The 72,089-nt window shown below is 38.9% G+C and overlaps 1 pseudogene; it reads left to right on the forward strand.

The window, feature by feature from the left end:
• The first annotated feature begins 13,773 nt into the window (after positions 1 to 13,773).
• On the forward strand, positions 13,774 to 56,903 carry LOC107796021 (P-loop NTPase domain-containing protein LPA1 homolog 2-like; annotated as a pseudogene).
• The last annotated feature ends 15,186 nt before the right edge of the window (positions 56,904 to 72,089 follow it).

Below are 72,089 nucleotides of genomic sequence, written 5' to 3' on the forward strand. Positions count from 1 at the left end.
ATCCGAATCCTGGCCTCGAGTCATCCATGACATCACAAGTTGTCGTTGCAAAACTAATACCGAGTGCTTAATATTACATACTAGTGAATGGATGAAAATCAAAGATATACGATTCAAGTTGAATCAAAGCTGCACAATAAAAAAGGAAATATGGAAAGTTTCCTAGATGCCATGTAGCCTCTCAAAGATAGGTATGACCATCATAATACCGATTCACAAGACTCTACTAGACACTTGCTCATGACTCATAGAACCTATAAACCTAGAGCTCTGATACTAACTTAGAGCTCTGATAATGTAAATGAATTGCGTCTGGCATTTGATTTGCTATCTTCTGTAAATAGATGATCTTATGGACCTCTTGATTACATATAAGGGTACGTGTATCAAAATGGGATAATGATGAAACTTTCCACCCAATTTCCCTTTTGACTTATTTTTTCTCTCTCTCCTTAATTGTGGAAAATTTGTTTCATCAAATCGACAATTTGCAAAACGAGCAGTAAATAAATTTCTCATAAATGGTTCAAGATAGAGAATAATAAAGGGTGGTTCAAACACAACATATATTCCTAAAACTTCTCTAGGGAACCATCTTACTGCACTATGGTGGTGCTACTAATATATATACATCACACCCAAAATATCGTAGAAGAGCAATATTTGATTCATGAACAAAAACTAATTGTGACGGATAATATTTAGTATAATGTGTCGGTCTAAGACGAACAAGTGATGCTTCATGCAAGATAGCATGGCCCCAAAAAGTAGTGGACAACTTTATTTTGTAAGTAGTGGTCTTGTTATCAATTGTAGACATTTAATAAATGACTCTGCATGGCCATTTTGAGTATGAAGATGAGCTATGTGATGTTAATCTTTTATCCCAATTGATAGACAATAATCATCAAAAGCTTGAGATGATAATTCTCTAGTATTATCAAGGCGAATAGCCTTTATAGGATAAATATGGGAATTGTGCCCTTAATCTAATTATTTGTGTGAATAGCTTTGCAAATGCTAGGTTGCGAGATGAAATTAGGCACACATGAGACCACCTTGAAGATGTATCTATTAGAACCATACAATATCTAAACATCCCACTGAGTGGGTGAATAAGTACACATATATCCCCATGTACACGCTCTAAAAAGGCAGGGGATTCAATGTCAACCTTCATTTGTGATGGTCTAGTGATCATTTTGCCTTGATAACAAGCATCACAAGACTCATCATTTGTAATAATCTTCAGGTTCTTTAATTGATGCCCCCTCAAATTTTCAATAATTAGTCTAATCATTATTGATATAGGATGGTCCAGACGACCATGCCAAAGCAAAAAAGTATTTGAAGCAATAAACTTCTGGTTTAAGATAGAGTGTGCTTCAACTATACTAATCTTTGTATAGTATAAGCCAAAAGATAATGTTGGTAACTTTTCTTCAGTGTACTTCTGGCCAGAAATATTCTTTGTAATACAAAGATATTCCATATTTTTTTTATCTATCGTCCCAGCATGATACCCATTCTGGCGGATATCTATAAAACTCAACAAGTTTCTTCGGGACTTAGAAGAGAACAAAGCATTGTCTATAATAAGTTTTGTTCCTTTAGATAGAAATATAGTGGCTCTTCCGGAGCCTTCGATCAAACTTATATTACCTGAAATTATAGAAATGTTTGCCTTTACCTATTCAATAAGAAAAGCAATTTTGATCTTTGAATATAGCAGGAGTTGTTCCACTATTAACCACACAAATGTCTTCATGATTGAAATTTGATCAAAATATAATTTGAGGAATATCCATATTCTTCAAAATAAAATGATATAAAATAAACATTATAGTAAACATCATTATCAAAGTATAATTTTTATTTATATACAAGAATTACATTAACATGACCATACTATCGAATACAAACAACAACAGTTAAAATATTTTAATTTTTAAAGATTCATCATCGATCACACGACTTGTTTCTCCTTCTGGGAGTGCAAAGAAATCAGCTACATCTATATGTATAAAGTCAGAATTATCTTCAGAAATAAAATTTACTTTAGCATTTTCGTCTGTCTTTTTTAGGGGGGATTGATAATGCTCAACCGAGTGCTTTAGCGTACGATAGGTACGTGACCAGTGCTCTTTTCCTCCACATCTATAGCATGCATTTTTTGTATTTGTTGCTTGTACCGCTTCATGCTTTTGTTCCTTTTTTTTTCTACTGCTGGTGGCAAGCTACATTATAATTACCATGATTTGAGTTTCTTCCCGAACCACGGCCATGACCACGACTTGGGCCATGAACTCTTCCACGCTTAGCTTGGTGGAAGTTCGTCTCATTCACCTTGGGGAATGGACAAGAACCAATAGGTCGGCTTTCATGGCTTTTTTAATTAATAACCCATCATGTTTCTTGACCACAAGAAGATGTGAAATAAGTTCAGAATATTTTTTGAATCCCATCTATCGATATTGCTGCTGTAGGAGCATATTCGAAGCATGAAAAGTGGCGAAAATTTCTCCTGTATATCATGATCAGTAATATTATCACCACATAATTTCAATTGGGAATTAATTCTAAACATAGCAGAAATATACTTATTGATAGATGTAAAATCCTATAGCCTTAAATGAGTCCAATCATAATGAGCATGTGGAAGAACGACCATCTCCGAGTGGTCATATCTATATTTTAAATTGTTCCACATTATAACTGGATCATTAATAGTGAGATATTCCATTTTAAAGCTTTATCAATATGATGGCATATGAATATCATTGCTTTGGCACGATTTCGGTTTGATGCCTGTCGCGACCCTTTTTCTCGCGAAAGTGGGTTTCGACGTGTGATAACTCTTTTAAATGGATACTAAAAGAGAAAAGTCTCTACCTAACAATTTTTAAGGTGCGTTATGTCACCTATTTGCAAATAACTCAGTTTGACTAATCTATAACCAAAGATCGGGTACGGGCTCAAATTACCTCAAAGAGAAGGTTTTAGGCACTCTTCGAGGTCCACAACTGTGGGTCTCGACCGAAGTTTACGCTATGTGTATTATATAATTAAGCTAGGTGATCATATAAGTGAAGAAAGATATGGAAGTTGAAGGTTCTATTATAAAATAAACTAGTGTAAAGAAAAATAACATAAGAATTAAACTATATAAATAATCGGTACAAGTCTCAAACATTACAAGGGTACAACATGGTCTATATTTAATGTCTAAGTGTGAACAACAAGCATATAAAAGGAAGGGGGGTCCTAAGCTTTTTAGCCTAATGGATCACTCATGCAACATAAATAATACTTCGCAACTCCTTTAAGGTAGGGGTTGCTCATATTATTCATCGGGAATAGACTATCATCTCCTGTTATTCGATTACTATGTTTAAGTTGTTACTTAAAAGCGCTCTAATTCAATTCTAGGGTATGTCCTATGCGTGCACTATCCGTCCCATGCCTATGGTCCAGGAGGCTTTGGACTTATTATTAAGTGGTTTTAGACTTTACTTAGGATGCTCAAAATGATAAAAACTAGACGCACCTTCAAAACATATAAGACTACATATAAATGCAAGAAAAGGTTGAAGTTAACCTCCATACCTAAACAACAAATGCATGCGACAAATTAGGTAGTAGACAGTTTTTAGAATTAAAATGCATTAGAGTCGTTAAGTCCTATAAACATGATTTCTAGGTAATTCTGATTTCCAGTAATGTACAGGCAGTGTTACAACTTTAAGCTAACGGATTGTAGATTATAAACATTACAGACCCTATAGGCATGATATCTAAATGTTGCGGTAAGGCAGTGAAATAGCTTGAAAGCCCAGCATTAATAGCGTTAATTTTATAAACAGTTCTTCTAGGCGAGTGAGAGTATCCTATAAGCAGGATTTCTGATAATTAGACTATTAGACTTAGTCTTATAACATTTTATCCCTATAGGCATGTCATCTAAGTGAGACATTGTAAAAGTAACAAAAAGCAGTTGATTAATTATTTAAAACCCTAACGTCATGGTATCTAAAAGTGAAGCATGCTAAGAGCAGTAGAAGTAATTGATTGATTGATTAATCGAAACCCTATAAACATGGTATCTAGAGGAGCATTAGCAAAATATGCATTATTGTATTCTATAGGCATGTTATCTAAGTGTGCACAATAGTAAACATGGAAATAAGTATAGCAAACACTTAAATATGCTTTAGACAATTGAGTGGAGTATGTGCGATTTCCAATAAAGATACATTCTATAGGTGTGTAGAATAGGAGCACGTTAAACACATAGCAAACAAGGTAGTTGAATCCTATAAGCAGGTTTGCTACCCATTTTTCCCCCATTTTAACACTAATTTCCCCATCATTTAGTTTTACAAGTTATTATAGACCACATTGAATAATTATAGGCCCAAATACAAATAAAGAAAAACCTAGTAAAGCATCTAGGCCTTCAAATATGCTTAGAACTTCAGGCGGACAGCAGGCCCAAACTCTAGGTGGAGACAATTTGCTTTAGACCCCAAATACCAAAAGCAAGCCCAAACTACCAGGATGAAACAACCATAGTAATTAAGCTAATGGATACCATAGCAACCATACATGCAATAGAACTACGCATGTGGCAATTTAAAGACTTAGTTTCACAACTGAAAGAACTGCAGTCTCATCCAATATATAGGACCATGCTAAGTTTACAGGCATCAAAGACACATACAGGCAAATAATTCCAGAAAAATAAGATTGACAAGGACAAGGTAAGGTATCATAAACCACTAAACCACTGCAAACATTGTCTCAAAAAAAAGAACCAACTCAAAGAACTTCATACGACATCCAAGCAGAATCATGCACAAGAAGAGGGTGGAGTACAATCTTCCTATGGAAATTCTATCAGGAAAACCTTGCATAATAATCATGTTGGTAGCATAATTTGGAAAACCTAATTAGTTTATCATGAGATCTAACAAGATGGACACTAACTACAACACAAGATTCTAAGAACTCATAGTAGATAAAGAATATGTCAACAAGCGGACATTAGAATTCATGGTGGATGAAAGTATCATTCTTAGGTTGACAGGATAGGCATGCACTAGGGTTAACCATATATAGGATAAGAGGCCAGATATTGAATTTCATCTCAGAATTCTTAGGCAGTAATAAAGAACACAAGATTAAAGAAGGCATGGAACATACATTAGAGTTTATAAGTAGCACTGGAAAGCATGTTTGGGCTAATAACATGCTTAAGAATTAACCCTAGGAAAGTATCAAGTTGCACATGAATGACTCAACAGGAATTAGAACACATTCTGGGCATGAATTGATTTATCACAAGAATCCAAAGATAAACTAAGGGTAAGCAACAAATTTAAGCATACAAACACACTAGGATAAACATGCTTTAGAAAATCAGAATCAGGGTTAGAATTTAGGCAAGCTCGGATGCTAGAAAAATATAGAGCCACAAGAATAATTTCAGAGAAAATAGGGGTGCAAATAGAGGCGACATAATAACATATTAATTCATAAAGGTTTCAGTAACATAGATATACGTAACATGAATACAAACGTATAGAGAATGCAACTGCAAGGGGAAAAGGCACTTATCAGTTACGAATTAACGAACAAGAAAGTAAGAAGAATAGTTTCCAGCGATTTTAATCACCAATAGTAAAAACGCAGCAGAACGCAAAAATGTAGTGCGTCAGAGTTCCCAAGGATTTTAAATGAACCCCGGGCAGTGCTCGCACTAAGAAAGGAACACAATCGAATTCCAATGGCCCTGGCTTTTAGCCGGCCAAGGTCTCAAGTTTTGAACAATAGAATAAGTGAGAATTAGAGAGTATATAAATGATTAAGGTCCATTTTAGGGGGAGTGGGAAAGGGTTTATATATTAGCAAAATTAAATGACAAACAAGGAAAAACAATCAATAAAACATAATAAAGAAAAGTATAGCATGCAAAATTTATTTAGAATCGGACTAGGAGAAATATCAGGCAACCCTAGTTTGAACGGAATCACAGATTGACCGAAGATCTTGGTGAATCAGACCCACATAATCTTGCTATGAATGTATACAGACGAAATACCATCTAGATCTTGAAGATTGAGGATGATTTCTCTTGATTCGAGACCCGGTACTTGCCAAAAATAGGCAAGTACTAGGTGAGAACATAATCATATAAGTAACAAAGAGACAGAGCATATATGGAAAGGAAATCATGGAGAGATTCCATATTAAGGTCACAATTAGAGAGGATAAGGGAGGCGACTGCTTGGGTTTTTTACAGAAGGGCAGAAGAAGAGGATATGGAGAGTTTGAGGGGGTGGGACATCTTAGGAGAAATGGGTAGGGTTTCGTAGGGTATGGTTAATTAAAGGGATAGAGTGATTGTTGGCCATTGATCTTGAGAGATCAACGGCCAAGATAAAAAGAAAGACGGGGCGTGTCGTTTTAAATGGGTTCTGACCGGGTTGGTCACATGGGTCATTTGGTTTGGGCTGGGGCTATTGGGATAATGGTTTGGGCTAGATTTGGTCCGAAATTAGCCCTATGTTGGGGCTTTTGGGCTATATTTTAAATACACAAAATTGTTTAAATAAAATAATTAATAAATAATAAAATATTACTTATACAATAAAATTATTGAAAATAATAACTTAACATTATAAAAAATATAAAAATACTATTTAAGCATGAATAGTATAAATAATATAATTAAGTATTAAATATAGGCTATTATTGCAAAATTATGTAAATAGCTCAAAAAATACAAATGCAATTATATGAAATATAAATTAAAAATATGATAAAATATATATGTTGATGTAAATAATAAACTTGGATGATTAAGTCATCATAAAGTAATTTAAAAGGGTAACTAATAAATATTTGAACAATTTAAATGCAAGAGAATCAATTTCAAAGGCTTAAAAAAATTATGAAAAATTACATAAAATACTTATATGACTCTTTTAAATTGGTGATGATGATGCAGAAATGATGATATTTGAAAGTATATATAATATTTATAAAAATGTGAGGGCAAAACTAACAACAACTACCCATCTTTACCCGGGAATGATGAAAGAGTTGTCGGATAAAGAAAATGATGACCAATTTTATCCAAAACGAGTGAAGATGATGTATTTTTTGAAAAATGGGGGTCGGACCTTGGTTCTTAAGTTGCTTACATATCCCTGGTGTTACGGGAATCAGGTCGTGCGTGATTCTGGATCCAACGGCAAACGAAATCGATGGAGTTGTTATACAAGTGGTCGTATGTTTCAAAAGAGGGTCTTTTGGGTATGATAGTAGCATGAGTAATGGATAATTTCAAGTGGAGCTATGAATGTGAATTCGACCGTACGGATGTATAAGGCAAATATTTGAGTGGTTACAGGATAAGGGATAATTAGTTATTGATCATCGATTATGTTTGAGATGATCGAAGGATGTGAACATCGTGAATAGAAACTGGATCAAGAATTGCTCCTATTTGTAGAATGGTAACCTCCCGAGTTACCTGCAAAACTTAAAACATGATGCATGCGAATATATCGGGTTATTGAGAAAATTTAAACATGACGCAAGTTTCCTTCGGACCTTGAGAGTTGTCTTTGGATGATGAGGATGATGGACTTAGACCATGACGTCTTAGGCCATGAAGCGTATGATAAGGGATTCGCATATTAGAGATCGTGTACTTGGGCTATGAGGATGGTTCGTCTGGACTCTGACGCCTTTGAATAATGATGTGCCGTTTCGAGAGATCCTCAGGCCATGTCATGATGTCTTCGGGCTACAAGGATGATGCCTCCAGACTATGACGTCTTTGGACAATGTGGCGATGTTTCAGCCCATGAAATGCAAAAATGTAGAGATATTGATCGTTTGATAGAAGGAACACCTAATGCTTGGTTGTACGCAAGAAGGAGACAAGGTAGCGCTTAGTCTTGTATGTGATGAGGGCAATATTTAGCTTTATGCGAAAAAGGCAGCATTTAGCCTTATGCAATGATGGAGGCAATGCTTAGCCTCATGCAATGTAATGGAGATGGTGCTTAGTCTCATGAAAATAAAGGTAGTGCTTATCCCTATGCAATGATGGAGGCAGTGTTTAGCCTCATGCAAAGAATGAAGACAGTTCTTAGTCTCATGCAAAGAAAGATAGTGCTTAGCCTTATGCAGTGATGGAGGCAGCGCTTAGTCTCATGCATAAAATGGCAGTGTTTAGCTTTATGAAATGATGGAGTAAGTGATTAGCCTCGTGCAGAGAATGGAGATAGTGCTTAGTCTCATGCAATAAAAGGAAGTGTTTAGCCTTATACAATGATGGAGGCAGTGCTTAGCCTCGTGCAAAGAATGGAGACAATTCTTGGTCTCATACAAGAAAAGGCAGTGTTTAGACTTAGGCAATGATGAAGGCAATTCTTAGCCTCATGAAAAGAATGGAGACAGTGCTTAGTCTTATGCAAAGAAAAGACGAAGATTAAATATGAGGAGGAAAGTGATTCCTAGTTTGACGCATTTGTGTTTGGCGACATCTGTCGGTGTGAAGATAGTGATCTTGTTGTATGTATATATTTGTGGACGTGTTTGTTAATCCCTCGTTCCTGTATCCAAAGAAAATTCATGAGTTCCGGGGGAAGATTGGTTCGTGCCTTGATTCTTCGTTTCGTCTTTGCTCCTTGTCTTGAGGCCTTATCTGAGTCACCCTGGGTAACATCTGGCCACTACAGAAAATGAAATTTTTGAAAAATATGCATTTGTGATAAATCGTTTATATAAAAAATACAATTTTGTTCAAAATATGTGATGATGCATAAAACAAATAATGTTTGAATCTGAGATTGTGACATGCTTTGAGACATTGCAACCTCCTCAACTAAGAATTTTGAGGACCCTCCTCAAAATTCTGCCCCAGTTAATATGCATACTTCTGGCGATATATTTCTTGGCGATACTTGACATAATAAGATGGGCAAACTCAAAATCTTTCCCCAGATTCTGATCATAGAGGGGGATGAAATTTTTTTAATGATGTGAGTGAACCCATAGGGCTACCTACGTATCCCCGCTTAAACGAGAATTAGGTCAACCGTAGTTCAGGTTACATCAAATAGAAATTGCAAATATAATATTAAACATAATATCTCTTGACTGTGTCTAAATTGATAGGCCTTGGCCATATTTCTCAATCTATCTCCGCAAGTATAAGCGCTCCTCCTATCAGTACTCGGTGAACCATGAAAGGGCCTTGCCAATTGGGTGAGAATTTCCCCTTTGCTTCATCCTGATGTGGGAAGATACGCTTCAACACCAATTGCACCGGTGTGAATTGCCTCGATCTAATTTTTTTGTTGAAAGCCCTTTCCATTATGTTCTAATAGAGCTGACCATGACACACTGTGTTCATCCTCTTACCATCAATGAGAGCCATATATTCATATCGGTTTCGTATCTATTTTGCGTTGCTGAGCTCGACCTCTTGTATGATCCTTAAGGAAGGAATCTCCACTTTGGCAGGGATAATGTCTTCGGTACCATAGACCAGCAGATAGGGGGTTTCCCCAATTGACGTACGAACTGTGGTGCGGTATCTGAGCAAAGAAAATGGTAGCTTCTCGTGCCATTGCTTTTAATTATCCACCATTTTAATTAATATCTTCTTGATGTTCTTGTTGGCGGCTTTTACGGCTCGATTCATCTGTGGCATGTATGTTGTAGAGTTTCGATGCTTGATCTTGAATGTTTCACACATAGATTTCACAAGATCACTGTTGAGATTGGCGGCATTGTCAGTAAAGATTGACTCAGGTAATCCAAATTGACAAACGATATGATCCCGGACAAAATTTGCTACGACCTTCTTAGTTACAGCCTAATAGGAAGAAACTTTGTCCCAAACCGATGGGCCGCAACGGGTGCCCGAGTCCTACCTGTCAAACACCCCTAAGCATGCGTCGAAGATGTAAACTTGAATAACATCTACTGAATTACAAGAATAATATACATGAAGGAAACTCGACCAAAAGGCATATGTACATATATGTGCAACATACCTAGGGTGAGCCGACAAGGCTGTTATAGACAACTATAGAGCTCAAAACTAGAAGCCGACAAGGCCACATACTATCAAACTAGACATACTATCTACAGACCTCTAATAGAAATATAACTGTACAAAGACGGGACTGAGCCACGTCATAACCAGATATATATATACAAGCATATCATACTAAAATCAAAAGCAACTCCAGATCAAGTGGAGCACGCCAACTCTCTCTGATCAAGGATCCTAAGAAGGGGGACCGTCAGCTTGCCTACCTGCACTTTCGGGCATGAAACGCAAGCCCTGTAAAATAGGGCGTCAGTATGAAAAATGTACTGAGTATGTAAGCATGCAAATCAGTACGTAAAAGACATAGATGAAACATAGAATAAAGAAATTCATGTGTAAATCTGAATAACTTTATAAATTCTGAAATATTTATAATGTCATGCACGTGCATATAAATATTGTGTCATGTATAGGTATAGGTGTATATAATATCATCAAGCCTCTGAGGGCATCCTGTCATATCATCTCGGCCATTGTGGGCAACATCATCAACATATACCAACTGATCAAGTGGTGGTGTGTATATAACGCCGTAACTTTTTTCCCATATCCCATATACATATATATAAATACATATAAATACGGGTATATAACGTCATCTGGTCATGGGTCAATACACATGTATAAATGAATGAAATGCATGAAAAATATGTAATAATCTCAATATTCCTTTCAGATAAACTTTTTCAACTGCGTATTATTCTGAGACCCATGAACAGAAGATATAATAATATGTCACAAGGGGAATCGAGAATATAGAGACCCCTAGTATTTCTATGAATAGAATCGTTTATGAAAACTGTGCGTTTGCTCGTTTCTTTTGTATAATTTGGATCATTCCATAAAGAAAGAATGGATGGCCTTAACATATCTGGAGTAGGGAAAACTCCGTATAATACTCTTAGAGAATATTGCACGTATTCCTTTAGAACAGCAAAATTTTACGTTGCTATGATTCTAACAAATTCTCGTTGGAATTGTGTTGTTGCAATTTCAAATCGCAAAATTTGGAATGAATTTTTGCTTCTGTTCTTGAAATATTCGAACCAGGAAAGGATATGTTCCTTGCTTTAGGATTTTGGATATTTCTTTTTGTTCCTTTCTCTAAATGAAATGGAATCAGATTGTGATAATTCCTTACCTATTAAATTCTTAGTGTTCTTAGTTAGCCACCTCATCCTTAGAATGCCTAAGAGTCATTTTATGTGGTTAGCTAATGCTACCACATTACCTTTCTTGGGGAGGGGGGGTTAGGCTTATCTCATAATTCAATAATTAACTAGGTAATATTTTGTTATCCGGTAATTAACTAATTATCCGTATAATTAAGAATTATCTCAAATTACTTAAAAATACTATTCATTTTTAATATAATTTATACATTATACTACCGTGGTCATATGGTACCTTGCATGATATTAGTTCATAATTATCGGGTATTATTGATCGACCCGTACTTTATCCCAAATTGGCCACTTTCACCGAAACTCATTTTCTTTAATTCGTGTACCCTTTATCCTGCATGATACTTACTTATCGCTTGTTATAAATAGCATAAATACGTTAAGCAAAAGATAATCTCATCCCCGAGTCTACATCGATCAACTGAAAACGAAACTTTTAACATACGAAAGTGCGTGATGTAACATGATCGGCCAATGCTTGCCCCTTGACTACCTTCTGAGTCACATTGATGATGTCGAACTCGCTTAGTAATATCTGTCACTTTTCTAAGTTACTTGTAGGCACAAGTTTCTAAAAGATATATTTTAGTGGATCCATCCTTGATATGAGATATGTAGAGTACGCACAGAAATAATGTCTCAACTTTTGGGCTATCCATGTCAAAGCACAACAAGTGCACTTCAACAAAGAGTAACGAGCCTCGAAAGGTGTGAACATTTTACTCAAATAATATACTGCCTTTCTCTTTCCTCCCAATTTCATCATGTTTCCCTAGAACGCAGCCAAATGCTCCATCCAACATGGACAGATACAACAGTAGAGGTCTTCCTATTTCTGGCGGGACCAAAACTGACGGTTTAGATAAATGTTCCTTGATTTTGTCGAAGGATTTCTGGCATTCTTCAGTCCAGTTTGTTGCAACATCTTTCCTTAGCATCTTGAAGATCGGCTCACATATCACTATTGATTGTGCTATAGAACGGTTGATATATTGAGGCATCCTAGAAAACTCATCACATCCTTATTGTTCTTTGGCGGTGGCAAGTCCTGAATAACTTTGATTTTTGATGGGTCTAGCAAATACCACGGCGGCTGACGATGAAACCCAATAACTTCCCAGCAGGGACTCTGAAGGCACATTTTGTAGGGTTCAACTTCAAATTGTATTTTCAAAGTCGGTCGAAGAACTTCTTCAAGTCTGTTATTTGATCTGAAGACCTTTTAGATTTGATGATAACATTATCCACGGATACCTCTATTTCCTTGTGTAGCATATAGTGGAAGATAGTCGTCATGGACCTCATGTATATGGCCCTAGCATACTTCAAGCCAAACGACATCATTTTGTAACAATGTATCTCTCACGGTGTGATAAAGGCTATATTTTTGGCGTCCTCCTCATATATCCAAATCTGGCGGTATCTTGCAAAGTAATCCACAAAGGATTGAAGTTCATGCTTGGCACATTTGTCGATCAGTATGTGTATGTTGGCCAACGAGAATCATCCTTATGACTTTCTCTATTCAGATCTCGGTAGTCAATACACACTCTGACTTTCCCATCTTTCTTCATAACCAGCACAATATTGGCTAACCAGATCGGGTATTCGACCACTCGAAGTACCTTGGCTTTGATTTGCTCTATGACCTCCTCCTTTATCTTCAGAGTCATATCTGGCTTGAATTTTATGAGCCTTTGCTTTACAGGCGGACTCATGAGGTTGGTAGGTAGCTTGTGAGCTACTATGGATGTGCTTAACCCCGTCATATTGTCGTAAGACCATGCAAAAATATCCTCATATTACTTCAGAAACTTGATATACTCTTCCTTCTCTGATTGTGATAGATGAATGCTTATGTGAGTTTCTTTGACTGGTTTAGAATCCCCTAAGTTAATTGCCTCAGTTTCCTCCAAGTTGTTCTTTGGTTTGTTCTCAAAATTCTCTATTTCTTTAACAATTTCCTGAGGTATTATATCATCTTGCAAATCTTCCGAATCATTTTTCCGATGTTACATTGTCTCATTACATGTCACAGTCGTAGATTCATCAGGCTATGTAATCATTATGTTAAAAATAATGTAGAAATATAATAATAAATACGAAAAGCAATAATGTAATAATAAAGCTTAAAAGTTTCGTCAAGTACAACTTGATGGCTTGAGTAATTATTTTAGAACAAATTACTGAAAATGTCTTAAAAGCTCAAAACAGTTTAAAAATAAGTCATGCTGATTCTGCTAGGCTACCCAAGTACTCGGCAGGCCCAAGATGGTGCAACGGTCCAATTTTTTAGAACAACTCCTCCTCCCACTATCTGAATAGTAAGGTCTTCCTCCTCCCCCTCTTCTAAAATTGCACTACAGTCCATATCTTCCTCCTCCTGAAACAGCTTCCTCATACCGGCCAAAATCTTATCTTCCTCAGATCCCCACATCATATCAGTCTAGCGGAATGCCTGGTGCATCAGTGGTATGGGTTGTTCTAGCGGATAGTAATGGGCGTGCCACGACGATGTCCAATTCTGGTGTTCTCGCACAGTATATTCATATCTGAGCCCAAAGGTCGTGCCATAATACTGTGGATGTATGGATTCTGTGGTCCCCTGAAGTTTTCAGCCAAGACCCTTGCTCGGTTCATATCCCATACACAACAATATTCTTTCTATCTTATTACTCTGCCATCGATCCTTCTCAATTGCTTTGACTTGCTCAATGTGGTGTGTCACACCTCTTTCTTTACACAACATTCCCGAGGAGGGCATAGTGTAAAGGAAGTTTTTCTAATTAAAGGACAATTGAAACGGGATTCCTTATTAATTTCAGAGTCGCCACCTGGGACTTTTATGGCGTCCCAAGTCATCGGTTTTAATCCCAAATTGAGGAAAATATGACTCTGTTTATCATTCTGCGAACCAGAAATCCGAGTAAGGAATTCTGTTAATCCGGGAGAAGGTATTAGGCATTCCCGAATTCCGTGGTTCTAGCACGGTCGCTTAACCATTTTTATATTTTGGCTTAATTATCTTGATTTTTTTTAAAAAAAAAAATTATTTGTTGCCTAATTTTATTACCGCTTTTGTTTAGATTGTTTACAATTGTGTAAAGGAATCATTCACCCGTACGTATATTCGCATTATACTTTTTTTTATAAGCATAAAGAATCGTGTCACGCATACGTGTACACAATGAGATCGATAGTATTATTTATATTTTTATTATAAAAGAATTTATGGCCGAAATTGCGCGTGCTTAAAATAAAATTACTAACATTCGTCACTCTTGTATGATTAAATAGTGAACTGCACATCTCGGGTTATATAAAATAAATTAATTTAATATCCTCCGAAAAACCCCTTTTATTAAGAAAGTTTGCTCGAAGTTGCGCGAACGCATACTCCGAATTGTCTTTAGAAATGTAATCATGTCACGCGAATGTGTCCCTAATTACACAAAATATTCTTGATGGAAATATAAATTTTCTACAAATGTTTATTATGTCCATTTGTTTTTAAATATGAAAGCCATGGGAAATCACCGGATGGAATGTCTCGAGATTTCTTTAAAAAAATTCAAAATTTATTAGGTATTGACCACAGATTATATTTTAAACGTGTGAATTATATACCTCAAAACTATTTAAATTAAAAGGATTAATGAGATGAAAAATAAATAAATAACGTGCAACTGAAACTACCATTTTTATCGTGAATATAGTATATGTATTTTTAGTACTTGATAATTATATGCACAAGTTATTTATTATTTTCATAAGCTTAAGACTAAGTGTATATGTTTGAAGACTTACCAAAGCGAATTATGTGTAAAAACTAGGAAAAATTTAATTGATAAGCAAACTAATAGTCTTCGAAGAATTTCCATTATTCCATTAGGAGCGAACTCTACTTTGTATATCTTTGACTTAGAATGTTGCAATTCATATTTATAAATCCGACCTTCTTCTACACAACTTGTTTTTAGTCCAAAGTTCTAATTATTTGGTTGATTTGCTTACGATGATTGAGTTTGGGATAGATAAAATCAAACCAATTTTTATCTCGGCTTATGCAAGCTATTTACAAATACTAAATCTATACCTTGTAAAAATCATTAGCATTATTTTTATATACTATTTTTTAAGAAATGAGTTAATCGCATTCCTAAAATAAATGGGCCATTTGTTGTTAAGAAAGAGAACTAATCTACAAATTGATTTAATAAAATGACATTACATGTAACGTAAATACACATCTGAACCATCCGGAATATTCCAACATCTTAATCGTAACGAATTATATCGATTCGTCTCTCACTTAGAGTTATCTACATTATTAGGCCCTATTTTTGTATAAACGAGAATACTTATGTCAACTAGAATTAAGCAATATCAGGCTTGATGAAGTTTACTAGCGTGGTTCCCCGATATTTTCATGTTACCAAACGCTTAGTTAACATGGCCTAAATACAAAGTTTTAAAGAATAGTCAACTTTCTACCAAATCCCCTGTCTCGACAATTCGAATATAACTATACTTAATGAGATCATAAAATAAATAGAATTATTGCAAAGCTTATACAAACTTCAAAAGAGGGTGATTAACTAATAGTTCTCATGTCAAGTGCAAGCCAATAGTTAACTAAAAAAAATTGAAACTCAACTAATGCCTTCAAATGAAAAAACAGACATATTTGAAATTCCAGATTTCATTTCTCCATAATATTGAAACTTCGCAGTATCATGAGTCTAAATATATACCTGGAAATGAAGGTAAAAGAGGTAGTATTCAGCAGTAGCAGCAAAAGAAACCCAACAGCAGAAATAAAATGCCCACCAATTCAGCAGATTTGAGCAAAACTGACAGAAACCGTGAAAACCAGACGAACAGTAGCAGAAATTTTAAGAAAATTTCAGATTCAATCAAACAGTATCACCAAACAAGCCCGGACAGATATGAGGAAACAATATTTCTGATTTTTCTCTCTTTCTTCCTTATTTTTCTGTTCTGTTTATCTTTTCTGTGTTCTGTATATCTCTTTCTGGTTTTTTTCTTTCTATCTGTATCCCTATATCTCTGTGTGTCTTCTCCCTCTTCTGAAATCAGTCCTAACACCCCTTTTATATAACTTGTTTCCTCCTCTTTCAGCCTACTGCCCGGACCCTCCTTATTCTTTTTCAAATCAGTTTTTCCACCCCAAATAGCACTAAGTTTGAATTTTCATTTAATCAAACCACTAAGGACACCTTTTCCCTTAATTTCAGCCCCCATCTTCTTTTGTTCCCCAGTATTCTTTAAACAAATACCTTATTGACCCTACCATTAGTTGTCTATTATCTTTACACAAACCCACTTAGGAATGTCTCAAATCAGTCCACTAATAGGTTTAAAATATTCAGCAACCTTTAAACAAGTATTCCTGTAGTTTATTTTCCCCAAAATAACCTTTAATCAACTCTTGAAAACTCTCAATAATACTGACCCTAATACAAAAATCAGAATCCAACACAAAACAGATTTTACAATCTGTTCAAACTTAATTATCAACACTAGTTTCTGTTTGAACAGCTATAACCAAACCCTAAGGTTTTAATGCAGAAAAACATTAGATTTCCAATTCAGAACAATATTTACAGAATTTTAACTAATCGGGCAATTAACAATCAGAATTAAAACCAACATAATGTTGAATGATTCAGTCTATACAAACAGACTAATCAATGAAGCTTAATCAAACGATTGCGTATTATAGCTGACATTGATCAGCAAACAATGAAAACAAGCAATTCAAATAGTTTCAGGATTATTGCCAGAATCAAGGATTTAACGGAAACTAATTAATCGACACCACTTATTAATCGACTGCACATTACAATTGACACTTAAACAAATTAGTAACAAAGCAACTATCAAACAATGTTATTGACGAATTTATAGACTAACAGGGAATTAAGTAAGCGACGCAATTTAGGACTCGATTTCACAATTTATAACACATACAGTTAAGGCGACTATAAATAACAGACAAAATTGGACCAAATAAAAGGTCCTTTGAAAATAAATAGAGTCAGTGTGACTTAACAACAACCAAAATCAACATAGTAAATAAATAGATACGTAAATAATGAAAACAAACACGAAGGAAAGAAAGAAAATACCTCATAATAACAGAATCAATACGGACCCAGTCTTCGAAACTCTGATTCGATTCTTTGAAATCAAACAGACCTTAGTCGAAGTATTCTCAACTGAAAATACTTCGATTAAGGTCAATTAGATCCCAACCTTCTATTCAATTTGGGCAGATTCCAAAATTTGGGATTTTAGGGTTCTTGAAGGTCCGATTTAGGGCTCAACCATTCTGGTCAGATTCGAAGGGAACCAAAGATGACTTAGGGGTGAGGGAGGCCTAGGGGTCATTTGGTGTGAATTTGGGACGGATCTGGGTGAGTTCATGCTTGACTCGAACCTTCAAATGAAGATTCTAGAAGTTCCAGGAAGGTTCGAGCTGAACTACTACCAGATTCATGATGAGGGTGGTCAGGATAAGCTGTGGTGTTAATTTGGTAATCATCTGAGTAGATGAAGTTTCAGAAAAACTTTTCGATTGCAGATTCGAGAAGATCAGTGATTATTCGAAGGAAACTATCATCAGATCTGGAAAGAGGATGTTGTGGGGAAGCTATGGTGTTAAGGTGGTGGCCGGCAGCGTGGTTGCCACCGGGTTTCAGGCGAAGGGGAGCTAAGGCGGCTAGGGTTTGGGGTATCGTCTTAGGGACGATGATGAACATGAGAGGGAGGAGGGTGTTTGGTAAGGGGCGTGGGGTGATGGGTTAGGCTTATATAGTAGAGGGGGAATTGATCTTGGCCGTTGGATCCATCACGATCTATGGCCAGGATCAATTCACTTAAAGGGGACGACGCCATTTTGTTCAAGCTGGGGATGGGTTGGCCCGGGCAATGGGTCGGGTAGGGGGTTACGGGTAGGGATATTGAATCTCAACCGTTAGATTGATTTAATCCAACGGCCTTGATGAAAAGTGACCAAACGACGTCGTTTGGTTTACCCCTGAGTTGGACTGGATTGGGGCGGGTATGGGCTGTGATTTTGGGCCTGATTTTCTTTTAAAACTGGCCCAATCCGCATTTCTTCACATTTTTGAACTCTTTTCCTTTTCCTTTTTAAATTTTCTAATTTAAATACAATTCCTAATTAATTGTAAAATCTAACTACAAATATTAATTAACACTTACAATAATTAACATGCAAATCAAAGGGGAAAAAATGAAATCATAAAAGGGCACATTTAAATGACAAAATTACAACAATTACATATTTTGTGATTTTTCTTTTTGTAAAACCTGTTAATTCCTAAATTGAAAAACTAAATCCTAAATGCACATGCAACACATATTACATTATATTATTTATTAATTTTTTGTATTTTTAAAATGCATTAATAAAATTACACATGCAAACAAACAGGAAAACCGTACAATATTTCCTAAAAATAACACATAATTAAAGAAAAATTTCGGGAGTTATTTTGGAGTAATTCGTATGAGGCAAAAATCACGTGCTCACAGCTGCCCCTCTTTGTCCAGGAACACGAAGAGTTTCCGTGCAAAGATAAAGTGAGCGAATACGAGCGATTTTTGCCTGTTTGAATACTCCGTTGGAAGCATTTTTGAAAGATTTGACCGAACCTCTGCTTCAAAGGTTTCCTACATATCCCTGGCTAAAAGGGAATCAGGTCAATGTAGTTCGGGAAGTTTTGGTAGCTGGGACTACCCTGGGATTGCTGTTACTGTTGTTTCTTGCTGTTGCTACTGCCTCCCGATCTCCTTATTACACCGTGCCAAAAGAAAATAAGAAGCTACACTAAGCTAGGAATTACAAAATCTTATCTGTCTTCCCTTTGCTCTGGTTGCCTCACTCTTGTCGTATTGTGTTTTCCCTGGTGCCTTTCTTTCGAAAACTGCTGGGGATGACACTGGCCTTTTGCCTTTCGAGCGTAAACTTTATTTCGTTTTGTCTGTTGGGAACAATTGCTTCCTATGTTAAAGCTTGTTATGCTGAGGATTTTTGTTGTAACCCTCCTCATTACTGCTTTCCGCTTGATCTTGACATGTATTCCTTTGTTCTGCAGGCGGGCTCCTGACTTCAACCAACAATGTCAAAAATAAATTGCCATTTTGTTCTTCAGGGGGGCTCCTGACCTCTTTTGAATTATATTCCCTTGTTCTCCAGGTGTACGTCTGATTGCTGATACTTCAACTGTTCTTCCTTGTTCTCCAGGTGGACGCCTGCTTGCTAATAATTCAATTGTTCTTCCTTGTTCTCCAGGTGGACGCCTGCTTGCTGATACTTCAATTGTTCTTCCTTGTTCTCCAGGTGGACGCCTGCTTGCTGATATTTAAATTGTTCTTCCTTGTTCTCCAGATGGACGCCTGCTTACTGGTATTTCAATTGTTCTTCCTTGTTCTTCAGGAGGACGCCTGCTTGCTGGTACTTCAATTGTTCTTCCTTGTTCTCCAGGTGGACGCCTGCTTACTGGTATTTCAATTGTTCTTCCTTGTTCTCCAGGTGGACGCCTGCTTGCTGGTACTTCAATTGTTCTTCCTTGTTCTCCAGGTGGACGCCTGCTTGCTATTTCAACTGTTCTTCCTTGTTCTCCAGGAGAACGCCTGCTTTCTATTTCAAATGTTCTTCCTTGTTCTCCAGGTGGACGCCTGCTTGCTGGTACTTCAATTGTTCTTGTTCTCCAGGTGGACGCCTGCTTGCTATTTCAACTGTTCTTCCTTGTTCTCCAGGTGGACGCCTGCTTGCTATTTCAAATGTTCTTCCTTGTTCTCTAGGTGGACGCCTGCTTGCTGATACTTCAATTGTTCTTCCTTGTTCTCCAAGTGGATGCCTGCTTGCTATTTCAACTGTTCTTCCTTGTTCTCCAGGTGGACGCCTTCTTGCTATTTCAAATGTTCTTCCTTGTTCTCCAGGTGGACGCCTGCTTGCTGATACTTCCTCTGTTCTTCCTTGTTCTCCAGGTGGATGCCTGCTTGCTATTTCAACTGTTCTTCCTTGTTCTCCAGGTGGACGCCTGCTTGCTATTTCAAATGTTCTTCCTTGTTCTCCAGGTGGACGCCTGCTTGCTGATACTTCCTCTGTTCTTCCTTGGTCTCAAGGTGGATGCCTACTTGCTATTTCAACTGTTCTTCCTTGTTCTCTAGGTGGACGCCTGCTTGCTGATACTTCCATCACCGGGTGTTTCCTGAAACAAATATTGTTTTTGCCCCTGTTTCAAATCAAAGAAAATCTTGTTAGTTTAAGGCGTGGTGGTTAGTTGTGGCATTCTCGCTGGGGGTGGGGTTTCTCTTTGTCCTGTTTTACTACCTTGAAGCGGTTGAAAAGACTGTTTTGTCCTCATGATTGATCCTTAACCGTAGGATCCCCAACTGTTGTTTTCACTTCAAACCCTTTCAATCGTAATCATATGTCTCTTATGACATTACTGAACCACTTTTCTGATTCAACTTTTCTCATACCCATATATTATTTTCATCCTATTACCTCCCGCCTATCATGGCCGTATTTTGCATTGTGAAATTTTGAATCTTGGTAGTATACCTTGACATTCCTTTTTATTTGCTTGGAACGAGACTCTCCTCAAAAAACTTTAGAAGAGTCAGATTATTAGTGACAAAACATGACGATTTTGACAATTAAGAATGAAAAGAAGAATCCAAATTTGGATGACTGTTGGAGATAGGAATAAGGAACTTATCTGATTGGAGTCACTGGCACCAATGATCAGGATATGCATTTTGGATTAATCAGCTCAGTCTATTTAACCAATCTCCTCTTCAATTGTTTCACTTTGTTTTCCAAAATTTCCACAACCCAATTTTACTTTTTGCCAACTTACGGACCTTGTTCGACTTGCAGTGCCTCAAAGAGTTTTCACCGACAAACCTCCCTCATTTGTTTATTTCTTAATTCCTTTTCACCTTATGGTGCCTGCGAAGGTTTTAACCAATAAGACTCTCTCATTTTACTTTTTCTCAGCTTCCGTCGTCTCATGGTGCCCGTGAGGGTTTTCACCTATAAGATTCTCTCATTCTCATTTTTTCTTGTTTGGACCAGAGTGTTATGAATCACCTCCATTTGCTCGACTCGGCATTTTTCTAAGATTGAACGAAAGGTCTTTTGGTATGTGGTTGGAATGAAAGGGTATCAAAAATTAAACAATTTTGATATGGGTTTAAAATTACAACTTTTGGAATCATTTTTCTTATCGCCAATACAATTCCTGCCCCAGCTTCTTGCTTGGGGGTCTTTGGATGTTTTATTTTATGCACATTATGCATATTACGCACCCTATGACCGAGCCGTGAGGCGCCTACGTATCCTCTTTTAGGAATCAGGTCAAACGTAGTTCACTCCAATAATAATAATAATAATTTTTTTTGATTCCAAAAGAGGGTAGGAAAGAAACAAATATGAGGGTAGGAAAGAAACAAATATGGCTCAAAAGGGGGAATAAAGGGTACAGTGTTTGGATAGCAGAATAAATTGCCTTCGTCATTCCAATCTTCGAAATAATGTCGAATACAAACATTCAATAACTATACCAAAGAAAAATCATGCATAATATCTCTTTACTGCATCAGAGTTGATAGCCATGTCTATGCATTTTCCTTCAATATCTGTTAAACATAATGCACCATTGAACAATACTCTGGTCACAATGAACGGTCCTTGCCAATTTAAGGCAAACTTGCCCTTTGCTTCAACCTGATGTGGAAGAATACGTTTCAGCACCTGTTGACCCACTTCAAACTTTCGGGGATGCACCTTTTTGTTGTATGCTCTTGCTATTCTTCTTTGATACAATTGACCATGACATACTGTTGCCAATCGTTTTTTATCAATCAAGTTTAACTGTTCCAAACCAGTTTTGACCCATTCATCATCATCAATCTTAGCTTCGGCGATGATCCGAAGGGAAGGAATCTCAACTTCTGCAGGAATTACCGCCTCAGTGCCATATACCAACAAATAAGGAGTTTCTCCTACCGAAGTGCGAACAGTAGTGCGATATCCCAACAACGCAAATGGTAATTTTTCGTGCCATTGTCTTGAACCTTCTACCATTTTCCGAAGTATCTTCTTTATGTTTTTGTTGGCTGCTTTGACTGCTCCATTCGCCTTGGGCCGATATGGGGTATAATTGCGATGTATAATCTTAAACTGTTGACATCTCTCTCTCATTAAGTTACTGTTAAGATTAGCACCGTTATCTGTGATGATCACCTTTGGGATTCCGAATCGACATATGATATTTGAGTGAACAAAATCGACCACAACTTTCTTGGTCACTGATTTGAATGTTTTGGCCTCAACCCATTTGGTGAAATAATCAATGGCTACCAGAATGAACCTGTGCCCATTGGATGCTGCCGGCTCAATTGGTCCAATAATATCCATGCCCCAAGCGACGAAGGGCCATGGTGCCGACATTGTGTGCAACTCGGATGGTGGAGAATGAATCAAATCTCCGTGTATCTGGCATTGATGACATTTGCGCACAAAACTGATACAATCTCGCTCCATGGTAAGCCAATAGTAACCAGCTCGGAGAATTTTCTTTGCCAACACATATCCGCTCATGTGGGGTCCGCAAACTCCCGAATGTACTTCAGACATGACAGCCGTAGCTTGTCTAGCATCTATGCATCTTAATAATCCAAGGTCTGGTGTTCTTTTATACAAAACTCCTCCACTTAAGAAGAATCCATTTGCCAACCGCCTAATGGTTCTCTTTTGATCCCCTGTGGCTTGTGCTGGATATATCCCCATTCTGATATACTTCTTGATGTCGTGGAACCATGGTTCACCATCAAATTCTTCTTCAACCATGTTGCAGTAAGCGTGCTGATCGTGGACTTGAATATGCAGTGGATCCACATAAGCTTTGTCCGGATGGTGCAACATTGATGCCAGGGTAGCCAAGGCATCGGCAACCTCGTTATGGATTCTTGGAATATGCCTGAACTCCACTGATCGAAACTGTTGACAAAGATCATGTAAACATTGCCGGTATGGTATGAGCTTCAAGTCTCGTGTTTCCCATTCTCCTTGAATTTGATGTACCAGAAGATCCGAATCTCCCAAGACCAAGATTTCCTGGATATCCATGTCTGCAGCTAGCCTTAACCCCAAAATACAAGCTTCATACTCAGCCATATTATTGGTGCAATAAAACCGAAGTTGAGCCGTAACAGGATAGTGATGCCCGGTTTCAGAAATAATTACAACTCCTATCCCGACTCCTTTCATGTTAGTAGCCCCATCAAAGAAAAGTTTCCAGCCAGGTTTTTCAATTTGCTCTATCTCATCGATATGCATTACTTCTTCATCGGGAACATAAGTTCTCAATGGCTCGTACTCTTCGTCGACCGGGTTTTCGGCTAAATGATCGGCCAATGCTTGGGCTTTTATTGCAGTCCGAGTCACATAGATGATGTCAAATTCTGTGAGAAATATCTACCACTTTGCAAGTCTCCCTATTGGCATAGGCTTTTGAAAAATATATTTCAACGGATCCAGGCGCGAAATGAGGTAAGTAGTGTAGGATGACAAATAGTGTTTCAATTTCTGAGCTACCCAAGTTAGGGAGCAACATGTCCTTTCCAGATGAGTGTATTTAACCTCGTAAGCTGTGAACTTTTTGCTAAGGTAGTAGATGGCATGTTCTTTTCTGCCGGGGATGTCATGTTGCCCCAGTACACAACCAAATGAATTTTCCAAGACTGTCAAGTAAAGAATCAAAGGTCTTCCTGGTTCTGGTGGAACCAGCATGGGTGGGTTTGACAAGTATCCTTTTATCTTATCAAACGCTTCTTGACACTCATGAGTCCACTTGACCGCAGCATCCTTCTTCAACAATTTGAAAATAGGCTCACAGGTTGTCGTGAGCTGAGCAATAAACCTGCTGATATAATTTAACCTCCCTAACAAACTCATTACTTCAGTCTTGTTCCTTGGAGGTGGCAATTCTTGGATGGCTTTGATCTTTGATGGGTCTAGCTCTATGCCTCGCCGACTGACTATGAATCCCAGCAGCTTTCCAAATAGAACGCCAAATGCGCACTTGGCAGGGTTAAGCTTGAGGTTGTACCTGTGAAGTCTCAGGAAGAATTCCCTCAAATCCCCAACGTGGTTGGCCTGATGCTTTGATTTTATGATCACATCGTCCACGTATACCTCAATCTCCTTTTGTATCATATCATGAAACATAGTGGTTATTGCTCTCATGTAAGTTGCCCCGGCGTTCTTCAAACCAAATGGCATTACCCGGTAGCAATAAGTTCCTCATGGGGTGATGAATGCCGTCTTTTCTGCATCTTCTTCATCCATCAGAATTTGATGATACCCAACATAATAATCCACAAAAGATCCTATCTCATGCTTGGCATAATTATCGATCAAAATATGGATATTGGGTAATGGGAAGTTATCCTTTGGACTTGCTTTGTTGAGATTGCGGTAATCGACGCATACTCTAATCTTGTCGTCTTTCTTTGGCACAGGAACGACATTAGCCAACCAAACAGGATATCGAGTGACCCGAATGAACTTTGCATCCAACTGTTTGGTGATTTCTTCTTTAATTTTCACACTCATATCAGTCTTGAACTTCCTCAGCTTTTTCTTGACAGGAGGCACCATTGGATCAGTGGGCAATTTGTGAACCACTAAATCAGTGCTCAAGCCTGGCATGTCGTCATATGACCATGCAAAAACATCTTTAAATTCGATGAGTGTTTTAATTAACTCTTCCCGGATCTTTGGTTCGAGGTGGACACTTATTTTAGTTTCTCGGATATTATTTGTATCTCCTAGATTGATGTCTTCGGTATCACTCAGGTTAGGTTTGGTTTTTTCTTCAAAATGAATTAACTCTTTACTAATCTCTTCGAAAGCCTCATCCTCATCATATTCTGATTCATAATCACAATATACTTCTTGAATTATTATTTCGGAATCAAATTGATTTTTAAGACTGGGCTGAGGATTCCTTATGCATGCCATATCACTAGAGCCAGCGTAAAAAGAACTGTACAGAAAAAGAAGAAAAAGAAAAGAAAACTATCAGGAATGATAATGAAAAGGAAACTGTATTTCATTGGATGATGAAAGATAACAAGGTTTGCACACTTCAAACAAACTGTAAGATAAAAATTTGGATTACAACCCTGAAGTAACCCAAACAAACTGAAGGAAAATCAAAATAAACTACCAAGACTCCTTTCGAATGGGGAGAGGAGTGGCTTTCCAGTTATTAAGCTTTGTATCTGGCCCAACGAATTGAACTTCCGCGTTGCTAGAACCTTCACCGTTGTCCACCATGTTCACATCGTCAAACAGCTTTTCAAATCTTTCAATTAATTCCTCCTCGGGATTAATCATGGATTTAGGAATTGTTGTTATCGGGTGATTTCTTGTACCGGACTTGACAAAAGACTTTGATAGATGTGGGACTGGCTTTGGAAGGACCCATGCCTTCTGTTTTGGCTTTCTGGCCTTTCTCACGTCTGTGACAGTGGGTATGAATCCCAATCCAAATGTTCCCCAGTTCTCGGGAAGAGATACTGGTTGTATAATGCCTTGCAAAGATGAGCCCAAACCTTTGCCGGGTACGAAACCATTCTTCAACATTTCATAGGCTACCATGACTGATGCGGCGATTATCTTTGGATTCGGAATGTATTTCCCCTCCGGAATTTTCTCTACCAACATTGTGTCGGAAACCTGGTAAACCCATGGTCCCTGGCCATTTTCTATTCCCTCGATCGGTACAATGGCATTGCTGTGAGCATTTAAACTGTCTTCCCCATGCACAACTATTTCTTGTTTATCCCATTCAAACTTGACCATCTGGTGTAGTGTTGATGGGACTGCTTTAGCAACATGGATCCATGGTCGACCCAACAGTAAATTATAAGAAACAGCTATATCCAACACCTGAAACTCCATTGTGAATTCAACTGGTCCTATTGTCAGCTCCAGCACTATGTCGCCAAATGAATCTCTGCTTCCACCATCAAATCCCCATGTGCAAATACTATTCTTGTGGATTCTCTCTTCTTTTATTTTCAACTTGCTCAGAGTGGAGAGAGGGCAGATGTTTGCGCTTGACCCGTTGTCAACCAACACCCGGGTCACTACGGAGTTTTCATATTTCAAGGTGAGGTAAAGAGCTCTGTTGTGCTCAGTACCTTCCACAGGCAATTCATCATCAGAAAATGTGATTCTGTTTGCCTCAAAGATTTTGTTGGCTATTTTTTCCAAGTGATTCACGGAGATCTTATCAGGAACGTGTGCCTCATTCAAGATTTTCATTAAAGCTTGACGGTGCTCGTCCGAATGGATCATCAATGACAATAATGAAATTTGGGCGGGCGTCTTTTTCAATTGTTCCAAGATAGAATAGTCATGCAGCTTCATCTTTCTCAAGAATTCTTCCGCTTCTTCTTCAGTCACGGCTTTCTTTATTGGTGTTGGATTATTTTTAGTTTTCCTTAACTCTTCGGGAGTAAAACATCTTCCCGAGCTAGTCAAACCTTGCACCTCACAGACTTCTTCCTTGACTTCTTTTCCTTTGTACATTACTGTCACCCGTTCGTAGTTCCATGGAATAGCCTTGTTGTTGATCACTGGCAACTGGGTTACTGGCTTGATAATAACCCGATCTACACGGGCTCCTTCCACGACTATGATGGGTTTGCTGGCCACCCCTGGTACAATCACCTTTGACCCTTCCTGCTTCGTGGCAACTTTGCTCGAAGATCCCTTCTCAACTACCACAGATGCCTCATCACCATTTTTGTTCTGCTTAGGTACCGACTTCTCCTCTGCTAACTGTTCATCTGGCTTGGCTTCATGAGACCGAATCATCATGACGGTTTGTGATGGCTTCTTTGTTTCCCCATCAGCCCGTACTATTTCTATCATATTGGCCTCCTGATGGGCTGGCATTGGATTTCTGTTGATATTGGGAGTTTTGGGGGTTTGAACTTCAATTTTGTTAGTATCAATCAACTCTTGTATTTCATTCTTTAAATACCAGCACTTTTCTGTATCATGGCCTGATGTACCAGAACAATACTCACAGCTAACGGTGTAGTCCATATTCTTTGGAGGAGGATTGGGCAGCTTGGATTATATCGGCCTTAGCATATCTAGCTGTCTTAGCCTGTGGAACAGACTAGTGTAGGATTCTCCCAGTGGAGTGAAGGTTTTCTTTTTCTGTACCCTTTCACCCCTGAGTGCTTGATTAGGCCTGAAACCTGGTCCAAGATAGGTTCGCGGATAAGGGTAGGTACTTGGTATGACAGGAGCACGCCAATGAGCGTGGGCACGTGGCTGATTGTATGCTTGCGCATGGTTGACGGAAAAATGAGGTTTCGACGGGTGATAGTAGTGTTGGGGTGAATTGTGGTGATAAGTTGGTTGGTGGGATCGATGTTGATTGTAGTAATGAGGTGAACCTCTGGATCCCGACCAAGTTCCTGAATCAACCATTGTCGCTTCCTCTCTTTTCTTCTTTCCAATCCCTCCTACTCCGCCTTGAATAGCTTGAGTAGTTGCCTTAATAGCCGAATAACTCATGATTTTATTCGTCTTGAGGCCTTCTTCCACCATACCTCCCATCTTCACTACTTCGTTGAATGATTTTCCTATCGCTGAAACCAAATGGGCATAGTAAGTTGGCTCCAAGGCTTGTAGGAAGTAATCTACTATCTCACTTTCCTTCATTGGAGGATCCACTCTTGCTACCTGTTCCCTCCACCGGAAACCATACTCTCTAAAGCTTTCATTGTGCTTTTTCTCAAATTTTGTCAAGGATAGTCGATCTGGGATGATTTCCAGATTGTATTGGAAGTGACAAGCAAATTCCTGTGCCAGGTCATCCCAAGTGTACCATCTCCCATGGTCCTGGCGGGTATACCACTCCAAAGCTGATCCGCTCAAACTTTGACTGAAGTAAGCCATTAATAATTCGTCTCTTCCCCCAGCTCCTTGCATCTTGTTGCAGAAACCCCTCAAGTGGGCTACTGGATCGCTGTGCCCGTTGTATAGGTCAAATTTGGGCATCTTGAAACCAACTGGTAATTGCACATTTGGGAACAAACATAAATCCTTGTAGGCCACACTAACCTGCCCTCCTAACCCTCGCATGTCTCGGAATGATTGTTCTAAGCTTTTGACCTTCCTGAACATCTCTTCTTGTTCGGTATTTTTGACTGGCTTGTCAATTTCTGTTGGGAGGTCAAAACGGGGAGTAAATGAATAGATTTCGGAAGCTTTGAAAGTGGGCTCCGGGGGGTAGTATTGGTTGTCCTGGGCCTGGAATATAGGCTCACTAGGAGATTTGTGGAATGTAGCTGGGGGAGGTGCCACGAAGATAGGAGTTACTGGTGGAGGAGGGTATGGAACTGGTTTAGGAGGTGGAGTCTGCGGTGTATGAGAGGTGGTGCCTCGGTAGTGCTGGTAGATGGGGAAACTCGGGGATAGTTCAGTGGCAGGATTATCCTGAGTTTGGGCTAGTGATGGGGTGGAGACAGGGTTAGCTAGGTAAGATGGGGGTGATTGCCCTGTAGACCAGGCCCGATACATCTCGGCCATTTGTTGCTTAAGTTTAAGCATCTCTTCTTTCATTTTACCGACGTCCATCTCCTCTATCTCAATACCTGTGTCGACATCCGGGATAGACATGTTTTCGGGTATCGGTCCTTTTGATCTGGTGTGATAGTGATAATATGCCAGTATACTCTTAGAAAAACTAACTGCTTGAATTCTGGAAATGAACAAACTTGTTAGTTTTGAGAGTTTAACACATATATAATTACACGTTGAGATGCAATGTTCCTAGACAAATAACCCTTTTCTATCATGCATTTGTTCGGCTGCTTGTGTCATCCCAACTTTTCTTGATATTTCTTTTTATTGTCACTCACTCTTTATTTTATTCCTTTTTGTGATTGTGGCCGAATCTTATAGAGATTGCCTACATATCATGTCCCCGCATGAATCAGATCGTGCGTAGTTCCGGCGTAAAGCAATTGTCAACACTTTTATTTATTCTTGAAATAATATAAAGATGGACATTACATTTGGAAAACATTATAAGAAAATGGTTTAAAAACTCGACAAAAACCCAAATCAAACAAAAGACATAACTCTTAACAGCTGTGAACATGCTCCACTCCCTACTTTTGTTTTCAATCATTGGATCATCTGCTCACGGTGGGGCTTGACCCGGCTGACCTCCTAGCGTACGATACATTCTTTCTAACTCCATTGCCAGATGACGGGCAAAAATAGGTGCATGCTCTATAAACCTTTCATAATCCATCCCTTGGCAATTCACATAACTTTGAGAGGTGTAAACCGCCAAATCATGGATTTGTGCCCTGAAATCTTGGAGACGTTGGTCTCGGTTATGCAGTTGCTGTTGGCGGGTGGTGGCTATATCTCTTATACGGTCTTCGCGATCTAAAGCTGACTCTAATTGAGCTCGGAGTCTGGCCTGATCGAGTCTTGCCTATCCTCTTTCTCTGTCGATGTCTGCGTACTGATGTTCTCTATTGTACCTTCTCGCTTCTTCCAATTGTGCATGGAGTTGAGCTTCTAAATGTATCCAACGGTCTTTCTCTTTCTTGAATTGTGCCCTGTCTTCTTCGGATTGCATTACTTGGCGTTCCTTATTAGATCTGGCCTCCTCGTTTAAATGTATGATTCTTTCTTTAGCTTTCCCCAACGCCTTTTCGGTTTTTGCCAAAATGGAATCATAATCTTGCATTTTTTCCTAAAGATTGGCGATGATTTTTTGATCTTTCCAACTTCTTATTGGTGTTTCAGAAGCTTTCTTCATTTTTTGAAATTGAACGTGAAGATTTTTATTTTCACAAGCCAGACTCTTCTTTTCACCTTCTGCTTCTTGTGCTTGTAAGTCTTTCTCCAAATTGAGGTTCCTCAGACTTTCCTTTAAGGCATGAATAGTTGCTTTGTATCCCTTTTCCTTTTCTCCCCAAACCAATCATTCTTGGATTTTATCGTTAAAGGTTTGAACATGGGGTCTTTTTATAGGCCTTCTCAGATCGGGTTCTGGTGCGTCATCCACGTGGGATCGTTTCTCAAACCACCTTGCATATCCTGGATTTATCTCGCCCTTTGTAATGTCTGGAACTTGAGTATCATCTTTCAAGTACCGACATCCATTCCACATCTGCTGAATTAAAGCCTCGGGAAGAGTGGCTTCAGGGTGTAACTCGATCACTTGCATACTCAAATCCTCATCATCAGGCACCACTTGGTATCTCCCTAGTTGTCTTAGAGCTCTCTGTGGCGCATATGGCTGGACGCTTCTCAATCCCAATAGCAGCAAATGACTATTCAAGGTTGACATGTGTATCACTTCTCTTACCGGGAGCCATCCCAAAGTCCACTCAATTTGACTTGTCGTTAAGGATCTTAGATGAGATACCCAGGCCTCCACCCCTTCCGGAGATTTATAATCTTTTATTCTTTTTTCATAACTCTCGATGAAATTATCATTGCTTGGACCATACAGCATGAACTTAGGGTGATGTTGGAGATGCTCAATCATCCACATTTGCAACAAAATTTTGTACCCTTCGAAGACTTTTGCCCCTGATTTACATAAAGTCAACGCCCGATAAATGTCTGAGAGAATGATCGGGGCAAGGGTGTGATTTTCCTTGGTAGTGAGGACCTGCACGACTTTCGCTGTGCGAATATCAATTGTTCGTTCTTTGTTTGGGAAGACCATGATTCCCAGAAAAGCTACCATGAAAGCGAAGCGTCGGTGAATCTGCTAGGTGTCTTTGTTCTGTTTGTTAGTAAGGCCCTTTTCATGAATTTCAAATCCGTCCGGCTTTCCGAACCTTGAATATAGGAAGTTGAAAGAACAACACCCGTTGACAACATTGCTTTTTCTGATTTGATTACTGATGTTCAGAAGACCAAAGAATCGATGCACTGAGGGAGCCTTTGGGAATATCAGATTTTGATTTCTTAAATCTCCATCAAAACCGGCATATCCAGCTATCTCTTCTAATGTAGGAGTAAGCTCGAAATCAGAGAAGCGAAAGACATTGTGAACAGGGTCCCAAAAAGTTACTAACGCCGCAATCAAATCATCACGTGGTTTAACTTTCATAATATCTGTGAGAGTTCCCAAATGCTTAACGACCCATTTCTGACCATCTTCTCCTAACTCATGCCACCATATCTGAAGCCGAAATAGAAACTCATCTACATTTGCGAATGGTGGGTTTTGGGAGGTGCTCATTTTGTATCTGCGATTAATTTTAACAAAATCAAGACTCCTTTTGAAAACAGACACTCATAAAAAGAAAATCATTTTTTTTATTTATTTAACAATTCTTCTTCTTCTTCTTCTTTTCAAAATGTAAAACTATTTTGGGAATTTTCTAAAACAACCCATTTTATTTCTCGGCTCTCACAATGATTTTTTTTTAAAAGCTGGTCAACATGCAAATCCGAGGCAAATGAATGCACAAGTAGCAAGTAGGATGCATCAGGATGGTCTTTTCATTTCGGGTTCATCTGTCCTAGACAGATCCAACCCCTGTGTCGAGTCTCCAAGGTCAAATGTACATGATGCAAATAGACGTTCCTACTAGGGATCCGGTACGAGGCTGAGTTATTATAAGTGAAAAACCTGAGGCAGATTGTTCTAGACCTGGCTTACCCAAACAGACAGCTTGAGCCGAAATGGGGGCAACGTACCGGGAGCACAAAAGTCTACCCGGCCTAGTTACTTGTCCCAACTTCGTCTTATTTGGTATGACTTCTAACAGAAAGGTGGGCCACGCGCACGTGTGCACCATAAATTCAGAAGACTCAGAAAGAAGAAGGGTTTCGTAGCAGTTTTATATATACAATTCAGATAATATTAAAGCGGTAAAAAGCAACATTTAGTACATTAAGCATAAATATGTGGAAAAATCAGATAACGAACAAAGCCAACTATAACAGTTATTTTAAGCTCGAATTCTTGAACCCTGAACCAGTGGTTTTGGGTTAGGACACTTTTGTCCCCAGCAGAGTCGTCAGAGCTGTCACACCTCTTTCTTTACACAACATTCCCGAGGAGGGCGTAGTGTAAAGGGAGTTTTTCCAATTAAAGGACAATCGAAACGGGATTCCTTATTAATTTCAGAGTCGCCACCTGGGAATTTTATGGCGTCCCAAGTCACCGGTTTTAATCCCGAATCGTGGAAAATATGACTCTGTTTATCATTCTGCGAACCAGAAATCCGAGTAAGGAATTCTGTTAATCCGGGAGAAGGTGTTAGGCATTCCCGAATTCCGTGGTTCTAGCACGGTCACTTAACCATTTTTATATTTGGCCTAATTATCTTGATTTACTAAATACATTACTTCTTGTTGCATGATTTTGTTACCGCTTTTGGTTAGATTGTTCACAATTATAGACCTTCCTTGAAACGAATCACGCGTACGTATATTCGCATTATACTTTTTTTATAAGCATAAAGAATCGTGTCACGCATACGTGTACAAAATGAGATCGATAGTATTATTTATATTTTTATTATAAAAGAATTTATGGCCGAAATTGCGCGTGCTTAAAATAAAATTACAAACATTCGTCACTCTTGTATGATTAAATAGGGAACTGCACATCTCGGGTTATATAAAATAAATTAATTTAATATCCTCCGAAAAACCCCTTTTATTAAGAAAGTTTGCTCGAAGTTACGCGAACGCATACTCCGAATTGTCTTTAAAAATGTAATCATGTCACGCGAACGTGTCCCTAATTACACAAAATATTCTTGATGGAAATATAAATTTTCTACAAATGTTTATTATGTCCATTTGTTTTTAAATATGAAAGCCATGGGAAATCACCGGATGGAATGTCTCGAGATTTCTTAAAAAAATTCAAAATTTATTAGGTGTTGACCACAGATTATATTTTAAACGTGTGAATTATATACCTCAAAACTATTTAAATTAAAAGGATTAATGAGATGAAAAATAAATAAATAACGTGCAACTGAAACTACCATTTTTATCGTGAATATAGTATATGTATTTTTAGTACTTGATAATTATATGCACAAGTTATTTATTATTTTCATAAGCTTAAGACTAAGTGTATATGTTTGAAGACTTACCAAAGCGAATTATGTGTAAAAACTAGGAAAAATTTAATTGATAAGCAAACTAATAGTCTTCGAAGAATTTCCATTATTCCATTCGGAGCGAACTCTACTTTGTATATCTTTGACTTAGAATGTTGCAATTCATATTTATAAATCCGACCTTCTTCTACACAACTTGTTTTTAGTCCAAAGTTCTAATTATTTGGTTGATTTGCTTACGATGATTGAGTTTGGGATAGATAAAATCAAACCAATTTTTATCTCGCCTTATGCAAGCTATTTACAAATACTAAATCTATACCTTGCAAAATTCATTGGCATTATTTTTATATACTATTTTTTAAGAAATGAGTTAATCGCATTCCTAAAATAAATGGGCCATTTGTTGTTAAGAAAGAGAACTAATCTACAAATTGATTTAATAAAATGACATTACATGTAACGTAAATACACATCTGAACCATCCGGAATATTCCAATATCTTAATCGTAACGAATTATATCGATTCGTCTCTCACTTAGAGTTATCCACATTATTAGGCCCTATTTTTGTATAAACGAGAATACTTATGTCAACTAGAATTAAACAATATCGGACTTGATGAAGTTTACTAGCGTGGTTCCCCGATATTTTCATGTTACCAAACGCTTAGTTAACATGGCCTAAATACAAAGTTTTAAAGAATAGTCAACTTTCTACCAATATCCCCTGTCTCGACAATTCGAATATAACTATACTTAATGAGATCATAAAATAAATAGAATTATTACAAAGCTTATACAAACTTCAAAAGAGGGTAATTAACTAATAGTTCTCATGTCAAGTGCAAGTCAATAGTTAACTAAAAAAATTGAAACTCAACTAATGCCTTCAAATGGAAAAACAGACATATTTGAAATTCCAGATTTCATTTCTCCATAATATTGAAACTTCGCAGTATCATGAGTCTAAATATATACCTGGAAATGAAGGTAAAAGAGGTAGTATTCAGCAGTAGCAGCAAAAGAAACCCAACATCAGAAATAAAATGCCCAACAATTCAGCAGATTTGAGCAAAACTGACAGAAACCGTGAAAACCAGACGAACAGTAGCAGAAATTTTAAGAAAATTTTAGATTCAATCAAACAGTATCACCAAACAAGCCCGGACAGATATGAGGAAACAATATTTCTGATTTTTCTCTCTTTCTTCCTTATTTTTCTGTTCTGTTTATCTTTTCTGTGTTCTGTATATCTCTTTCTGTTTTTTTCTTTCTGTCTGTATCCCTATATCTCTGTGTGTCTTCTCCCTCTTCTGAAATCAATCCTAACACCCCTTTTATATAACTTGTTTCCTCCTCTTTCAGCCTGCTGCCCAGACCCTCCTTATTCTTTTTCAAATCAATTTTTTCCACCCCAAATAGCACTAAGTTTGAATTTTCATTTAATCAAACCACTAAGGACACCTTTTCCCTTAATTTCAGCCCCTCCCATCTTCTTTTGTTCCCCAGTATTCTTTAAACAAATACCTTATTGACCCTACCATTAGTTGTCTATTATCTTTACACAAACCCACTTAGGAATGTCTCAAATCAGTCCACTAATAGGTTTAAAATATTCAGCAACCTTTAAACAAGTATTCCTGTAGTTTATTTTCCCCAAAATAACCTTTAATCAACTCCTGAAAACTCTCAATAATACTGACCCTAATACAAAAATCAGAATCCAACACAAAACAGATTTTACAATCTGTTCAAACTTAATTATCAACACTAGTTTCTGTGTTGAACAGCTATAACCAAACCCTAAGGTTTTAATGCAGAAAAACATTAGATTTCCAATTCAGAACAATATTTACAGAATTTTAACTAATCGGGCAATTAACAATCAGAATTAAAACCAACATAATGTTGAATGATTCAGTCTATACAAACAGACTAATCAATGAAGCTTAATCAAACGATTGCGTATTATAGCTGACATTGATCAGCAAACAATGAAAACAAGCAATTCAAATAGTTTCAGGATTATTGCCAGAATCAAGGATTTAACGGAAACTAATTAATCGACACCACTTATTAATCGACTGCACATTATAATTGACACTTAAACAAATTAGTAACAAAGCAACTATTAAACAGTGTTATTGACGAATTTATAGACTAACAGGGAATTAAGTAAGCGACGCAATTTAGGACTCGATTTCACAATTTATAACACATACAGTTAAGGCGACTATAAATAACAGACAAAATTGGACCAAATAAAAGGTCCTTTGAAAATAAATAGAGTCAGTGTGACTTAACAACAACCAAAATCAACATAGTAAATAAACAGATACGTAAATAATGAAAACAAACACGAAGGAAAGAAAGAAAATACCTCATAATAACAGAATCAATACGGACCCAGTCTTCGAAACTCTGATTCGATTCTTTGAAATCAAACAGACTTTAGTCGAAGTATTCTCAACTGAAAATACTTCGATTAAAATCGATTAGACCCCAACCTTCTATTCAATTTGGGCAGATTCCAAAATTTGGGATTTTAGGGTTCTTGAAGGTCCGATTTAGGGCTCAACCATTTCTGGTCAGATTCGAAGGGAACCAAAGACGACTTAGGGGTGAGGGAGGCCTAGGGGTCATTTGGTGTGAATTTGGGACGGATCTGGGTGAGTTCATGCTTGACTCGAACCTTCAAATGAAGATTCAAGAAGTTCCAGGAAGGTTCGAGCTGAACTACTACCAGATTCATGATGAGGGTGGTCAGGATAAGCTGTGGTGTTAATTTGGTAATCATCTGAGTAGATGAAGTTTCAGACGAACTTTTCGATTGCAGATTCGAGAAGATCGGTGATTATTCGAAGGAAACTATCATCAGATCTGGAAAGAGGATGTTGTGGGGAGCTATGGTGTTAAGGTGGTGGCCGGCGGCGTGGTTGCCGCCGGGTTTCAGGCGAAGGGGAGCTAAGGCGGATAGGGTTTGGGGTATCGTCTTAGGGACGATGATGAACAGGAGAGGGAGGGGGTGTTTGGTTAGGGGGCTGGGGGTAGGAATTAGGCTTTTATAGTAGAGGGGGGGAATTGATCTTGGCCGTTGGATCCATCACGATCAATGGCCAGGATCAATTCACTTAAAGGGGACGACGCCGTTTTGTTCAAGCTGGGGAAGGGTTGGCCTGGGCAATGGGTCGGGTAGGGGGTTACGGGTAGGGATATTGAATCTCAACCGTTACATTGATTTAATCCAACGGCCTTGATGAAAAGTGACCAAACGACGTCATTTGGTTTACCCCTGAGTTGGACTGGATTGGGGCGTGTATGGGCTGTGATTTTGGGCCTGATTTTCTTTTAAAACTGGCCCAATCCGCATTTCTTCATATTTTTGAACTCTTTTCCTTTTCCTTTTTAAATTTTCTAATTTAAATACAATTCCTAATTAATTGTAAAATCTAACTACAAATATTAATTAACACTTACAATAATTAACATGCAAATCAAAGAAAAAAAAAGAAAAAAAATTAAATCATATAAGGGCACATTTAAATGACAAAATTACAACAATTACATATTTTGTGATTTTTCTTTTTGTAAAACCTGTTAATTCCTAAATTGAAAAAATAAATCCTAAATGCACATGCAACACATATTACATTATATTATTTATTTATTTTTTTGTATTTTTAAAATGCATTAATAAAATTACACATGCAAACAAATAGGAAAACCGTACAATATTTCCTAAAAATAACACATAATTAAAGAAAAATTTCGGGAGTTATTTTGGAGTAATTCGTATGAGGCAAAAATCACGTGCTCACAGCTGCCCGTCCCCCCCCCCCCCCAATTTCCTCCTATTTTTTATGATCGGCATAGTCTGGTTGGTGTAGATAGGGTTGCTTCCATCTCTATGAATGATCACCTCCTAATGATTCTACTTGAACTTTACAACCTGGTGCACAGTACAAGAAAATGCCCCAGCTTCATGTATCCATGGTCGTCCCAACTAGGGTAACACATTTCACTGTTGCCTTGTTCAAAATGTTGCCATAAAACCCACTTCGGGAAAAAATTGGTCCAAAGAAAAAAGAGTGCAACACGTGCTTTCAGGCCTAATCCTCAGATTTGACGTCGACCGAATACATGCATGGTTAGTTCAAAGCTTAATAAACTACGAAAGAAATTGTGTTCATACCATAGCAGTAGTACCGCTTTAAGTGTGCCACATTCCAGTTGTTGGGTAGTTGTACACCATTCCCTGACTCGAGCTTATATGAGTTTTTCCCAGTTATACCGGTGACTCTGAACGGACCTTCCCAGTTTGGGCCTAGTTTCCCTCCATTTGGGTTCTTGGTATGCGGTGTAACTTTTCTTAATACCAAATACCCAACTTGGAAGTGTTGAAGATTAGCCCTTCAGTTGTAGCCCTATTCATTGCTTTTGGGCTGCCAACCGGACTAGGGTGGCTTTGCGGCTTTCGTCCGATAAGTCTAAGCTCATGGCCATGGCCTCATCATTCGACGTCTTGGTAGAGTATTGAAACCATATGCTCGGTTCTCCAACTTTGACTGGGATTAGAGCTTCCCCACCATAAACTATAGTGAACGGTGTTGCACCGGTGCTTGACTTTGAAGTCGTTCGGTATGCCTACAAGACCTCGGGCAAAATTTTTTTCCACTTTCCTTTTGAGTCCATCAATCTCTTCTTCAGGTTTTGGAATATATTTTTGTTTGTTGATTCCATTTGACCATTCCTACTAGGGTGATAGGGTGTCGACAAGATCTTTTTAGTTTTGTGGTCTTCAAAAAACTTACTAACCTTGCCACCGATGAACTTTCTCCCGTTGTCCCAGATGAAGTCAATGACCTCTTTTTACCGAATCTTTGACCCACTTGGAGAAATAATCGGTCATGAGCAATATGTTTTGGGCTTTGTCGGGTGCCCATGGTAAGGGACCAACGTTGTTCATCCCACATTTCATAAACGACTAAGGGGATTGGACCGGGTGAAGCATTTCCCCTGGTTGATAAATCATCGGGGCGTGACTCTAGCATTTATTACACTTTCGAATGAAGTCTTTTGCATTCTTTTCCATTTCGTTCTAGTAATAACCGGCTATGATCAATTTTCGAACCAAGGATTCCGCTCCCGAATGGTTTCCACAAGTACCCTCATGTACTTCCCTCATTACGTAGTCAGTCTCCCCCAGACCCAAGAGCCTATCTAGTAGCCCAAAAATAATCTTCACTACAATTTTCCATTGACCAAGCCAAATCTGACAACTTTAGTACGTAGGGCCCTCGATTCCTTGGGATCCAACGACAATTTCCCTTTCTGAAGGTAGTGTATGTATTTGTTTCTCAAGTCCCAAGTTAAGCTTGTTGAGTTCACCTCGGTGTTACCTTCTTCTATCACTGAGTTCATCAATTGCACTACTACTCCGGAGTTAAATTCGTCGGAGTCGACCGATGACCCTAGATTATCCAACGCATCGGCCTCGTTATTTTAATCTCGAGGTACGTGCTGTAGAGCCCATTCCTTGAATTGGCATAAGGTCACTTGCAACTTATCCAAGTATCTTCGCATATGTCTCTCTTTTACTTCAAACGTCCCATTGACTTGGTTAACGACGAGTAGGGAGTCACATTTGGCCTCAATCATCTCGGCTCCCAGGCTCTTAGCTAGTTCTAGACCTACAATCATAGCCTCATATTAGGCTTCATTGTTAGTCAATTATACAGTTCTAATAAACTGCATTATTATGTTACCCATAGGCGGTTTTAATACGATTCCCAACCCGAACCCCCTTTGCGTTGGAAGCACTATCCATGAATAGGATCCAGACCCTCGAGCTAGTCCCCTAGGCGAGTAGTAATTATTAGTCAATTATACAGTTCTAATAGATTACATTATTATGTTACCCATAGGCAGTTTTAATACGATTCCCAACCCGAACCCCCTTTGCATTGGAAGCACCATCTATGAATAGGATCTAGACCCTCGAGCTAGTCCCCTAGGCGAGCAGTAATTCCTTCTCAATTATACAATTCTAATAGACTGCATTATTATGTTACCCATAGGCGGTTTTAATACGATTCCCATCCCGAACCCCCTTTGCGTTGGAAGCACCATCCATGAATAGGATCCAGATGCTCGAGTTAGTCCCCTAGGCGAGCAGTAATTCCTTCTCAACCTTGGGGATCAAGGCCAATGTAAAGTTGGCCATGAAGTCTACTAAAATTTGAGATTTTATGGCAGTCTGGGGTTTGTACTCGATATCGTACCCGCTAATCTCTACGATTCATTTGGCCAGCCGGTCCGAGAGTTTGGGTTTGTGCATAACATTTCTTAATATGCATGAGGTCACGAGACATATGGGGTGACACTGAATGTACATTTTTAATTTCTTGGAAACTGCGTACCTTTTTCTTCTCGGACCAGGACACCACTTACTGCTACCTCAGAAATTGCCAAGTAGAGGTATAGCTACTAATTCGCCTTCGGAGTGCGCAACAAGGGAGTGATCGATAGATACCTTTGAGCTCTTTTAAAGCTTGTTGGCATTCTGGGTTCCAAGAAAAGTCATTTTTCTTCTTTAGTAATGAGAAGAATCGGTGGCTCTTGTCTGACGACCTTGAAATAAACCGACCCAATGCAGCTATCCGTTCGGTCAGTCTTTATACTGCCTTGATGTCGTCAATTATGGTGATATCTTCTATGGATTTTATCTTGTTCGAGTTGATCTCTATTCCTCGGTCGGATACTATGAACCCGAGGAACTTGCCCGAGCTGACCCCGAAAGCACACTTCACCGAATTCAGCTTCATGTTATATTTCTTTAATATGTCAAAAGTTTCCTACAAATGCTTTAAATGGCCCTCTGCTCATAGGGACTTAACTGACATATTGTCAATATAAACTTCAATTGATTTCCCTATTTGTTCTTTGAACATCTTATTAACTAGGCGTTGATACATGGAACCGACATTTTTACCCCAAACGACATTACGTTATAACAATAGGTGTCGAATTTAGTTATAAAAGATGTGTTTTCTTTATCTCCTATGTCCATCTAAATTTGGTTGTACCCAGAATAGGCATTGAAAAAACTCAATATCTCGTGTCCGGCTATCGCATCGATCATTCGGTCAATGTTAGGCAAAGAAAATGAATCCTTTGGACATGCCTTGTTTAGGTCCTTATAATCCACACACATTTTAAGTTTGTTTCATTTTTTAGGTACGACTACTACTTTTTCTAGCTAATCTGGGTATTTAAATTTTTGGATGGAACATATTTTTCAAAAGTTTAGATACCTCATCTTTAATGAATGCGTGTTTGATTTCGGCCTGTGGCCTGCACTTTTATTTGATCGGGTTGAATTTTGGATCCAAGATCAATTTGTGAGTTGTCACCTCTGGTGGGATCCCTATCAAATCTAAGTGGTACCAGAAAAAATAATCGGCATTAGTTTTAAGAAAATCAATAAGTCTTTTCCTGAGCTCGGGAGATAACTTCGTTCATAGGTATAACTTTCATTCGGTAGGTACTTGATCATTATGACCTGCTCCAATTCCTTAATTGTCAATTTTGTGTCATCGATTTCATCGGGTGCTATAAAAGATCTCGATACACTATAATCATCCTCCTCATTTGTTGTGTGCTCCTCCTATTTTTTCGGCCCGGTCAGGGTTGGGATCGTTGATTACTATTCGGTTTTCTTCTCTTCGACTAGTCCCCTATTTTTGATGTTGAGACCGCGGGAACCGGGATTACTTCCTCAAAAGCGAACATCTATTTTGCTTCCGGTTGCTCCCCGTAGACCGTCTTGATTCCTCCCGGAGTGGGAAATTTCAATGTTTTATGTAGGGTTGAAGGCACTGCTCTCATGCTGCGAACACTTGGCTTCCCGAACAAGACGTTATATCTCGTATCCCCCTCGATCACGTAAAAATTCGTTTCCTGGGTACTCCCAACAATGTTTACTGGTAGGGTTATTTCACCCTTCGTCATCCTACATGCCATGTTGAACCCGTTCAATACTCGTAATGCTGATATGATTTGGTCCAATAATTCCAATTGCTCTACGACTCTCTATAGGATGATGTTGGCCGAGCTACTTAGATCAATTAACACACGTTTAACTCGAGATTTATTGATGAGTACGGTTATTAGCAGTGCATCGTTGTGAGGCTGGATGATTTCTTTGGCGTCTTCGTCGCTGAACGAGATGGACCCCTTTGTTACGTAATCCCTCGTGCATTTTTTCCTTGTAATAGAAATGGATAATACATAATTATCCCATTGGGGTTGTAGAAAATTACCAGATGCACCCTTTAAATTTGCAAGTGTCCTATATAAATTACACCTTTTAAGTTTACGTGGCACTTGTTTTGTTATGCACTTGATGGGTGCGCGTGAAGAGCTCCAAAATAACTTTTTTCTTTTTCTTTTTCTTTTTCTTTTTCTTTTTCTTTTTCTTTTCTCTTTCTTTTTTTCTTTTTTTCCTATAATTCTATACCCATTTTTTCATCTGCAACTTTGATCGGAATCCCCGTTGTGTAGCAGATACTTTCAAGCTTTATATTTGAGGATTATCACTTTTAGCTTCTTCTTTATAATTCATTTGAAATCATGTAATATTTTTGTTGCACTTTCAATTGAAATTACTAAAATTTTGGGTGAAAAACATTTGCTCTGGTGAATCTTCTCACCATCACCTGCCTATCTTCTTTTTCTTTTTCTTTCTCCTACATTTTTCTTCTATAGATTTTATCCCTTAAATTTTTCGATGACCGAAAATTTTCGATCCAACATTCATTGCTTCCACCTCCAATAATTGTCGTCGGCGATACTTCAAAAATAATGGAGGGATGTCTAATATTAAAAAGAAGGGTGAGAGAAAGAAATAAAAAGAAGATGAATAAATAAAATGAGAGAAATTTGAAAGTGAAAAAAAAAGAAGAAAGAAAGAAGTGAAAAAAGAGAAAATAAGAAGAAACAAAAAGAATTAGTTGGGGAAAGGGATTAACCAGAGAAGGAGGGATGGGGAGAAAAATAAAATGCAAAAAAAAAATAGATAAATAAAATTAATAACAATAAAAAGGAAATTATTTAGTTTTAAAAAAAAGAAAAATACGTGTCATTATATAGTTGGTGCGTGCCACACACTATTTTAGTTAATATTGTGCTTAGTAACAAAAGATATAATTTATTACATGTTTAACAAATATAAGGGGGTCGAAGGATGCCACAAAGTTAACAGGTGCATTTGAAAATTTGTTACAACCCCAATGGGGTAATTATGTATTATCACTAATAGAAACTTTGGTGCGTTTTACCATCAACTATTGTGGGATATCTACTCACCTAATGATCATGTTGATCACGTGTTGAGGCTCCTATTGCTCAATTTATTTATTGGTGTCCATGTTTTTGAAATGATTTTAGCTTGCTCACTTAGGGATTCCTGAAGGTGCCCTTTATTGAATAGTCGAGCCACTCCTCCTTCAGCTGTCGACAATCTTCAGTCCTATGACCATGAGTACTATGGTATTTACATACCAAGTCGTGATCCCTCTGTGCGGGATCGGATTGAAGTGGCCTAGGACATTTGGTCTCCTTGATGCAGCCAATGGCTGACATTATACTTGCATCGTCCACGTTGAAGTTATATTCCGATAATCTCGGGGATTCCCTGCCCCCAAGTGATCTATCAAAATCGTTTTTAATCATCAGACCCCGGTTGCTAGGTCCTTGGTCATTTCTCCTGTCATTCCTGGTTGGGTGGCGACCGAGCCTATTTCTCCTTTCTGTCCGAACTGTATGGCTGATACCGATATCTGACCGGCCTTAGCTCCTAGTCCATAATTCTTTTAAACCTTTCGTTTGCTCTGTTGGGGTAAACAGACCCTGAAGTACTTCTCTTTTTTCTTTGCCTCCCAAATATCTTGTGCACTTCCATGCCTTTTTAGCTTAGTTGCTGTTTTTTCAAGCTTTCCCTCAGCTAGCTCGTTCACACTCTCGTGTGCACGCAAGAATGAACGAGCAAAGTTCTTCTTTTGTCTTTTGGTCCTAAATCAACTTCTTTTGCTCACTTTTCGTCCAACTTGCTCCTACACATAAGATTGCACGTAATGAGCATAATTCACTGCAAAAATGCATGTAACCTACCATAACCACACAAGTTATGAGATGAAAGTACACCGAAAAATATGCATTTTTTGCCGTTTATCAACACCCCACACTTAAACTCTTATTCGTCCTCGAGCAACTTTAAAAATTAAGCACAATGGCAAGAAACACATTTCAGCAAAAATTGCTCAAGCATCACACCAATGATAGTGGTTTATACCAACACCTAGAACTAAACATAAGAACTATTGACAGCTTTCTTCAAAATTTGACCATGCCCAGACTATTTAAAATATTTGTACAACTTCTTCTAACATCCTTATCTCAAAAGATGACTCCAATACATTCCTTACTATGACTCACTTCTTGTATCAACTCAAAATGCTTGGACTTTACCAATCCTTTGTAAATTATGTGCTCTCACTAGAATCAATAAGAGAAATTACTCCACACACTCAAATATACATTTAAGTATAATTTAAGGACTTATAAATCTAATTAATTCACGTACTCTCACAAAGAAATTCGTGTGCATCCTGAGGTCGTACCATAGGCTTGTCCGTAGTGTATGTCTCTACAAATCTAAGCTTGTGAAGTCTAGGATCAATTAAGTCTTTTCAGGTTTTAATGCAGGCTAAGTGATGGGTAGGATATATTTGGGTGTAGTGACTAACCCTCATAATCATTTTAATACACTACACTTAACTTTCAAACACTCTCTTCATGACAATTCAAGTAATGTTACAAAATTATATATAATTTAGCCCTTCTTCTTTAAGCACAACTATGCATTCACTAGCCTGGATTAAGAGGAATATGAGGTGTATTTTCTATTTTTTTCATGTTTCTTTTCTTTTTATATTTTCTTTTATTTTTTTCTTTTCTCTTTTTTTCCAACACTCTTCAAACTTGGGTTGCCCGACTAATGATCTTTCAAAACATACATGCACTTTTAGGCCTTTCTATGGTTCCACTCAAAAGCTGTCACAACTCCTGCCTTACTCTTCTAGCAGCTTAAGTGCTTCCGAAGGTAAAGGTTCAAAAGAATCTAATTAAGAACAAAAAGGGAATAGTCTTGTTATGTGGGTGCCAAAAAAAGGTTTATAGACTCAAATGAGCTATCTACGAATAATTTTATTTATGATAGCATACTAGATCAATGGACAATCAAAGAAATGTCTACATCATCTCCTAGACTCACAAAGCTAATTTATATTGCTTCGACTAACACATGTGGAAAGTTCTTGGCTAACACAGGATAGCACATAATGTAATCAAGACCTCACATCACACAATGCACATAATTCACTCCGGATGGTTCAGACTCGACACTCAAGTTAAACAACTAAGCACATGTATCCTATTAATTCAACAGCTGGAAAGTAATCACGAGAGTAAACAACTGAACTTAAGCGTAAAAAGATAGTCACATATATTCTCAAGGCATGCGGGCTCATTGAACACGAAGAAGATAATCAGCTCAAATGTTACAGCTCTAAGTCCCAGCATAAAACATGTGAAAAGCATAGATACTATCGCATATAAATAGTCTTTAAACTCACTTTTGAAGGGGAGAGATTTGACCTAAGAAAAAAAGTTACGACCTAACACACGGGGCAAGTTCTAGACTAACATAGGATAGCACAGAATGTAATCAAGCCTCACATCACAGAATGCACAATTAAACAACTAAGCACAATCATCTTATTAATTCAATACATGAAAAGTAATTACAAGAGTCAACAAATGAACTTAAGCTAAAAGAAAGTCATATATATTCTCAAGGCATGTGGCCACATTGAACACAAAAACGATAATCAACTCAAATGTTACAGATCTAAATCCCGGCATAAAACATGTCAAAAAGCATAGATACTCAAGTTTTCCCATTCCATTATCAGTTCTACAGAAGAAAGAAAAAGAAAAATCTTTTTGCATTTTTTGTTTAGACTTTACTCCCTCAAGAAACGATCTAAGAAATCCATCGTCGGGAAAAGTTCAAAATTTTTAAAAATTCTACCAAAAAAAACTATTGCCTAGTTTAAAGGGTCATCTCTTGGAAAAGAACAGTGGCCATAAGAAAAACAAAGAGGGATTATTTCTACATATTGTTTTATTAAACATAACATAAGAATTACCCACACAGTCTTCTCTCACTCTACACTTCAAATTGTGCATTGTCCCTAATGCACACCATACATAACAAGAGGATAAAATAAACTTCTTGATAAGCCAAAGGCTAAAGTATTAGTAACTCATGTGATACTTAGACTTCTCCCAGACATTGGTCTTTTATGCGGGCACCCCACACTTAGTTCCAACCATCTTGCTCTCTTTTGCTTCTTTTCAATGGCTTTGCTTTTTATGCTCCTAGAAAATCAAAAGCTATACTAAAAAATAATACAATAAAATGATTTAAAAAAAACAAAAAATCAATGAAAGCAGTAATGGCGGGTTACCTCCCAACAAGCACCTGATTTAACATTGCGGCACACGTGAATCTTTTTTTCCTCCACCTCGAACTTATGAATTAGACCCCAAGTTTTGATTATTATGCTCTTAGGGCAGTGGAATAAATCTATCTGGCCCAAGTAAATAATATAATATTCTACGCTTCTTGGTTTTTAGATGGGATGTGTAATCCTATCTTTCTAGCACGAAAAATGTCAGAATGTAGGTACTTTGTTTCTCATTCCTTAACTCCTCAATTGGCTTGAATGTCTCTATTTACGTATCATCATCCAAACACAATGTGGAAAAATATTTGGAGTGACGACCAATGCGCTCAAACACATGAACTTCAAGACTTGTAACATCTTCAACATTAATGATACTAGAGTCAACAAATTTATATCCTCAATGTCCTTGGCTGACTCTAGTCTGATGTTTTCAACATAGACATCCTCAAATTGTAGTTGGCTAGGTTGTTGATGTTCTACTCTGACCTCCTTCATTAGCACATCAATCTCTTCATCTAATTCACGATTTTCTTGGCTACTATCCACAATATTAATATGTTGAGCTTAAAAACTTCAACTAGTTGACTCACTTGAGCCTCCAAGAGTTGCATCTTGCCTTTTTATATGCATTTGTTTCGCATCATTTTGTTCTACAAGGCACTTTAACATACCTTTTATGTCCTTCAAGTTAACTTTCCCTGGTTCTTTGTTCCTATTAACTTCACAAGAAAAAACAGAACTATCATAGTAAGAGGTTGGGGGAGGATAAGAAATATAAGCACCACCATGAAAGTGACTATCTTGACCACCACACACCACACATATTCCACGAATACTATTGAGTTGGTGCACATAACTCGCTCTCAGGAACGTTTTGATAATTTTGCCTTCGCAATATATATAAGGATCAAAAGTAGAATGACCAACACATAAACTCCTATAATTCCAAGATGTCATGTTTCTCAAATAAAAAAGTAGAATAAAAATTAAAGAACAAAACAAAATAAAATTTCAAACTTGAAACCTAGCAATATATACAGCTATAACGACACTGTTAGTTCCCCGTCACCGACGCCAAAATTTTATCATGCCCAACTCTAGTCCTAAAAAAGGATAAGCAGTCACTGCAAATATAATCTGATCTAAGAGTCCGAAGTCAAATCCCACGGAGAACTAAGGTTTTGCTGTAACTGTTAAGTATCACTAAGAAGACAAGCTCGAACAATTTCTAAGCTATAAATATCAAGATTCTTATGTCTAACTAATTAACTAACAAATTAAAAAGTAAATTAACAACTAGAGATACTAAGGGTTGGAAACAAGAATAAGGAGGTCTAGAGTTATGATTTTCCAATTATCGGTATATTTCCCGCTACATCTTCTATAATTTTGCCTAATTATTCTCTACTGATCGTGAGCACCCGATTTATCGTAATTCTCTCTCGAGCAACTACAATACTATACTAGTCATACTCTTTCGAACTAAACTAGCTTGCACTTTATCACCGCTCACTATGATCATGTCAAAGCTTCATTATCTTTAATCGCGCTTTTAAATCTGCAGTATTGATCTCTCATATACGTTAGGAGTGACATTATTCAACAACCACATAAATATGTACTCTTTTTCAAGAAATACATAATAAATAGGAACTGTTAATTAAGAGCTCTTCAATTAACTAAAATAAACATGTAGTTGAACAAATAGAAAAATTTATAGACTCAATTATATCAAAATGCATCAAGAATTCATCCTACAAAAGGTTCCATCAAAACCTTGGATAATAGAATTAGCTATTCATAATAGTATGAAAAACTACAATACTAAAATTCATAACCAATAATGAAAATATAAAGAAGAAAGTAAAAAAATCGTAGAAAAATTCTCCGCCTTGCTCCTTGCGTGTTCTGGCCTCCCTAGGTCGACTCCCCTCCTAAGATCGAATTTCTCTTCCTTAGGTCGAATCTCCTCCTTAGGTAGAATATCTCCCCTTGAAAAGTGAGTTAAAAGACTATTTATATGGGATAGGATTAGCGTGGGGCGAATTAATACAAGCCAACTTTGGAAAAAACTTTTCAGGGTAGCTCGTCCACTCTTTCGTGCGCACGCGAGAGTGAACGATCAAAGTACTTCTCTTTTTTCGTTGTCTCCCAAATCTCTTGTGCACTTCCATACCTTTTTAGCTTAGTTTGCTATCTTTTTCCAGCTTTTCCTCAGATATCTTGTTCACTCTCTCGTGTGCACGCGAGAATGAACGAGCAAAGTTCTTCATTTGTCTTTTGGTCTCGAATCAACTTCTTTTGCTCACTTTTCATCCAACTTAATCCTACACATAAGAATGCACGTAATGAGCATAATTCACTACAAAAACTCATGTAACCTATCATAACCACACAAGTTATGAGATGAAAGTACACCGAAAAATATATATTTATAGCCATTTATCATAGACACCGCCCCAAGTAACTGCCAGGTACTTTACCAAGTTTTGCTTCAACTGTTGAGAAGCAACAGAACTTCGGGGGTTGAGCCCTTGAGTGAATGCCTAAACGGCCCAATCATCTGAGACCGAGGGCAAATCTATTTGCTCCATCTAAAACCTTGACACGAACTCTCTAAGCGTCTCATTATCCGTCTACTTGACTTTGAAGAGGTTCGATTTCCTCGTCTCGGCCTTGATGGCACCAACATGGTCCTTAATGAATTCATCTGCAAGTATAGCAAATGAATTAGTGGAATTTGGAGGAAAGTTATGTTACCATATCACCGTTCTTTTGCATAAGATTTTACCAAATTTTTTCAATAACACCGACTCGAACTTGTCGTTTTCTAGGTCATTGCCTAAAAACAAATCTCTCATGCGTAAACAAAGAAATAGGGTCATAAAACTAAAAACAAGTTTGTAACGAGCCAAAAAACCATTTGACCCCACTAATGAAGTCCTAACATATAAGCTAATGATGCAATCGAAACTAAAATTGTTTAAATTATTTCTAAAAGTTATATATTGTTAATATACAAATTTTGGACATGGAATCTGTTTCGACTTATATATCGCATCTGATTATTGTCCTACAGGTACTTAGTCCGTTGGTATCATAATGGCAGGAGTAAGTTGTCGGATTGCAATTTATAACTCGCAATTGGTCATTGCAACTGAATGTGATTATAAGTCGTAAGTTGAATTTGACAATTGCGATTATAACACTATTGCGATTTATAGTTGCATTATAATTTATTTTATTTTTTTTGGTAATTAAAGAATTTTATTACCAAATATTGGATATAATCGTAATTTAGTTATTCTCCTAATATTTAAGATTTTAAAATAATCTAAAATTATAGTTATAAAATATTACCTTATTCGAACTACATATGTATAGAAACACCTAATTATTAGGAATTCAAAACCAAATAGAAAATTAATTATAAACCTTTTGCTTATTTGAATTGTATAAAGTAATTATGACTTTTTTCATATATGTCATAGATAAAGTGCATATAAACGTACGTTGGAAATCTGCTAATAAAACTGTAGATCTTATTTTAAGTCTTCAAAAATTGAAGATTATAATTTGGAAGCTTTTGCAAAGACTTAAGATATAACAACATATGAGCTCAATCTAATGAAATAGTTAAAAGAGAAAAAGAAAACATAATTAAAGAAGGTATAAATCGATATTCTTTATTGAGTCAGTTATATAAGATCAATATTTTTTAAAATATAAATTACGCTTTTACTTTATAATTCAAATATCGTTTATGTGGTTTTGTAAAAGCTTTATACTCATTTAGTAGGTTACACGCGCAACGTGCGTACCATAAAACTAGTTATATTAAAAACACGAAGGTCCTTAGCGAAATATCACTCGCCTTTTTTACCCTTTAAAATAGATTTTACATTGAATAAAATTGTCATTTTATTTATCTTCCTAATATTTAGGACCTTTACATCAACTAAAATCCTATTTATTATATATTTCCTTATTTAAACACTTTTAAAAATCAATAAAGAGTTTACCTTATATACACGATTCACTTTAATTATGACACAATTACAGTATACTTATTCCAATATTCAGGTGGAAAAGCCAATAGAAGAGGCCGAAAATTACCTTATATTAACGTTTTCAATTTTTTTTTCTTCTAGGAAATCACTTAACTTGAACATTCTATGCTTTTCTATTTTGTTTAAATTTTTATTTTGTGAGAATAAATCTTAACAACGTTGCATATAGTCAACAACTAAGTTTTTGAGTTTCGAAGAGTTGTTCTTACCGATTAAAAGTATCTTGTCGACTTTTATATTCATTAAGTTAAATTTTACACTAAAAAAAATGGTTATTCAACTAATTTAATGTCGGTCTAGACTCAAAGATTTTATTTGTTCCAAACTACCTCTATTCCCTTATAGATGTCCATGTACCTTTTCAAACTAATATTATATACCTTGAAATTTTTTCAATCTAGACTTAAACACGCGTGTATAGACTTAATACTCACGTGCATATTCTAGAGCATATTTTAGCTCAGGAATCGCATTCTAATTCCTAAAATTGAATAATCTATAAAATGTACATAAATTTATTTATTTATTAATTTGTATGTATATTGTATTGTGTGTGTATGTATGTGTATATATATAGAGAGAGAGAAAGCAATTAGTACTCCCTCCGGTCCACTTTAATTGATTTTTTGACTGTTTTCACACATATTAAAGAATTCATCTTTTAGCATTAATTAACAATAAAATTGACCATATTAACCTTAATTTGTTCATTGAAAATATAATAAATACTTCAAGACTCTTTACTCCAAGAAAAAACTTTAGAAAAAAGAAAATAATGCCTTCTTTATATACGAAAAATCAAATATTATGAACCACATGCCAAAAAATCAATGAAAGTGAACCGGAGGGAATATTATAAAGAACAAAACACCAATACATATACAATTTTTCTTATTACCTCTATCTTTATTTGAAGTATATATAAAGCACTAATACTTAAACTTTAAAATCAATTAAAATTTTATCTTATATAAATTATATATTATTTGAACTATTAATCATAACTCTTTATTATATTTATATGATTTTTTAAATCTTTATATCATTAAAATAGAATACATGCAAAATCGCACGTGAATGCACGAATGCCCTAAGTGAAATATTGTTCATTTTTTTTTCTCTTTAAAAATAAATTTAATATTGGACAAAAGTGCCACTTAATAAATTTTTTTTACATTCACATTAATAACTAAAATTTCGACTATTAAATATTTTCTTATATTTGAACTAGGTAAAAGCTCATAATATTTTTGAATTTAATATTTATTTATATAAATATAAATTCTTTCCTTATTTTGGATAGTTGTCTCTTACAAAATCCTAAAATATAAGTTCACCCTTTTCCTTTCACAAAAATTACTATCGTTTTTAATTTAGAAAAGTACCTCCCTTCCATGCACATTGAAGGACTCATCAACGTTATTTTTCGTACTTTTTCTACTATTTGTTTTTGGTGATTTAGAACACTTTTAACCTATAATCTGTTGCTTTAGTCTATATATATATATATATATATGTTGTACCTAAACACAACAATCCCACCTAAATTGCAGATATGTCCGTATTAATTATTGCAAAGATTTGTACAAGTTTTTTTGATATAAATAATGAATTATAACATTATTCTGTAGTATTTCATCAATTTAATACTCCAGTTCTTTTCTATTAAGAGATTGATATTATTTATAATTACATGAATATTCGATAAACCCAAAAATTTGCGCATCTAGTATATATATAAGGGGAATGACAAGGGGCACTCGTGGAGGCACAAAAGCTGAGATGCGTGGAAGCAGCTGCTGTCATGGCGAAATCACGTTGGAAGCTACTTTTTTTTCTTCCCCTTCTAAGTATATATTATACGGTTGCTCCTTCTTCTACCAAACTGTTGTGTTCTCCGGCTGAAAAAACACCTAAAGACTACAGGTTTGATATTCCACATTGCCTTCTCTTCTTAAACTGGCCCCATTGATCAATGTATATTATTCCTCTATTTTAGAATTACATTTCTAATGTTACGCTATTGATCAATGTAAATTTTATTATTAGATTCTATTTTTTTAAAAAAAAATTTGAGTATCAATTTCCCATTAGTGATAATATTTAGACACCTCGATTTTTATTACAGTATTCATTCTCATATGTAATGGATGAGCCAGTGTTTGCAAGTCTAACTGTTTATGAATAAGGGATTGATATTTTTGTTAATGTTGTTGTAGGAAATGGCAGGTGAGGTGAGAAGCTGTTGTACATTGTGGTAATAGACGATGAGGAGAAAAGAGAGGAAGGAACAGAGTCGTTCAGGTATACGCGTCCTGTTCTTCAGAGCACACTGCAGCTTATGGGATGCAAATCCCGACACCTGTTTAAGGTACTTTTGCTGTCTCTTTATTGCTCTGTTTTTTTAAGGATTTAATTTATATGCTGTGTAATGATTTTTTAACAATTGACATAGTTTATTATCTATTATAACATGTCAGTAGCCATTGTTATCGAGTTGCCAATTAATGTTAATAAAAGGGCAGTTTGATGCTCTAAGCTCCCGCTATGCGCGGGTTCGAAGAAGAAAGGACCGGAAGACAAGGATCTATTGTACACAGCCATACCCTGCATTTCTGCAAGAGGCTATTTCCACGGCTCATGGTAGTAACTTTACCAATTACGCTAATGCTCCTTCGAGTTACCAATTAATATTAATCATAGAAATTTACCAGGAATACTTTTTACATAGTAGTTGCATAGAATTTAAACTCGTTCTCTATTTGTTAAATGTGACATCTTTCAGGTGGAGTTTCCTTCTTAATTTGATCCACTACCGTCTCATGGCTCCGCCTGAATCCTTTTATGTCTACTTAACTTTAATTCAAAGTTAGTAGGGGACGGAAATAGTAGTCGTCTTTATCCATTCATAATATTCATTTTTTGCTATTTTAACCATCAATGCTGCTCCATAGTGCGTGTTTGTTTTTGTTTTTGGATAGAGTATACCATCTAAATTTAAGACGGAAAAGGTTTTTTCTTTATTTTCCTGAATATGAAACTGTTTGTTAAATTGGTTTCTCCTAGGCTCCACTCGTGCTCTCATTGATCGTATGCTTGAGAAGTATCTTTTCGATTGTTGTATTTTTTAGGACATTAAAATATCCATTCTGGCGTTCATGTAAGTATTCTGCTTTTGAGGATTAGCAACAGCTGGTTTTTGCGCTAGTGAATCCGCCAATTGATTGGAATCCACGGTTCAATTATTGACTGACTGACTGTTTTTTCTGCAGTAGATTATTAGCAAAGTACCTTCCAATTTCACTTTCTGTGACTGTTATAAATTTAATGCTTTTTCATGTTACTGATTTTATTGATTTTGTATGATCAGATTAGCGGAACAGTTTTTACAATGTTAAGAAGTGAATCAATGGGCGATAATTTGGTTCCGGTGGATAGAGAACTGTCAAGACAGGATGATTCAAAAGGACTTCATCCGAACTAGGCTAATAACTATATTGATGCATGCTTAGATGAAGTGGATGATAGAAGTAAGAGTAAGCCATATGAGTTGTGTACAAAAAGCGAACTACCGTGGTTGTCAGAAGAGAAACTTTTCTTGATGTCGTTTGCGATGCTCTAACTGAATACAAATATATGGGACCCAACCAGAGAGCTGACTTAGCTTTAGCTTGCAAGTAAGTCAACATTTCATGCTCGAATAATGAAATTTCATGCATTTTCTGCAGACAGTTGAGGTATTACTATATTTTTCTTCACATGTTTCAGGATCCGGGAAAGAAAAGATTCTGTTACCGTGCTATTATGCGGGACTAGTGGCTGTGGAAAGTCAACCTTATCTGCGCTGCTGGTATGACTACTTTGATAGACTTTGGTTTTCTTTTGTACGCATCCTGTATTATTTTACTAGCTTCTCTTTTTTTTTTTTTTTAAAAAAAACCCAGCTTGGTGTTCCTCCTAAGTCTGTCATAACCATCCGACACTATGAAACTTAAATGTCTCTATTGAGATACAACCATTTGCTGGAGTCATCTGGAGTTTCCGTTTTTTGACTTCCGTAATTGGAAGTCGTGTAGTTACTTAGTATCCCTCTTATTCTTACTTGTAAGTTGAAAATTATGAAATATAGTTAGAGTTGGTGGAGTAGGGACATTTACTTAGACCCAGATCTAGGTATTGGTATAAAACAAAGCTTTGTTGCGGCATCTAACCAGCCTGTATGTGAATGCTTGTCGTTTGACATTTGTGTTTGAATCTTTTTCTCATGCTGATGCATTTCGTCAATTACCTTTTAAGTTTGGCATGCCAGATTGAGGAATACATTTTTTATCTGACTTGTGTTCATGTTTCCTATATGACTTGTGTTCATGTTCCCTTCGACGATTATATTTACAGGGAAGCAGATTGGGAATAACAAGTGTAGTGTCTACTGACTCCATCCAATATATGATGAGGAGTTTTGCAGATGAAAAGCAAAACCCTCTACTTTGGGCTTCAACCTACCATGCTGGGGAATATTTGGATCCAATAGCTGTTTCTGAAGCAAAGGCAAAACAACATAAAGCAAATAAGCTAGCTGGAATTTCGACCCCTCCGCTGCAAAGAAAAGATGGTGTAAATGGTGTGGCTGTTGGAAAATCATATCTTGAGGGTATATCAAGCGCGGTTGATGTGATTAGTTCCAAACAAATGGCAATTGAAGGATATAAGGCACAGAGTGAGATGGTAATTGATAGCCTTGATCGATTAATCACTGCATGGGAAAAGCGGAAAGAATCAGTGGTTGTGGAGGGCGTTCATCTGAGCCTTAACTTTGTCGTAAGAGTTAATTTCAAAATTGTGTATTTGGCTATTTATCTTTAACGGGTTTCACTTTAGATAGTAACTAAGTTGATTGCACTTTGCTTTTTACCTGCAGATGGGACTAATGAAGAAGCACCCCTCGATTATACCTGTTATGGTCTACATTGCGAATGAAGAGAAACATTTAGAACGGTTTGCAGTACGTGCAAAGTACATGACTCTGGATCCTGCAAAAACAAGTATGTTAAATATACACGCAACATTCGGACAATACAAGAATACCTCTGTAACCGAGCTGATAAACATTTGGTGCCAAAGATTAATAACACCAATGTTGATAAAAGTGCGGCCGCTATTCATGCGACGGTTTTCAGCTGCTTACGGAGGCGTGAGGCAGGGGAACAACTTTATGATCCAATTACCAACACAGCTGCCATCATTGATGAGGAATACAGGAATCAGTGTGCCACCAATTGCATTAGCTCTAAGGGGATGTATCAACTGATTCAGAGACAAGGTTCTTCTAGGCAGTTGATGGCTCTTGTGAATGATGATGGATCGGTAGCAACGGCGTGGCCAGTTTACACATTAGGTATTAATGGAAAGATTATTCTCGATCCTTCCTTTGCGGATGGAACAGCGACACCTGTGTATGGACCACTCCATATTGGTAAAGCTGAACCTATTAATCTGCAATTTGGTCAATTTGGGATCAGCGCTTGGCTCAACGATACTGGTGGTGGTACGAGTCACACTGGTAGTTTTGATGAATCAAGGGGAGAGCTAACAGACAATGGCAGTAGGTATTTTTCTTCTTGCTGCGCCTCTCCAAGGCTTTCTGAAGGACATGCAAAGGAGGTATGTCAAAAATTCACGGTGGCTTTCTAATGAGCTTAGTTACAACTAAAACTTTGCTTAGAGTACTCTTAGCATTTTTACCAGTTAGTTCAGCATGAATCTAGGGAACATGGCAGGTCGAGATTCGTTTATGCACATTATCTAGTTTTAAGAAGTGTATCTTACATTCATGTTTTCCTGCTTTAATTACAGCTCAAAGAGGAACAATCTGTACATGGTAGTGATGATGATGAAGAGGTAGATGAGCCACCTATGATAGACAGTGATGAGGATCTTGCTGATGATTGCTCCGTACAAATAGACGGGGAGGTATGATGTGCGAATGTTCATTAAAAATTCTATATTTCATCGATACCATTTTATTACTAAACAGGCAGGCTGGCTTAGTGAATAACTAATTTTAAATTATCATTGTTTTGGTTATCCACTTCTGCTATTCAATAGTTTTAGCTGGTTCTTATGAAGAGAGTTTGACTCTTATTTTTTGATAAACTTTTTGGAACTTTCCTCACAGTTGGATTGCTCAGTGGATGAGGACTATACCCAGTCAGATGAAGAGTATGATGATCTTACTATGCTTGATATTCAAGAATATGGTTATTCGACTGATGATGATGAGAAAGACATATATAATAAATTCTAGTCGAATAAAAAGACAATTCCGCTTTCAGGAGACCAGCTACATGATGAAAGTTACGAAATAGAAGAACATAAGTATAAACAGAATACTGATCACATCAGAAGTAAAAGCGAAATGTTTTTCGAATCACCTCCAGATTTCTACTCTTGTTTCCTTGGAGAGAAGAATGGGAAGAAAGTTTCAGTTTTTGGCAATGTTAGGACAAGAAAACGTTCTAACAGCATTGCAAACCATGGACAGTATGGTGCCTTTACAAATGTTTACAGTTTTTCAGAAGCAATACCAAGGTAGTAGTTTTGCCAATCTCTCTTTATTTTTCTGATTTTATCCAATATCTTTATCCAACACATAAATAGTGCATCCGGATATTTGATGTCCGAGATTGTCTCCTGAACTTTTGAGCTTTCTACAGATTTTTCTTATTACTGTAACCTAATGCTGAAGGATGAACATATCAATTATGAAAACGGCTCAGGTTAGTACCTGGAATATTCAGGAACTAGCAACTACAATCCATTTTATGCATGTATCTTTAAGATGTCTGGGAGATGAAGCAACTAAATCGTGAAAGAGCAGGAGAAATAACTATAGGAAATGGGATAATGATATCATAAAAAACTCATTAAACTTAGTACGGTTTGCAATTTGCACACCTCAATTATGTTATATGGAAATAGACACCGAAAAAAAGGCTCAAGGGGTATAGCTAACGGATATGATTCACATTGCACAATAAGAAAAAAATTATTGATATGAAACCATTAGCCCTTCAGCCAGAGACGAAACGAATATTTGACGCTTATGTGCTGGGGATTCTGGTCCTTTAAAGGGTTCTAAATTGATAATTTATGGATCTTCAATGAATTTTTTATAGCAAATACAGGGTTTGGACGGTGAACGCGTTACCTGTACTCTAGCTCCACTTCTGCCTTCAACACAGGATTATCTTGGATTCTTTTTTCACTTTGAATGCATGTCACCTTCTCTAAACAAAGCGGCATTTGCCTTTATAATCTCGTTTTTTTACTGCTGAAATGTTATCATTTCGGCAAAATGATCATCCTGCTGCTGCTTCTCTTGCCATAAACTAATGTATCAGTGTAAAAGGTGTTTTCATTTTCTTTGTGTTTATGAACCAACTTTTCGGTGCTGAATTTCTTAAACAATCAACCAGTGGAATAGTACCTAACCTCTGTTTAGACACACCCCTTTTGATTAAAGTAGTTAACCAATGTATTGCCTCTTCAGACCGATGTAGCTTGAGTAATTCATCAACTAGCAGCGCGCACGCAGATATATTGGCAATCAATCCTCTCTGCTCCATCAGCGCGAGCATACTAACAGCTTCCTCTACCGTTCCGGCCTTGAAGTAACAGTCAATTAAGATGTCACATACTCACATGCTTTGATCCGACTCAACTCCCCGGCCCACCATTTCATCTACGAGCTCCTTCACTGCATTTTCAATTCAAACATCACAAAGCCCTTTTACCAAAACCTGCCGTGATCTTCAACCAGTTACGGATATCTCGCTTTCCCGTTATTGTGTTTCGCTCAGAGTTCGCCCTATTTGACATCGATCACTGCCGGCTTCGATCTCTACAGGCACTTTGATTCTCGAACACAGTACCTTGCCTTCGTCACTTTGATCCGCTCCACTTCGAGACTAACCCTCAAAACAATTCCCTGGTTTCAATTAAATAGCAAAATTAGGTAGGCCCGATTTTAACCGTATACAGATAGTTCCCTCTTTCATGGAATGTTTGAGAAGAAGCGAATTGAGCCTTCGATTTTGCGCCTCGACCGATGATGGCGTCATCCTCGTGACGTAAGCGACAAAAGTGACCGAAATGTCCCGTCTATACAGTTCCCAAAATTATTAATGAGCGTCAGTTGAACCGTCACCATGAACATTATAAATAGGCCTTCCTCATAATTTCCCAAACTTTACTTTCAAACTTCTCTTGATCTTCAAAGCACTCTACTGCTTCCAAATTTTTTAGTTCTATAAATTTTTCAAATCTTGCTGTCAACCTTTCCTCAATACAATAAATCTCATCCGCTTCTTTCTTTAACCTATATAAAAATGGCAAAAAGGTCAAAAACCATTCCTCAAAAGGAAAAAGCTTCTTCGTCACGGCCAACTGGCGATAAAACACCGGCGGAGCCATGCCTCGAGGAGTGTGTTCCCGTGGATGCGATCTTACTTCCAACTTCAAAGTCGATAAAACTTCGTCGGTCCTTGGCTGGTGTGAGCCAATGTCGAGATATATATGCTCGATAACTGAGGGCAACCTCAAAACAGGTGAAGAAAGATTGCTCTTGGGAATACAGAGAGGTGGTGATTCCGACCCCGAAAAGGACATCATTACCTACGTGAAAGGGTTTCTAAGCGTTTACACCTATCCTTTCACGTTAGGCCCTCTCGATCCAGTCATCATCGACTTCTGCCGCCAATACCAAATAATCCTAGGCCAGATCCATACCTCCTTTTGGTGGATTGTTATTCTGCTCTGATTCTTCGTGAGCAAGGTCGAAGGGATGCCTTTCACCCTCGACCATCTCATTAGACTGTGTAGCCCCCGCCTTTATCGAAGCAGGTTAATAAGGCTTCAATGTCTGGCCATCAAGGTACTATTCTCGAGCATAGACGAGGACAAGGATCGAGGATGGATTGGTCGGTTCGTTTGAGTGAGGACTTCGACATATTACCGGCCGAGAAGATGCCATTCCCCAAGGAATGGACTATGAAGCGTAAGTACAAACCCATCTATAGCTTCTGTTTATTATTTTGTTTCTTTTGCCTTTTCTTATTGGCATCTTTTCCTGCGATGTAGCGGTTTCTTGGATGCCTGGTGCAATTCTGAATCTTAAGGGTTAGGTTCGAAAATTGGCCTTGATTTCTTCATATGCCTAGCGTTCGTGGCGCGACTTGGCAAAGGGCCGATGGGAGGCCAAAAATCATGGTAAGCTTTTTTTCATGTATTTGATGATCTTTTTCCGAGATGCTTCCTTTCTAATTTACTGGATTTCTTTTAACATAGGCCTTGGAGACATTTCCTTCATGAGGCCCCCATCTGGGGAGGAAGAGGTTCTACCCCTGGTCCCGAAGCCATGAAGGAGAAGAAAAGAAAAAGGGTCTCGCCCTCCGAGACTCCAAAACCTAAGAAGAGCAAGGCTCGCACGTCGAATAAGGACATCGTCGCCCCTGTTGATGTTGCTCAGCATCTAAGGGAGGAAGAAGAGGAAGACAAAGATGCTGACTTGGAGCTAGTAGCTCGAACGAAGAGGAGCATCGAGACTCCGAAGTCCGCTGAGCCAGTGATGGTCAAAGAGGTTCAGCCTCGGACCGAGGAGATCTTGGAGGGTGACCCGAGCAAAGTCCCTGAGTCTTCAGAGGCTGAAGATGCCTCCCGCCGTGATAAGTAATCAGCGAATGTGCCTGAAGGGGCCGGTTTGAGGCCGTTCAGAATGAAGAGAATGCCCCAAGTGACTTGCTTGGGGCACTAAATGTTGATGATTCGCCGCCACCCCACATTTTTCGAGGGGCAAATTCAGGAAGCCCAGGCCATGGAAACCCCCAATGTGGGAATGGCCCACGAAGGGAAGGACCTTTTTCATGGTTGCTTCATGGGAGTCGAAGATGCTTCCGATTTGGGTGATGCATCAAGTATCTTCGACGAGGCTCATCGACTCCACAGTCAGGTAAGCCTTTGCTCCCTCTATCAATATTGCTTTTGCCTTTATTTCCACTTGCTTGATTTCATTTCTTTCTTCATAGTCCTTGACACTTCATCGGGGCATTTTCTAAATCCCGGGCAGAGCTGAGCTAGTGTGAGGGTGAACTTAAAAGGCTCACGGAGGAGAGAGATGCCCTCAAACATCTTAGTAGGTAAAAAGAAGAGGAGATCAAGGTCCTTCGAGCCGAGTTGGCCGCAAGCCATAAAGAGCAAACCGACCTGATTGAGCAGACAATGAATTTTTTTAGAAGTACGATGTATTAGTTCGGGGATGACGGCTAATACTTCGATCCTGAAGGTTCAACAGAAGGCCGAGAATATCGAACAGCTCCGTGAAGAGGCCAATATGATGAGGGTGGAAACTTTGTGGTGGAAACAAAACATGGATCGTCTTGCCTTAGAGAAAGAGACTGCTCGAGCCCAACTATCATCGGTCGAATGTCAGCTCCAAAGCATGAAGGAAGAAAGCTCAGCTCAGGCCAAGAAAATGGAGGAGCTCGAGGCTCGATTGGTCATGGAACTGGCAAAAGCCAAATCTGAGGCTAAGACGACTAAAGCTAATGCAGAGGTGATTGCGGCTATCTACCGATCCGATGCTGAGGCTGCGCAAGCTCGAGAAAAGGTAATTTCCAATGCTACTCAGGTTCTAACATTCTGTGTTGCCAAGCATGCCAAATGCCAGTATCGAAGAGAGACTCTCAAGAAGATCCATGCTCGTGGTTTTGACCTTGCTGTCGAGATCGAGAGTGCGAAAGAGCTTGAGGCTGAAGCTAAAGCATTGCTTTCTTCCGATGATGATGATTCTTGGAGCGTGAGTGGTCCCGAGGGCGGTGAAGATGAAGATGAGGCTCCTGGGGAGGATTAGGCACTTAGAATCTTTTCTTCTTTGAATTTTTCGTGTAGGATCCTGAGTGGTCTTTGTAAATATTTTTGCATATAAGAAAGATCTCTTGACTCGTCTCCGAATTCTGTTATGTGAAAACTCTATTTTGCTTTTCGCCTTATGATATTTTTGATATACTTTATACCTTGTGAGAATTTTGACTCACTTTGTTGCCTTGCAAAAATTTTGTCAAATTCAGATTAGTATAGCCTCTATAATCGAGTGAGTACTTTCTCGAACACGAAGTAGAAAAAACCCTCAGGTTTCAGTTGAGTGAGGGTGGATTCTCGAACTCAAAAATATAATGGTCCTTAAGCTCTTGAATTGGGCCGATATGACCTCAAAAGAGTGGCTTTTTTCCCTTTCGTCTTAAAAATTCTAATCATATAAAAATTTGTTATGCCTTAGCACGAGATAAATTTGTACCCATCAGGATTCAGTGTTATCGAAAACCTTTTACTTTGTTATGCCTTAGAATAAACTTGTCCTAGAGTTCGAACAATTTGGTACCCCTTAAGGTTTTTGAGGATTGATGTTATCGAAACCCATTTGTAACTTTGTCGAGAGAAAATATTTGAAGGCCTGTTTTATTACAGAATTCGGACATGTCCGAACCATGTTAGTTTGGCCATAGCCTTTAACTCGAGATTTTCCCTTTGGGCTTATTTTTCAATTACACTTCGAACTTGTTTGAAGCGTCAGTCCCCGAGTGGGAAGGTCGTGGCCCGTAAAGACGAGGGTTTCCTTTTTAAGGTCTTATAATCTTGAAGTTTAATAATTCGAGCATGTCAATTTTTGGATGGCAGCCCCCGAGTACTGGGTTTTTTGTTCGAGCTTTAGTTGCGACCGACGCTTGAGCCAGTTTTCACAATAGATCATAAGTATGAAATTGTGAAGTAGAAATTTCACTAAGGCATGGAACACCAGGCAAGGAAAAAATACTACTTTCAATAGATCATTCATGCATACATGTTTTGTCATTAGGTCTCAAGTAACCTACACGGACACGGTTCATTTGACCATTTGGCCCTTTACAAAATTTACCTATCGAGACCCTGTTGACACGAAGCATTTTCATTGTAAACGTAACATCTGAGGGTGATGTCCCCTAGTATTCAAGGTTGATCGTAAAGAAGCCTCGGATACTGTTGAATTGCTCTAAATTAGCACAAACAATGGTTGCCTCATTAAAAACCTTTCCGGAAAAACCCATTTGGGATAAAAATTGGTTGAAGGGAAAAAGAGTGCAACACGTGCTTTCAGACCTAAGGACTTCGTTTTTGGAGAGAACTTTGATGTCTTCGATCGAATACCTGCAGCAAGTTAGTATAAAATACAAATGAAAAAGGAGAAGGCCATACCTTAGCAATAATATCGTTTGAGGAGTGATATGTTCCAATTATTTGGCAATTGTTCGTCGTTCATCGTGCCAAGTTTGTAAGATCCTTTTCCGATGATGTTGAGGACCTGATATGGTCCCTCCTAGTTTGGACCAAGCTTTCCCTCGTTTGGGTCTCAAGTGTTGATGGTGATTTTACTCAGGACTAAGTCCCCAATTTTGAAGTGTCGAAGATTGGCTCTTCGATTGTAATATCTCTCGATTCGCTGTTTTTGGGCGGCCATTCGAACAAGGGCGACTTCCTATTTTTCATCTAGCAATTAGAGGCTTGTATTTATAGCCTCGTGATTTGACTCCTCTGTTATGTATCAAAAATTGATGCTAGGTTCCCCAACTTTGACAGGGATTAGTGCTTCGGCGCCATATACTAAGGAGAACGGTGTTTGCCCTATACTAGATTTTGATATTGTTCGATATGCCCAAAGGACTTCGAGCAAAATTTCTCTCTATTTTACCTTAGCATCGTTCAGTCTCTTCTTTAGATTCTGAATAATGGTCTTGTTTGTCGATTCGGTCTGTCTGTTCCCACGAGGATGATATGGCGTCGAGAAGATCCTTTTTATTTTGTGATCTTCAAGGAACTTGTTATTTTGTTGTTGATGAATTGTATCCCATTTCACATACGATCTCAGCGGGTATCCCGAATCGACATATGATATGATCCCAAATGAAGTCTATGACCTCTTTTTCTCTGACTTTCTCGAAAATATGTGCTTCAACCCACTTAGAGAAATAGTCAGTCATAAATAGAATGAATTTATCTTTGCCTGGGGTCGATGGCATAGGGCCGACGATATCCATTCCCCATTTCATGAACGGCCATGGGGATAGGACTGAATGAATTTGCTCTCCGGGCTGGTGGATCATCGGTGCATGTCTTTGGCATTTGTCGCATTTTCGAACGAAATCCTTAGTATATTTTTCCATATTGGCCTAATAGTATCCCGCTCTGATGACTTTGTGAACCAGTGATTCGGCACCGGAATGGTTCTCGCAAGTACCCTCGTGAATTTCTTGTAGGATGTAGTCAGTGTCTCCCGGATCCAAACATATTGCCAACGGTCCATCGAACATCCTTCTGTATAATGTTCCATCTTCGGCCAATGTGAATCGTGCAACCTTTATTCACAGGGTTTTGGATTCCTTAGGGTCCGATGGGAGCTTCCCGTTTTTTAGATACTCGATATATGTATACGGCAAAATCGGAGGTTCCAATTCCTCGTCATTAAGGTGTTTCGGGAAGTCATCTCGAGATTTCGAGGCTGCGAGGTTGCGGTCGAGCTCTCCCCCTCGATGCACATTTATGCTCGACCCAACGACGATGTCGAGGATGGGGATTTCCCAAGGCGAGCAAATAGCACTGGCAAAGCCTGGCGTCACATCTGGCTGTCCCATCTCCATACCTTTACAATTAATGCATTTTGTACTATGTTGGGATTCCCCTCCTATATAAAGGGGATCCCTGCCATTTTGTAAGGCGGCTGTTGCTCTAAGTATTCTACACATGATAAATAACAACTCTCTCTCTCTTTTCTCTCTAACTTACTCTCTCGATATTATTGCTCATATTTATTGCCTTCATACTTGTTCTTCACTTATTGCTCGTCATTGGCCATAAAGAGCCTCCTTTAATTATATCCTAACTGTTAGCCCTTTCCTAATTATCCTCAATAGCTCGAGCCCGAGCCCATGCATCAAACTCAAGGCCCCTCATCGGTCAGTCCGAGGCAAAAATAGCTAAACCCCCCGGTTCGATTATAATTCCATTTTAGCTCGCATTTAATCTTTTATCTTCAGATATCTAGCATCAACTGCCTAACAACTAGCATAAAAATAGATCCCATATTTTTAGAGTCCCATCAACAAATTTAATTCTTATTACCATTTTCACGGTAAACAGTTTGGCGCCCACCGTGGGGCTAAAAATAATAGTGATTATTTTCTTGCTGGTTTCGTCACACAACGCAAGTTATCTTTCACACTTTTCTTGTCCAAGATCTTCAATTTTAGGTCAAAATGTCTGGCTCAGTGAACAGAGTTGAGAACGACAACCTTGAAGACCATGGAGAAAACGGTGTGGTTGTTCCAATTGTTGGCGCGCCACCATAGAACCCCGATAACGCACCTGGACCGATTCCAGTGGACGCGGGTTCGCAAGACGCACAACAGGTCGACAAAACCTCACACACCAACAGGATCATACAACATGGCGACCTACAGGAAGCGTAAAAAACCCCAGCTCGGGAAGTTAGACTTTATGTTATTTTTTAAATGTTGCAGGCACAACAGTTGGCTATTGCTCAACTGCAAAGCCACCCGAAGACTCCCAACACGTTAGCACTGGGGACTGCTCCCCCAGCCGAACAGATACCTGAGAGATCGAGCAACAACGAATCGATAGACGACCCTGCCATCGTGAAAATGCTCAAAGAACTCACCAAAAGGATTGAATCGGGTGAGAAAATGATAGTAGCCAACGATAAGAAGGTCGATACCTACAACTCCAGGGTCGACCAGATCCCAGGCGCACCCCCAGTCCTGAAGGGTGTGGATTCGAAAAAGTTCATACAAAGATCGTTCCCCGAAGAAGCGGCCCCGAAACCCATTCCAAAGAAGTTCAGAATGCCAGAACTCCCAAAGTACAATGGGACCTTAGATCCCAACGAACACGTCACTGCCTATACGTCCGCAGTAAAGGGCAATGACATAAAGGACGACGAGATCGAGTCCGTCTTACTGAAGAAGTTCAGAGAAACACTCTCGAAGGGGGCCATGATGTGGTATCACAACCTGGCTCCCAACTCCATAGACTCATTTGCCATGCTAATAGACTCCTTCATAAAGGCACACGCCAGTGCCATCAAAGTAGCAACAAGGAAGTCCGACGTGTTCAAGATTAAGCAGGGGGAGAATGAAATGCTTCGAGAATTCGCATCTCGCTTCCAAATGGAATGAATGGAACTACCCCCGGTCTCCGATGATTGGGCGGTGCAGGCCTTCACTCAAGATCTAAATGAATGAAACTCAGTGGCCTCAAGACAGCTGAAAGAGAATCTGATCGAGTATCCCGCCGTAACCTGGCCAGACATCCACAATCGGTACCAGTCAAAGATCAGGGTCGAGGATGACCTGCTGGGAGCCCCCTCGGACCCAGTGTATCCGAGCAAACTCCTGGCGAAGGAGTCGAAACCGAACAAAGAGATGTATCAGTCGTACCCTAAAGATAGGAGAAATACCCCGAAACGCAATCAACCTCATAACGATCGATCGGTGGACCGAGGAAAGAACCCTCGGGGACTCATCAACAGGGGCAGATTAGACAGGGACGTGGGCAAAGGGTGCACCTCGCCTATCATAATACAACTTCAATGTCGATGTATCAGACATAGGTGTTCGCCATCAACAAAATCAGGGACGCCAAATGGCCCAGGCCTATACAGTTGGATCCTTCACAAAGGAACTATAACTTGATATGCGAGTTTCATAACTCGCACAGACACAGAACCGAGGATTGCCGGAAACTCTAGGAGGAAGTGGCCCGGCTGCTCGATAACAGACACCTTCGGGAATTCCTCAGCAACCGAGCTAAGAACCAGCCCCGAGAAAGAGAAACAACCAAAAATAATAGAGTAGACGAATCCCAACACGTCATCCACACGATATTTTAAGACACACCCTCAGCTGTATTCAAATAAAGGACCACATCGCGTCCGCCAAACAAATGCCGAAACTCAAGAGCGCCATCACCACTAAGGTATAATCATCTACCCATTTTTATCTCTTTCTTTACAATAACTTTTGTGCAGGCCATCGACCAAAGAAGCCAAGGTGCTGATCCAGCTCGACGACCTCGAGGTTCCGAAACATCCGTTGTACTCTTTTCCTTTGATCGAGTTTTTACCTAAAATGGTTTTTACCGGCAAGGTTTTTAACGAGGCAACGTCCACGCACTACCTAAGGAGGACCCAACAAGCGTACGAGGCTTCTTTTGACTACACTCGGGACCAAAAAATGGCTCTGGACAAACACAAATGACTACGGTCATACGACTGTACCGGCCGAATTAAAGTGACTCAGGGACGCCCGACCGTCGCTACAAAATCATAGGCCATTACTTCGAATCTACTTCGAAAAGAACCAGTTAAACAGGTAAACCTCGACAGGCAAAAGAGTTTCGACCATGTTAGCTCCAAATCACAAGGGTTTGAGTTACTCAGCCTATGAGCTAAACCTTCCGAGGTGCTAGAACACCGCCGCAAATGACTTGAAATCGAGGTTCTTCCCGAACCGACGACAGGTTAGGCAAAATCATTTCAAAAAGTCCTTAATGAGAGGAAAAGAAAGCCTACATATGCCTAAGGGCAAAGCATAAGAGCCATTGTCACCAGCATAATGAGCCTCAGGGCCACACGCACTAAACAGTCGCATCGACCAAAAGCATAAGAGCCACTGTCGCCGGCTTAAAATTTGAAAGCTTGAGGGTCAAAATGAGCTCGAGTGGTAGCCCGATTTGGAGACTGGATCCAAAATAGTTAACTAAACATGCCTAAGGAAAAAACATAAGAGCCATTGTCTCCATCTTAACGAGCCTCAGGGCCATACACATAAAAGGTCGCTTCGGCCCAAGGCATAAGAGCCATTGTCGCCAGCCCACACAAATACAAAACTTGAGGGTCGATTGAGCTTGAGTCGAAACCCGACTCGGAGACCGAACCCAAAATAGTTAAAATGCATATGCCCAAGGGCAAAACGTAAGAGCCGTTGTCGCCAGCCTAACGAGCCTCAGGGTCGTATCATGAATCTAAAGATTTCTACTAGCTCAAAGGTCGAATCGACCTGGTTAAAATCTTGACAAACAGAAGACATAAATTGCGGAGTTCCTCCCCTATACATATAGGTTATAAAATACAAGCTCCGTTTACAACATACTATGAAAGCTATATACACAAGAACAAGGCAGGAAATAAACGTCCCCCTCGGAGACTATGGCCCGGTGGCCCCTTCCTTGCCATCTTCAGCATCAAACAGAAGGAACTTAGCATCATAATCCTCCCCCTTGGCTTGCTCGACCTCTTCCGAGAGATCAAATCCCCTGGAGTGAATCTCCTCGAGAACTTCCTTATGATATTTGCACTTTGTATACTCCTTGCTACTACTTGTACGATCGACGACTCTCTTAAGTTCAACTTTGGCAACGACAACACTCTTCAAATAGGCCACCGCTTTCTGTCCCACTCTGGTGCTTCTCATCACGACCTCGTCCCGAACATTCACAACCTCGGCATTCGCCTTCAAAAGCTCAGACAAAAGCCTTGCTATCATATCTGCCCGTGTAGAATCATTCACATGGGCGGTCTGGATTTGCACTTCAAGAGCTGAAACCATGGCTAGAGCACTCTCTTTGGCCGCAAAATGGGTACTTAAATGCACCTACATCTTGCTGAATTTGCATTTGGCTCGTCCAACCTCGCCCTAGAGCTATCGCAGCTCCTCCACCTTGTTCTCCAACTGAAATATCAAATTATTAATCCACCGAGATGAAAAGGGGGGTACAAGCCGGCATGGAATGCATGGTAACTGTTTTTCTAGGCAGCTCGCATGGCTCCGGTTCCGATCCACCTCACGCCGCAGGGAAACCAGCTCGCTTTCCTTTGACGCACAAAGAAGCTTAAGGGATTTTTCCCTATCCAAAGCCTCCCGCAACGAGGCCTCGCAGTGAAGCAACTTGGATTTGAGCCTGTCGAAGGCCTGTGAAAGGAAACTAAAAATGATAAAAGAAGAAGCACGGGACCGAAACAATCTTACAACGATAAAAAACTCACCATGAGGGGCCAAGTTGTTGAGCCTCGCCAAAGGCCGAGCATATATCCGATGGCTTACTACCTTCAGAAGATGGTCGACTGATCGAATCGCTCCTTCTTAACTGCTGAGAAGGAGTCGCCCCACTACAAGCCCCTTCACAACCCGAGGCTCCTTTTCATTTGTCACCAATCCTCTGTCCCGAGGCCGATAGTCTCTCCTCCGCTCCCGGAGGACACTGCCTCATTTTGGAGAAATCTTCGATACCTGCGACAGTTGAGTTAATGTGTCGACAAGAAAAGCACCATTTTCAGGAAACAAAACACCGAACACCTACCATGATGCTTTGCCTCCCATCTCCCTTTGGACAGATCTCGCCACCGCCGCCTGTCATAAATCGAGTAAGCTGCCAGCTTACAAGACCACTCGGCCAAATTGGGGACCTCGTTCGGCAACCAATGAGTTGCTACAAACATTGAACGGAAAGATGTCATTACGGAGCCCACCTCTTGTCAAAATGATGATAGTTCAGGTGAGGAACTTACGTGTGAAGTTCCATTTCTCAGTAAATGGCAAAAATTCTCCAGGGATGACATTGGTCGTTCGAATTTGAACGAACCGATTCATCCATTCACGGTCCTCTTCTTCTTCGCTACCGGTGACAGGAGCTCGAGTTGATCGATGATGCAGAGCAATCAAACCTCGGTAGCGTAGTGGCCGATATAACCTCATGAGATGGATAAGGGTGAATTCTATCACGGCCTTATCGGTGAAATATCTCATCGCCTGCACTATCTTCCAAAGAAAGGGATGAGTTTGCACCAAGGTAACTCGATATCTCCAATAGAAATCCAGCACGACCCGATCGGGGGGGGGGGGGACCCAACACGAAAATATGCGTGTATACGCTCAAAAACCCCTCAATGTATGTCATGATACTCTCCTCGGGAGAAGGTACTTGTAATACCGCACCTTCTCCCCATCCGCAATCTTTGCTAATCATTTTGAGGTCTTCCTCTCCCACTGATGAGATGATCCTCGACACGTGCTCCCGGTGACCCGGAACATTGGGAGGCCTCCCCAGCGTGATGGCTTTTCTCAAGGCAAGTCACCCTGAGGCCCGCTCACCGGGAACCAGCGGTGCGTCGCTATCACCAACCGAATGCGGAGCGTAGGAAGAAATCCCCTCTCCCTGGTGGTCGGACGTCGACGTAGCAGTCATGGCTGTAATAGAATAGGAGGAGAAAGATGTGGATCTGAGAAAAAAATTTGAATTGAAGCAACGGAAGAACTAGCATAAAACGCCAGGCTTTGTGGAAGAGATAGTCTCTCAAAGTAGCAGAATCACCATTGGAAAGGCAAGTGAATGAATATATAGGGGCAAAGCAGCAATTGCTCGCCTACCCAAAAGGCCAATTAATTCTGGCCACGTTAACATCACTCTCTCCTAGGGAAACATACTGATAGAATTGCCCCAGGGCTCCTTTACCAGATTGAAAAAATTTGCTACCCCGAAGAATTTTAGAAACTACGAGGTCTCAAGGGCTCCCCGATATCGCTGGCACCGGCCCGTTAGAAGCTATCGGTTTAACCCCGGGGCATGGCCCGATTTGAGGGTCCCAATCACTCCAAGAATGGATTTCGAAAGGCTAACGTCAAAAGTAGAACGTTTAAATCCGCGAAAGCGAAGGAACAAAACAAAACGAAAAGAAGAAAAAGTCCCTCTTTTTACATTGCAAAAAACATATCCACAAGAGCCTTCTTTACAAGATCCATCCCCCGGGGACTGCATACAAAAGGAAAAAGAAAGGATGCAAAATGACTTGGGGACTACTCTTCATCACTACTATCTTCGCCCTCATCTGAGGCAATTAAAAGCACATGTTCTCTCTCAATTTCGCGGGCTTCCTCGAGATCAACTGACAGATCGATGCCCCTAGCTCCGATCTCCTCCATGGTTTCTCTCCTCGCCTCCACCCTATCATGTTTAATAGCCCGAGCTAGCTTCTTCTAGGCTACTATCGATACATCATCAGCTATTTTATATGTCGTGACTGCGTCATCCAGATAAGTGGCAGCATTTCTTTCAATCTCGAACTTGGCCACGACCAAGGCAGCAACCTCCTTGCGAGCATTCTTGAGAAGATCATGGCATGACGCCAACTCCTCAGTAGCTACCTCACTTTGCTTCCTCAGCTCGAGGATCTCCGCGTTTAGTCGACTAATCTGTGAACCATTTTGCTCAACCTGCAAAATAAAGGTAAGCCAATTTGTGTCGGAATATGGGAGCAAAGGTCGGGTATGAGCAGGCGTGAGATACCTACGCAGCGAGATCAGCCTTTTCCCGAAGCGCTCTCTCTAAAGCATCTCGGAGCTCTCCTAATTCTTTCTCTCTCAGGCAGAGTGAGCCTCCGAATCCCGAAGCATCAAGGTAAGCTTCTTACACTCCTTTTCACGATAAGAAAGCTCCTCACGGAGCCGAAAGAGGGCATGGTCATATATATCCTTGCACTGCGGCATAGTGGAAAAGTTAGAAAGACGAAGAATGACGCCCAAGACTAAAATAAATATATGAAAGATAGCTATCACATGCTGCATGAATCTCTCTACCACCTTGGCGGCGCCAGGAACATCAAGACCGATGCTATCGCTAACATTGTCAAAAATGTTGGCAAGAGGGCCTCCCCTTTTGAGAGGAATCCCTACTTTGACAACGTTCACTTCTTGAGCGTCCCTCAGTTCCCCTAACGAGACCTAAAAGCACGAGGTAAAATCACTCATGTTGCCGATTTCCCCAAAAAGCAACCCTTGCTCTTGAAAAGCTTCGGGCCTTGACCCTTCAGTATCGATGGCAGCGGTCCCCCCAACGGAAATTGCGCCAAACCCGTTCATGTGATCTAAGGCCACATTAACACCACCCTCAAGGGTCTACGGTCTATGGGGCCGACCTGAGTCGGCCGTTCTAGACTCAACAGCCTCTGATCGAGGCACCTGCGAGGCTCCCGCACACGATCTCGTCTTTCAGGTCAACTGGCACTCATCAACATCTTCATCCTCAGCGTCGAGATTTGCCCCTGAAGTTGAAGTAGAGTTCCTAGCAGCGGCTTGATAATCGAGTGACCTGGGTTTCTTTGCCACAAGAGGGTCAACAGCCGCCTTGCCTCCTCTCTTCTTGCCCTTGCTAAGCTCCAAAGCCTCCATCCCACCACCAAGGGGCAGCCTCATCTCCATATTCTCGCAAAGGCCTGCACAAGCATGATAACTATATTTGTCAGCACATGGGACGCAGGAAGAAACGCAAGTCTAAGATATAGACAACAAAGAAGCCCTACCATGATTCTTGGCCACCCATTGCTCCTTGGACAGGTCGGTCCAAGACCAAACATGATACGGGAATGCGGTGTCCAACCGTCTGATCCACCCCGGCAAGTTTGAAACTACCTCGGGGTACCAAGCAGTGGCTGCATGAAATGACAAAGAGGTCATCATTCCGGGGGAAAGGGAAGAAATTTACAAAACATGGTCAAGGGAGAGTCACTTACGCTGTGTGTTCCACCTCTCCGGGAAAGGCATCCTCCGGGCAGGAATGATGTCCGAGGTCCTTACTCGAACGAACCTGCTCATCCATCCTCGGTCCTTCCCCTTGTTGATGCTCGAGAAAAATGATTTTTTGGATCGATTATGGAGCCTGATCAAACCTTAATAAAATCGAGGGCTGTACAACCTAATTAAATGGTTGAGGGTAAAAACATCGCCCGCAACCCCTTCGGT

Source organism: Nicotiana tabacum, chromosome 3 (genome assembly GCF_000715075.1).
Source record: "Nicotiana tabacum cultivar K326 chromosome 3, ASM71507v2, whole genome shotgun sequence".
Lineage (NCBI taxonomy): Eukaryota > Viridiplantae > Streptophyta > Magnoliopsida > Solanales > Solanaceae > Nicotiana > Nicotiana tabacum.